At 35.4% G+C, this 59,095-nt stretch overlaps 2 protein-coding genes across 3 annotated transcripts; both read left to right on the top strand.

Annotated features, from left to right (window-relative positions):
• The first annotated feature begins 8,397 nt into the window (after nt 1-8,397).
• Nucleotides 8,398-33,302, top strand: LOC127838836 (complement C2-like). Of its 2 annotated transcripts, XM_052366833.1 has the most exons (20): nt 8,398-8,508; nt 9,087-9,199; nt 10,635-10,735; nt 11,199-11,341; nt 13,080-13,187; nt 14,978-15,100; nt 17,995-18,076; nt 21,190-21,284; nt 21,697-21,783; nt 22,448-22,594; nt 23,209-23,330; nt 27,169-27,247; nt 27,441-27,554; nt 28,770-28,928; nt 29,783-29,847; nt 30,298-30,447; nt 30,712-30,925; nt 31,593-31,827; nt 32,003-32,089; nt 32,395-33,302. In XM_052366833.1, the coding sequence occupies exons 1-20, from the start codon at nt 8,424-8,426 to the stop codon at nt 32,630-32,632; spliced, it is 2,547 nt and encodes an 848-aa protein (XP_052222793.1). In that variant the 5' UTR covers nt 8,398-8,423; the 3' UTR covers nt 32,633-33,302. The 2 variants fall into 2 exon arrangements, with proteins under 2 accessions (XP_052222793.1, XP_052222794.1); XM_052366834.1 differs by lacking the exon at nt 21,697-21,783.
• A 1,024-nt stretch (nt 33,303-34,326) lies between these two features.
• Nucleotides 34,327-35,544, top strand: LOC127839480 (zinc finger BED domain-containing protein 4-like). Its single transcript, XM_052367876.1, has one exon. It carries the CDS (start codon nt 34,327-34,329, stop codon nt 35,542-35,544), a length of 1,218 nt encoding a protein of 405 aa, XP_052223836.1.
• The last annotated feature ends 23,551 nt before the right edge of the window (nt 35,545-59,095 follow it).

The raw sequence follows: 59,095 nt of genomic DNA, 5'->3' as shown, positions 1-59,095 counted from the left end.
GTGACTACAAGACACAACTTGACGGTTAAAATTACAGTGTGACTATAAGACACAACTAGAGGGTCTAAGCGTGACTAAAAGGCAGCTGGATGAATGCAAACATATATTATTTGGACCAAATGGAAAATTGTTGTTGCAAGTTTAAAAAGAAACACAAACTCATAACATTTAAACGACAGTTAACATAAAACAATGACATAAAATATATTAAAACACACATTTACATTAGAAGTACATCATTTTGAACAAAATAATGATAACTGATAATCAAAAACATTCATGCTTCTAGATGTATTCAACCAAAAACATTCATGCTTCTAGAATCATAACAAACAATTCTTGTCAAAATTGACGTAAAAGAACAAATGAGCAGTGCTCTGTGAAAAGAGGGTTGAATTCAGGTGCGTAAAGTATCGTCCAAGATTGGCATATGCAGTCGGCACAGGCTAATCAGGGAAGACACTTTCCGCCTTTATGATATTTTTCGTGTAAAGAAAGTCTGTTCTTAGCAAAAACCAAGTTAAGGCGAAATGAGTCACTTTACGCATATGCAATAAACCCCATTTTCACAGAGCGCGGCTCATATAATTAAAATTCCTCTGAGGCGCTTGGAGCGCTACCAATGCCTGATTTGGAAGCGTTTTGGGCTCACCTATAACAATTCACCAACTAAACATTTACTGATATTGTTTTTTTAATAAAACAGGCCCCTTTGTACCAAGCCGATATCAAAACAGGTGTGATAAATGATATCTAGTGGTATGATAAAGAGGCGCAGTCATATTGTACCAAACGTCTACGCTGTTATAAACTTGTTAATACAGATTTGCCTGATTTATTATTTTTTATCCGGTTTGTGATTAGGGTGATTAGAATGAAACGCCTTGAACTCAACTGAGCTTTAAATCAATGTTTGTCTTATGTTTTGTCTGAACCGTATTACATTATGTAAAATGAACTTATCATTATCTACTGTATACATATTTTGACACATATTGATGCAATATTCTTCATATAACTGTGAATGAGTTTAAAGAATGGCATTAATTGCTCATATAACATGCCCAGGATGACATTATTACCATGTTTTGATACAGACTAATTGTAGACTATAACTAGGACACATTTTAAATGAAAATATGATACAAAGTCTTAATAGTATACAAACAAAAATACCTACAAAAATAAAAATACACTTTAAAACCAAAATTCAATGTAATTAATAGAATCAAAACCGTATACCGAAAGTGAATTACATGCACTACGTAAATTCTGTTCATGTAAAATTGTGCAAAAAAAGGAGATAAATAAACGATTAAACTATGTTATAAAAGCTTATTTGTTATTTGAAATACAAATTAGGTTAATACATGACTACTGGTATAAATGATGTAAAACTGTCAATACTTTATTTATTTGCACTTTATCTGTCAATTATAAAGTCGGAACTGTTTTTGTTTTAAACTCATTGATGGTGTCGTGTCTCCAAATTCCAACAAGTAATTTTTGCGTATCTTCATTAAAGAAGACAGATGCAGGTTGTGGAATGTCAACAGAGAAAGTATTAAGGATGGTTTGCCGACTGTATCCACTTGACGTATGGCTTTGTCACCAAAGACGAAAACATGTCCTGTGGCTGCCACATGTATGTTAGCTGTAACATTGCGATGTTTGAATGCAGGATCTTGGATCGTAGCTATGACTGCTCCATCCCTGGTCAGCGTGCGTAGCATGCAATAAATAAAGTCCGTCACATAGATCCTCTCCCCATCAGGATCCCCCAACACCAACAACTAAATGAAGAATACAACATACACAATCTGGCCCGAAATTGTGCATATTAGTATTTATGTTTTAATAATATAATCGTAAGCCCATTTATTCTTATATCAATAAAGTTTGAAAACATATTATCGTTAAAATGTATACCCTTTAAACGGAAATATACGCGAAATAAAGAATATGATTTTTTTAACTCAATCAACTTTAAAAGAGTATCACGCCTTTATAAAATTACAGACTTCAGCCAGTTCTTATAATACATCAGAAGTTTGAGATATTGGGACTTGATGTGATGCTTAGTGTGTTAAGCTTCGATTGTTATAAATAACAATACAGAAATCATAAGTGTGACGATTTAGTAATTTTGATAATTGGAATACATGTCAAACGATAGTATTTAAACGGACATTACAATTCGGAACAGGACAAGAGTGAATGATTTCAATATACGTAATAGTAATACTTTTAGAACATTAAAGTCGGCCCTTCGCCATGTGCCTGGCTTATACAATTAGCAGTCGTATTTATAAGATCTACGCACATATCACATCTTTATCAAGCTCATGAATACGCAATGTAAAATACAAAGTGCGAAGCATTCCTGACAGAAGTAAAATTATAATGTAACCATAGGTTACCTGTGTCTTCTCCATGGCTATCTTCGTATAATAAACAATTCTGCATCGAGATGCGCAATTAGGTAACAGACATGATTCATTTTTACAGCCTGTTTGCGTATAATCTTTTCGTCATCTACTCGTAAGAGATGAATCCCGTTAACAGCATAGACTATATGTTTGCAAACAGTCACGGCCATCTCGACGGAAAAAAATGTTACACGTTAACCACGGAGAAATAGAAAGCTGAACTTGATCAATCACCTAGTGTGTCTGCTTTAGGAGATTCACACACATATTGTCAAAGTCAGCGATGACGAGATCCCCGTTGGAATTCTTACATATACCTGTAATCGAACATTCGAACTTATCAGTAGTTGTTCGAACATTATATTCTGACTTGTCCTGAATGCTGATAATCGTGATTGGACCAACATCATGTTTCGGCTCGCCTTTGATGATTTTCCCCAAATCATTGCAGTCTGCACGATAGTGAATAAATTCACGATTAGACTGGAGTTTAATATCAGGTTCATCATTCTTGATCATGCTTTTTAGGATTGAATCTGCTGCAGCCTTTTATCAATACATTTTCTTAATGTAATCAACGATCGTTCGGGTATCATTGATCTTTGATCTTAGCGCTATATATCTTTAACTTTGAAATCAATTCTAAGCATCGCTTAATGCCATCTTCAATGGACTTATTTAGGATCGCATGAATTGATTCCAATTCTCTGATTGTGTTTTGCTGAAGTCGGTCAAGATTCTCGTTGATCTGTCGCCGTGCATCAAGTATTTCTTCCATAATGTGTTCTTAAGACGTTTTAAGTGATTTTATGTTATCATTTCCTTTGTCCACCATATCCTTTAAACGTTTCTGCGACTCTTCTATTCCATTCGTCACTTGAACAAGGTCTATAAGTAAAGTCTTTGATTTTGCCTGTTCAGCCAATGTAAATACCTTGATGCATTGCCTGAAATCGAAATGTGCGTTCAAAGAAACGTATATGTGTTGATTATTCTGATTATTCTATGTTGCTAATGGTGATCTTAATGGTGATACTGTTGATGAGAAGATGTTGGTGTTGATGATTGTTGAACATAATGATAAGGACAAAAGCGACGATGTTGTTTTTTTAAATGGAATTATGATAAAAGTAATATTAAATAACAACGACAATAATTATAATGATTATGATAAAATAATAATACACAATGAAATAATAATAATAATACAAATAAAATAACTATAACAGCATATAATTACAATAATTATTGTAAATGTTACGATTATTTTTCTTATAATGAAAATTAGCATTGTTATTATTATTATTGTCGCTATTAGAGTCGTTTTTTTCATTATTGTGGGAATGAGACCATGCCCCTTACCATTGGGAAAAAACTTCATTTAAACTAAAATTGGTAAACTAGCATTGTTGATTTTTTGCTAACAAACATTTTAAAATTAAGAAGAAAAGTGATTTAAATATATATTTAGTAAGGTTCAACTTATCAAGCTGGATTTGCATTTAATTAAATATTGAAACATATTTATTAAAATGTGTTTTGTGGGGAAACCTTCAATTGGGATTTTTAGGAACCTTTTGGGACAAGTATATACTTTGTCCCATTGCGAATGGGTCCTCCTAACAGATCCGATTTTAATGGGAAAAAATGTATAATTATTATTCCTATATTGTTTTAAGTAAGAGGAATTGTAGTGGTATATGTGTTGGTATTAGTAGTACAAGAAGAAGAAGTGTAGTAGTAGTAGTAAGTAGTAGTAGTAGGAGAAGTAGTAGTAGTAGTAGTAGTAGTAGAAGTAGTAGTAGTAGTAGTAGTAATAGTAGTAGTAGTAGTAGTAGTAGTAGTAGTAGTAGTAGTAGTAGTAGTTGTAGTAGTAGTAGTAGTAGTAGTAGTAGTAGTAGTAGTAGTAGTAGTAGTAGTAGTAGTAGTAGTAGTAGTAGTAGTAGTAGTAGTAGTAGTAGTAGTAGTAGTCGTAGTAGTAGTAGTAGTAGTAGTAGTAGTAGTAGTAGTAGTAGTAGTAGTAGTAGTAGTAGTAGTAGTAGTAGTAGTAGTAGTAGTAGTAGTAGTAGTAGTAGTAGTAGTAGTAGTAAAAGTAGTAGTAGTAGTAGTAGTAGTAGAAGTAGTAGTAGTAGTAGTAGTAGTAGTAGTAGTAGTAGTAGTAGTAGTAGTAGCAGTAGTAGTAGTAGTAGTAGTAGTAGTAGTAGTAGTAGTAGTAGTAGTAGTAGTAGTAGTAGTAGTAGTAGTAGTAGTAGTAGTAGTAGTAGTAGTAGTAGCACTTTTTCCTAGAATGTCCTTTCGTTACCCAATTCTGGAATCATGTTAATTGCATATTTAAGAGCATAAGACTAAATAAACCCATGAACACTTTACATAACATAACCATAGGTTACAAAACACAATATGCAGTGAAATATGTTTCACCATGTATAAAGCGTACACTGTATATGCAAAGTGAAAGACGAACGCGACAAGTAGATATGTCTAGCATTCTCCTGGACGGTCTACTGATACTGGAAAAACATTACAAAACAAGTGAGACTAAGCATCATTTACTATCCAAGTTCATAGTCCTTTTAAAAGAACTGATGAATAATTAACACTCGTTTCAACTCTCTTCCTCATCAAACTATCCTTTTTTTGTTGTTGTTTGTTCGTGCATGTTTTTTTTCTACATCCCAAACCAATCACGCGAACTTAACCGACCGACAATATTCCATTTCGCTTTCGCTGTGAATGCTGTCTAATGCCGGTTTTACTCTGTTTATCTGTATACCCTTTCATTGCCATAATACATACATCGCAGTTCCCTACGTTACCTCGTAGAGCTTACTCAACGATGTATCTTCTTTTACAGCAATATTTAATTTCTAAACAAAATTCGTCAAAATGTTGTCCTACCTAGTAACCTTGCGTTATAATCGTGAAGACATCTTACATGTTTATATTGCTTTGTTTTCTAAGTGTTGCATAAGTGAATATGAAGCCTAGGTAAACGCTAACTACTTCTTTTCAAACATGATGTGAAACTCTCCTTTAACCTTATGTTATGTTTGTTTTGTAAATGTACAAAATCTAACACAAAGTGTTGCACTGTGCTAAATGTTAAAATGTAAAAAAATGAGTTACTTGTAATATCAAACTTATCTATCTTGGTAAGAAGAATGTACCGTTTGCGCATGCCTTATATGCATGTTTATACAAATATGTGTATGTTAAGTATGTTCTTGTATATTGTTAAATAAAATTATTATAAAAAAACCCCAAAAAACCCAACAATTTACATAATAAACAACTGGATCCAGCATGATATGCATTTCAGAGACAAATACTGTTTAATGACATTATTGAATATGATATATTCCTTGGCTGGCATTCTTTAAAAGCCCATAAACCCTCAAATATTAACCAATATTTTGTACAATATTTCGAAAAATAAAGTTTACACATACAAAAAAAACACACAATAACAGCCGAAAATTTCTTCCTTGATTAGCCTATGCGGCCAACACAGGCTTATCTGGGACGACACTTTACGCACATGCATTAAACCTCTTTTTTACAGAGCTCGGTCCAAATATATTTTCATATAAAGTGACACTCATCAGTAAATGTTTTGTAATTACGGATTAGTCAACAATGTCCGGATATGATGATCTCATGATCACGATTTGATCAAGAAAGCGTAGGTTTTGTGCTTATCTAAGAACTGAACCCATATCCGGTGTTTAAAGGCTTACGAAGAAATGTGGGAGCGTATACATTTTCATTAAAGAGATTAGATGCAGAGTTTTGTGGTCGCTTTCTGCATAGTTGACTCAGATAAAGTATGTATGGTGTTCCATTATGCCATTCGTTGTTTCTTTAAAGAACGCGAGAATACAATGCGCGTTCGCAATATTTAGTATTAACCTATTTATGCCTTGTGGACTCTCCCATCATTCAAATTGGATCAATTTGTTTCCAAAATTAGGGATGTCTAGTGTATTTATTTATATATTGAGAATATTGTTTACAGAAATTCCTTAAAGAAAACAGCGCAGACCCTGATGAGACGCCGCATCATGCGGCGTCTCATCAGGGTCTCCGCTGTTAGCCAAGGCCTTTTTTCTAGACGCTAGGCATAAATGGGTTAAACCAACTTTTTTTCGAAAGTTTTAAAAGGGTCAAAGAGAAGAAACATCATAATAATTATATATTTTACAAAACAGGTTAAGTGTCAGTAGTTTAACTATGGTTGCACTTAATAATTGCCCATTTATTGGTATAATTGTTTCAATTCATTTTAAATGTTCTAATGGCACGGTAAAACAAGAAGACACCACATAATTTTTACACAAAAAAGTAAAACGGTAATTCGAGATCTTATTTATTTAATAAAAACGTTATAAGTTATGAATAGTAAACAAAATTAAATGTTCGGAAGAATTGGTAGATGAAAATCATTAATATACACGTCTTATTTAATCTAAAATACGCTTTGTATTAAGTCTGGGGAAATCCCCAATATTATGTGCGTATGTTTTCGTGCATCATAAAACAAATAGATTAAACGCTACGGTGGCGTCGAAGCGCGATGAAAACATTTGTCGTTATTTGGTGGTTTTATAATAATAGCTGTTCATATCTTTGCATTTGTAATTTATTTAACTTTCCTAAGTCACAAAAATATGTTGTTAACGAGTGCGAGAAAACTTGTGAATAACATCAATATCGTAAATGTTTATCATATTTATAGCTTATTAAATTGAACATGAATGGGCCGCATCAAACGAAAATAGGTATAATGCCATATACTCCTAATGAAGCTGCAGACCAGCCTGTGCATGTCGAGACACCATGAAACCTTGCTTTACTTTACAGTTGACAATTTAGCTTTTCGTCAGATATATTATAAGCCCCATTTTCGTATGAAGCGGCTCAAAGTTTGTCAAAAGAGACCGTTTTGACCGAAAATTAAATGCAAGTTTGCTCGTTCAATGAGGAAAACGCTCGAAATATTTCATGAGAGTGAAATGAGTTTTTTTTCTTTTATCTGCTTATTTCCGTCTGCGTCATTTCAAAAATGATATTTTTATCTAACCATCGGAATTCACAACACAACCATCATGAATGGAAGAGATACTCGAGCTCAATTAGCAACATTAGACAAACAGTTCACACCATGTCCCGGAATCAAGTGGTAAGTCCTCGACAAAGGGCTTTATCAAAAACTCTCAATCAAGCGCAATTCGACTTGTAATGATTCCAGTCATCTGATACATTTATGGACACTCCTGTCCATAAATCATGTGCTATGTAACACAAGCGCCCTGTGTAACCTAGTCCAGTTTTCTTTGATTTGAAAACGTGTATAATTTACAGTTTTGAATGTCATACTTATACCGATAATCGACTGTAAACAAAGCCTTAATCTCAAATGCTTTTGTGTATAGATTGGTCTAACATTTCTTTTCGGTCACTGAATGATGCATTTATAGAAATTTTAAGAGGCCGCACAAATATTTGTTGTGATATGTATGTATTACCGTTCCTGAATATGTAAGTATTTCCGTTCCTGAATTATTTTATATTTTCTTTCAGTTATATCTATACGTTTCATCATCGATAGGCATAATAAAACATACGCGCTCAAATAAACATTTTAGAGGTTCGCTTTTCAACCAAAACATCTTCAAATGGAAATAATAACTGTACAATGCCCTTATTAAGACAAACACTTGAGCCTCGTTCTGGGAAAACTGTGCGTAATGCATGTGCTTAAAGTGTAGGTCCTGATTAGCCTGTTCCGTCTAAACTGGATTATCGTTAAGTAGAGACTTCCGTCAAACCAAAAATTCAACACAGTCAGGCGGAAAGTGTCAACTCTAAATAGGGAACGAAGTTCTTTTCTTTTACGTTTCCAAGACCGGAAAATGTCACTTTATGTAGAACAAAATAACAATCTGAAGTACTCACACTCCATATTTGTAAGTACCAAGACAATATTAAATAACGATGCGGCGCTGGATTGCTCGCAGAACAAAGAAATCGGCCAAGATGCTTGGATCATTGGGAATTTTTCTCTGCGTTGTTTTTAGCGGTTCGTGTTCTTTTTATTTTCATTGATTGTTTAAATTATATTTTCTGATTACTAAAAATAATTTATAATCAATAAGAATGTATAAACTACCGTGATAGTAAACTTGGAGGCGTTTTGGTACAAACTTTTATGGCGACGAATGTGTGCTTTTAGTAATTTTACATTATATGTTCATTCAAACATCACATTTTCGGTTTTAAAGCTCAGCTTTAAATTAAAGTAAACTAGTATTCTCAATAATCTATTTATGTACAACTAGTAAACTTAAGTTGCATAGCATAAACATGAAACACAACATAAGACCACTTTCATGAATCACATCATGTGCATTTGTAGGGGATGCGCATCATCAATGGTGTACATTTTGTCTTCAATTGTTAACACATTGTACTATTCAAACACATTATTAGATTTTTTTTATTAGACGGTATAAAATCAGTGTGTGTTTATTTCGCAAAATATATGAGAGAATTGGCATCACTAAATAGCTCGCTTCAAAGAAACATCTACTATAATATCAACCACATAAGCTTTGTCTTGTTTGCAAGGCATTATGATGCTCCCCTTTTATGTTCTAGCGTCGGGTCTCGCCGACAAGGCCGCCACTAACTGCAACCTAACCGTAACCTTTCAAGGACTGGAAATACCTGACGGGGGCTACGTACGAGCCACTAGCGGTCGGCTCAATCAGGTAAGAATTGTCCCAGGGGGCTGAATACAGGCCACTTTTGGTCGGTTCAATTAACGTAAGTCACGTTTGGTCGGTTCAATCACGTAGGAAGTAGCGAATTGCGGCAACGATAGATCTACGAATAGTCGTCTCAATCAGATAGGAAATACCTTACTGGGGCGACATACGCGCTACGAGTTGTAGTCACAATAAGGTATGATATACATGGCGGGGCTCCATGAGAGCTACGAGTGGCCACCGCAATCCGGTATGATATACAGGGCGGGGCAATATACGAGCTACGAGTGGTCGCCACAATCAGGTAAGATATACAGGGCGGGGCTACATACGAGCTACGAATGGTCGCCACAATCAGGTAAGATATACAGGGTGAGGCTAAATACGAGCTACGTGTGGTCGCCACAATCAGGTAGGACATGCAGGACGGGGGTAACATACGCGCTACGAGTTGTAGCCACGATAAGGAATGATATACATGGCGGGGTTCCATGAGAGCTACGACTGGCCGCCACAATCCGGTATGATATACAGGGCGGGGCAATATACGAGCTACGATTGGTCGCCACAATAAGGTAGAATATACAGGGTGGGGCTAAATACGAGCTACGTGTGGTCGCCACAATCAGGTAGGTCATACAGGACGGGGGTAACATACGAGCTACGAGTGGTAGCAACAATAAGGTAGGAGATACAGGTTTGGGCTGCATACGAGCTACGAGTGGTCGCCACAATCAGTTATGATATTTAGGGCGGGGCTACATACGAGCTACCAGTGGTCGCCACAATCAGGTAGGATATATAGGACGGTGACTTCGTATGAGCCACTTGTGGTCGTCTGAATTCCGGAAGAAATTTCGGAAAGTAACTTCGTACGAGGAATAACATTAAGTTGTCGACTCAGTCCAGCTGGAAATTTCTGACGGAGTCTACATTTGAGATACTAGCGGTCGGCTTAATCCGGCACGAAATACGGGACTAGGGATGCCAAAGTGATCCAAGTGCTAAGAGATATCAGGTTTGAAATAGCGGATGGCGGCTACGTACGAGCTGCAAGTGGTTGGCTTAATCAAGTTATAAATAGTGCACCTCGACTACGCATAGGTCAGTAGAGGAATATTTAACCAAGTAGAAAATGTGTAAGGCTCGTAAAGGTAGGAATATAGGTGTTCTGCGAGTTTTTGTAAAAATACCGTGTGTACCACAATGTCGTTAACACAAAGAAGTCATTGCGTTTTTTAATGTTTTAGTATACTGCAATGCCTATTGTATTTTGTGCTTTAGATACAACACTTATATGTGTCGATATTTCAGTGTACTGTGATTCCTATTGCATAAGTTACATTTAATACTGCCATTTTATGCGTCGATATTATGTGTACTGCGATGTGTTTTGCTTTGGATATAATAGGTACAGCCATTTTGTGTGATATTTCAGGTATATTGTAACGCCTATTGTACTGGATCTGGGGCATCGCATGCATTTCAGTTCTTCAGAAATGACTACCGACGACCGATTTCGACGCTTGCTTCCCAGAGGTTGTGCTACATAATGAGCATAAATCCGATTCATTTATCTCGATAAAACTATTGTTTATTTATCTTTACATCGACGCTCATCCGATTCATCTAGATGGCCGTCTATGTATTCTAAATAAATGCCGCATCGGGCGTGTTTCGATTTCTTAGTAGATGTGAAATATTGATGATTAAAAAATATCGATTTAATAAAGTAAATTTCGAGTTCGACGGGTATAATCACATAAGCATATTTTTCTGTGAAAGCCACGCAGATATTAGGAAATATTAACGCACGAATAATATGAACGTGTCCTCAACCAAGGGCAACAGAACAGTGCTTTGGGATATTATTGGATTTAAATATCACGATACATTTAAGACAGTTAATTTATTCGTTAAAACTGTGCTTAAGCAAATAAATGCATAACTGTCAGTGTCAGATAAATGTTGTCGAGCTATGAATTAGGATTGATTATTTTAGGATATACAGCGTCAAAACAACGTTCGGCAGGGACATCATCCTTAACGTGCAAGACATGGTTGAGTCCGACGCGGGTGTCTACTACTGTAAGGGGTGGATAAACGGGCAAGGCTGGCAGCAACGTTACTTTAATCTAGTCTTTGGTAAGGAACAACCGATGATGGCACAATATGTATTCACATGCATAGTTATCAGTAGATGAGTACTTGCGCCGGGTCGAATTCAAGTACGGGGTTTTGATTAACTATTGAAGATTGAAAGCTTGCTTGATTCCAAAGTCAGTGAAGATTACACACAACCTTTGGTGCTTCCGTTGATGTCAAATGCTTGGTCACTTTTATTACGATGAATCTTATTTATATTATGATTACTCTAGAAGTACAGTAGACAATATCTTGAACCTTCTAGTAGTATAAACATTGGTCTATATTTAATATTGTACAAAACTCTCAGTCTCATACCCTGATTATCTGTCAGTCTGTCGGCCTGTTATAACAAAAATGTATCATGGTATACATATTATAAATGATAACCTCATTTCGAATAACCCATTAATGCTATAGATGACTAATGTACATAAATTGTCGCACCGTTGACTTAAGTAGAATTAATCTACATAACCTAGATAATTATATACATGTATGATATAATAAAGGAATATGGTATATTCATGAACAGAACATACCAAATAGTTTTTGCTTACATTAATTGAAAAAAATAACAATTAACGGTCAAAGGAATTCGAAAGTAATCTATACACAATAGTAAAATTGTTGTAAAAAGGTCATGAGATACACAACTTGCAAGCAGGAATTATCTCGCTAAATGCATTTTCGCAGTATAACCCCATGAAGAGCAGTGAGAAGTTTATGAGCAATATTTTTTTTACCAACGTCAATGTCTTGTCTATGTTAGAATAACACTTTTCAATGCTGATGTCATAAACAAACATTTTAATGTTAATAGCTAAAGGTGATACATCTACAGACAAAGAACAATATTTATGTATTTCAGAATATTAATTTCCAATGGTTTTCATTTGTAGGGTCTCTTGTTAAGCATGATTTACTTTATTTATACATTGGTATTGCGTTTTTATCAACAATTTATATATATATATATATATATATATATATATATATATTACTTTTTTTCTTGTCTTATTCGATGTCGCACCTTTAGTATGTTCATACTAAAAGGTTCGTGCATATTTGCGTCAAAATAGTAACGGTGAAGTTGATAATGTTAGTGAAAATCATTCTATTTATTAGAGAAATACCCTGGTTAGCTGTTACAACAATTAATGACAAACGCGAATCCGTCTTTTCCAAAACACTTCGTGCGAATTGCCTTTAGTTTTCTATGTAAACGCTAAATTCCCACGCGAACATAAAGTGTTTAATTCTGCCCCTTAAAATTCAATTATTTTGGTTTGATATTTTGTATGGTTTCCAAATACAACCTGTGATTCCTTATAAATTGTCAAGTTGTTTTTTTATTGTTTTTTTTCAATTGTTGTCCGGTGTTAAAAGTGGTTTAATTGCACACTATGGACTTATTTATGTTGTTCGATGAAGTATTATTACTTTAAGGGTTAATAAGGGCACTTGCACCACGTGCATTATCCGTATAACAAAATCAAACAAAAAATGTTTAAGATTTTTGTCTTTGCTTTTTTTTACTTGACGCGCTTAATTCATAATTTTGGCAATATTTCATTCGGTGTTGTATTTGACATAATCAAAAGTAGTTTTCTTGTGTTTTTTTTAAAGGTTTAGTGAATAACTGAAATATGTCTTAATCCAAGAAGGTTTACCACATGTTGTGTACTAACTTCTGCATCAACATTAACTTGTATATTTTTTTTATTTTATTTTTTAGCATGCCCCAATAACCACATGTTATGCGACAATACCAGATGTATCATGGACAAGGATGTTTGCAATGGCGTTGATGACTGCGACGACAAGAAGGACGAAAGTGAATGTGGTAAGAGCAACTTCACGAAACACACGATATAGCGGGGCGATTTATTTTTGTGAAAACACCAAACGATGATTGCTAATACTTTTCTTAATTTAGAATTAAGGAACACTGACACTTCTGAGGCATTGTCAAAATGTATTGTCACTATCCGTAAGACTTTCAATAACTGTATATTTTGGGATCAACTTCAACTGTGAAGATTTGGGAAAGGTGTTAACCAGTTCAACGCGTCTTTATAATTTTATATATTCTGTGTTTACAGCTGCAATTTCTGTTGCATTTCATTATAATTGTCTAACTCAAAGGGCGTATAATATAATTCGTCTTCTACTTATGTTGCTTAAAAACCAAAGTTTGCCAACTGCTAACAACAAAAGCGTTAAAATCGGATTGTATTTATCGACCCAACTGGTGTCACATTACCTCGTAGTTATAACAGTTGTATCACAAACGTTTGTTCATAATACATTTACAGCTAAAATATGCGTACGACTTTGATTTGTATATATTGCTTTACGTTGTTATCTAACTAGCGCAAAGTTATTGTTTCGAACGAGACACGACATGCTTTGTTTTCAAGCAGCAGGCAGACAGAATGTTTTATTGACATAAACTTTGCAGTTTGTTGACATTCACAAATATTTTGACACATATCTGCTTATACTTATGTCAACATTAACATAGAGGTATTACGTTAAATATAATCTTGATCGCGTTTATCACATATATATACTAATACATTGTGTGTGATTTTTCACAAAGAACCAAATATACAACTGTTTTTAAGAGTTGTGTTCGACTAATTAATGGTTAATAGATTGAAAATAAATTATAAATTCGACAAATACGTCTTGGCAAATTACAAAATATGCAACTACAATAGCAAGGTTAAGAGCGACAAATATATACATGTATACATTATGGATTAAATTAATTTAATTATTACATTGTACATAAAATTTGGAGGATGAAACCATAAACATAGTACAGAAGTAGAAATGACTTATACGGCGTTTTGTTAGACAAACAAGTGCACGTGATGAATAAATTTAATTTTAATTTAAGAAAGAATGAATTCAATTGTATAATTTCACAGATTGAAAACTTAAAATAAAATACATTAATTAAAACGTTATACAAGAGAGGTTGGTAACAAAAAAACACACGCTAATAGATGAAGAGGAATCGATAAATTACTATTTGAACAACTATGTCCAGGATGAGTTAAGTTGGATCATGTGTAAAGGCTCTATATAACAGCATAGCATACCATAACAGCGTTGTTCATGCACTTGAACATTCCTCAAATTAAACAAAATGTATGCATGTTATGTTTAAATCTGAGTATTTTCTCAATCAAATATGTTTGCCGGTGTCTTGTTTCAGTATTGTAAATGCATACGCGGTACAAACGAATCATTTCTCATCTCGCGCTCGAAATTAGAATATTTGTCTTGCATATAAGTTTAGGTTTGAATAAGAGACGGTATGATTTGTTCCTTCTAGGTATTCTTTGTAGTTTAAAACAGAACTTACATACGGAGTTATTCGAGTTTAACGTTCTCTTTTAACGAAAACCTGATTATCAGTCATATTCATCAGATAAATATTTCGAGGTGGTTTTTGTTTTTTAAGCTTAGGAATCCATTATAGTCATGCTTTACTCTTTACTTGATGTAGTCTCTTAACGATAACGACTACAACAAAAAACAACCGAGGAAGCGCTATGAATTTTCAATGTAAAACATTTTATTCCAAAATAGGCTTACAGTTATGCATTTCTTCATATTCAGATCCTAAAGACTGTGGTGAAGACATGTTCGAATGCGACGACGGACAGTGCCACAGTAAGACAATGTTGTGCGACTTCTATCCCGACTGTCTTGATGGTTATGACGAGGCGGCCGATACATGTGGTAAATGTAGTTTGATAGCTGAATATTCGTTAAAAATAATTACATTTATAGTAGGGACGGCAACGAATACTGACATATTATATTCAAAGATGGTAATCCTATTGTATCATATTTTAATTTCATCAAATTCAGAAGAATACTTAAAGTGTCGTGTTATTGTCCCCACAAACATTTCTTAACACTGACATGGGCCTCAAACTCTCATCTGGGTTTAAAGTCTCTAAAACGCTCAAAATCAACGAAAATTTCGTCAAGTATTTCGTAAAATAAAGTTAACACCTTAACAATCATTGTTCCTCATAGCAATAGCCACAATTTCAACGCTATATGTGGTATGATTACATAGATTTTTGTAGATACACAATGCTCGTTTTTATTTAATTGTGACACAATTATTCCATTTTAATTTCCCGCGAATATATATATTCATACGACAAACGGACACCATGTTAGTGTTCATGTGTCGTATGAATAGATATCATTGCGGGAAATTCAAATGGAAAAACAACGAGCATTTTGTATCTACAAACCAAAGGTGGTTAGCGTGTGGCTATGATATTAATTAGTAAAAACATCATTTTGAATGATAAATAATCATATTATAACGAACAATCAACTTTTCTGCAAAAATAATTTCACCATCAAATATATATTTAACAATGTATTCAACTCAAATCACCCGAAAACGGGGTGCATGGCTTTGAACAGCCATAACTTCATCAATTGTGCAGCGATTTAGTCACACAGCCTGGCAGAGGCCCGGTCAACCCGGATTTGCTACGGTTTAACCCGGTCAAGCCCCGGTTGTCGCCGATAGTGCCCCGGTGAAAGCCGGCAGCGTCCCGGCATAGCCCCGGTTGTCGCCGGTAGTGCCCCAGTGAAAGCCGGCAGCGTCTCGGCAGAGCCCCGGTATACCTTAACACCGCCGGCACTCACCGTGTCCATACCGGCATCAGACCCCGGAAGAGCTACGACAACGCCCCGGTTTCACCCCGGTCGTCGACGGTAATGCCCCGGCGGAGCCCCGGTGAATGCCGGTGGCATTCCGTCAGAGCGCCGGTTTTCTTATGTACCGTAGCTATACGGGACTCTAACGGCATTCATTAACATGAAGGAAAAGAAAATTGTATGAAAAAGTTAACGCTTTCTGCGCAGATTGAGGGCGTTGTCATGTTGATTTTCTCTTCTTTCTTCGCATATTTCTAAGTATTGTGGTATTCTTCATTGATCATTAAAGTTTAATGAATATCAAGTGAATTTGTAAATATCTTCGACGAGTGTAATGAAATATTTTAAAGTCAATGTAATTATAATTATCGTTACACGCTGTATTAACCACAAACTTAGTTCGTGTTTCGTCTATACAATATTATGGCAACTTAATTTGTCAAAGGTAAAAGACAACACATAGCATATAAAAGTCTGATATCAAGATAGACTTTTCGTAGTAGTTTATTACACTGCAAATAAGGTAAACCATTTGATAGGGAAAACATCTAATCATAATCCGAAACGTTAAAGGCGCATTTCGACATAATTTCCATCCAAATATTAATATTAATCAAAGGAATAAAGTTCCCTCTTTTCGTGTATACATTTATTTAGAAACAGTGTAAGATTGATAAAATGATCAAGAACAATATGTACACAATTACAATTTATTTAGTCTTGCCTCTTCAGGCATTCCAACTCATGCATAAAAAATTGTCCTATTTTGAAGAGAATTTTACTATACTTTTCCGTTTTGGATATAAGCATACGCATACGTATAGCAGTAATTAATGCATATTTCATTTACAACGAATGAACGTATGCTTTAACTGTGTCCTTACTTTTACCCGGGGGACACTTTTTATTAATATAAAAATAATGCTTTATTGATGGTTAATAGAAACGAACCAAAAGGGTCAAGCAGCAATTTTAGAAATACTAATTAAAAGATAGTATTATTTTTGGAAATATTATAGCGTATTGGCCGTCGATATGCCTATTTCAGTAACTGTGAATGTTTTGCTACTGTCTGTGAAATGAAATATACTTTTAGTTGATGATAAATACTATCTCTTAATGGAGACACATTTTAATGATTTTTTAGATTTGATTGAATCTAATACTGCTTTGTTCACGATAATCAGCAAGCCGTGTATTATTGCTTCTTGTTTCAAAGCCCTATGCGTTTTACTAAAAGGTTAATCTTGGAGGTAGAGAATTAATTCCGCTTGTCATGATATGATTGTTTAAAAGTTAAGAGTTGTTAGTTATTAATGTATTATTGTAGCAGCAAATCAAACCAATTAATTATGATAATGGTACAATACTTACAGCAGCATCCAATCAACTATTGTAGCAGAACATGAATCGTGAATGAATAACGGTATCAACAAATGAATAATTTTATGAATAACTGGATTATGGTATCAATAAATGCATTCTTAAAGGAGTTAATGAATAATGGTATGAAAAACATGTGGTAGTTAATGAATATTTGAATCAAAGAGCGAATTGTTGTAGGAGTTCATGCTAAATGGTATCAACAAATGAATTTATGTAGGACTTAATGACACAATAAGCAACACATGAGTTAATATACTAGTGCATTAATCAACCAACATACATTAGTGCTATAAGCCTTTTAAACATAAAACAAAAAAAGAAACTGTTGTTAAACTATCAAAACATTTACAAGAAATCTGATTTCCCCCTAATGTTTGACAAAACAGAATAGTATTTAGGAATACGTAAAGCAATTATACACATGCACTATTTGGGCCCACAATCATGTTTATCTGAATTCAAATAAAATGTGTGTATACATATATAACTAAACTATTTGCTTTCCCTATGATTTATCAGTTGCTAAATAGTCTCGTTACATGTACTACGTTTGATTTCAGTCCAACATCAGTGTCCAATATTGTATCCTCCCACCAACGGGCGCGTGTATGTCTCAGGATACCAGAAGGGCGACAAGGCCAGGTTAGTGAGAACTATTATAAGGCATTTCTAGCTGTATCCATCAAGAGACCATGTATGTAAAGAGGGCGTGAACAAAAAATCAGGTTATAATTTTATATTATAAGTTGTTTTACCGCATTCTAAAATGAAAACACTATTTTCTTTTTGTGTGCAAACTAAGTACATTATATATATATATATATATATATATATATATATATATATATATATATATATATATATATATATATATATATATATATATATATATATATATATATATATATATGGGTGAATATTTGATTAGGTTCCATTCTTAATAGAAAAATATTCAAAAACACAATTAGTGAAGGAGTGTCGACAGACCCTTTATCAGTTACGAACATGTCAGACGGACGTTAACCTTAGCTGGGCACGACCTAATGGGGCCCAGATCGCGATTATGATGGATTATTTCACGCACGTCAAAAGCTGTGAAGAGAACAGCGTTACGGACATAAATACTTGTTTGATAATGTTTTTTATATTTTAACTTGATTTCAATGAAATAAAAAAAATTGCGTTGTTTCATTGTATAAAGTGATCATGAGTGGCTATTACATCAAATCGAAATCGTAAGTGACTTTTTCAGAACCTTAAGTGCGTAACGGTGTAAATACACATTTTAATGACGTTTTACAACTTCAAGAATTTCTATAAAATGTTTGGGTACATGTTTATATACTAAATTCTTCTTTCATTGGACATCGTTTTGAAGACTTTATGATGTTAAAACACGTTTGCAGTTTTTTTTAATCTTAATGTATATAAACTTATTCTTTTTTTTTTGCGGCGTAACGGTGTTGTCACAATTGTAACGGTGTGGACAGAGTATCTTATACTTTCATATTCATGTTAATTCGCAGCGTGTTTTTTACAAGACATGTATGTCAGATAAGTTCCATGTAAAATTTGCGATGTTGTTTGAAAGACAATCGGCGATATGAATACGAACTTTATTCAGACCATAGTGTGTGTATAAATTTGTCCACACCGTTACGATGTTGTCAACACCGTTTCTCATTCAGCGTAACGGTGTGAAACGTAACGGTGATGGCATTCAGGAATTCTGACAGAACTGGTTCCAATTGTATTCATTTTCCATTTTTGTCTGATAAATTCCATGTAAAATTTGCGATGTTGTTTGAAAGACAATCGGCGATATGAATACGAAGTCTATTCACACCATAATGTGTGTATATATTTGTGCACACCGTTACGATGTTGTAAACACCGTTACTCATTCAGCGTTACGGTATGGAACGTAACGGTCATAACATTCAGGCATTTGATCATCCACAAACAGCATGCTACTTGTCTCAAAAGCACATGCCGCACAAATTATTTTGTGGCATCTTCGAATGCATATTTTTTTTTTTAATCATAAGAGAACAGAAAGTGGAAATAGCAAAGAAAATGGAAGCACGGTGTTGACACAGAATAAAAGTACGTTCAATATTTTACTTATTTGTTTATGATTTTTACAGTTTTCGCGCTCTGTTCATTGTTTTTTTATGACGTGAAAGGTTGAAAAAATGTTTACTTTTCGGAAAAGTTCTATCCCCGTTACATTCCCGTGCGGTAGATGACATTTTCTTCGTAACGGTGTCGACTTGAATAATTACGGACAGACCCATAACTTACCATTAAACATTATTCTGCATATAAAGCTACTAAATGTAACTGTTATTAAGTTAAGTTTAAATATATCTAGCTCCATATGGTTGGTTTATTTTATTTTCGTTTGACATTTTTGTTTATAAAACAATCAAGAAAATTATCTTTTAAGAATTCGGACAACACACCGTTACTAAAATACATGGGGGGTTAGTTGCTTTGACAAAGAATACAACTGCTTTAAGCGTGTGATTTGCTAAGAACTCTTTTATAATATTGTTAAATTGTAATTATGAAACTAATCTCCGTTAATGTCTACCATTTAGATAATTGTTGAATATGGGCAGTAAATGGAACCTAATCAAATATTCACCCATATATATATATATATTTATATATTTATGTTTATATATTTATACATATAAATAAATATATATATATATATATATATATATATATATATATATATATATATATATATATATATATATATATATATATATATATATATATATATATATTTATAATATTACTATTATACACCACCAAATAACCGATTTGTACTTTCGACGTATACCAAGAAAACGTTTTACATGTGTATTTTCACGTAGCAATCTGACAATTACTTTCATATATCATCTTGACATTGTTTGTACAGTGGACGTTGTGCTTTGTTTATCTTAATATGTATGCTTGACAAGGCCACTTCACGGCTCTTCTAATGAGGCTATTGAGCACTCGGAATATTCCACTTGCTTTTAAAATTTGTTTCCTGTTTTAATCAGCAAAATATGTTGAAATGTTACGTTTACTGCAGCAATTATGCTCACTCCTGTGCTTCTTGCTGGTTAATTTATTGCCATTGGATGACAATCAATTACATTATAAGTATATTATAAAGTATAATACAACATTTTAAATTATAATGTCAATAGTTCGGCAGCAATGCTTAATTGTATTTCATTTGTCTTAACAAAATATGTTCTACTTGTTTTACAATTCTTTTTAAACGGTTTTAATTAGCATGTAATGAAGGAGTCTTTAAAATGAAAATGCATTTTTATATTACATCAAACAGGTCCTCTTTTCACGTTAGCTTTCGAAATGTAAACTTAAAATTATAATGCACGATATATTTTTCGGAAAATATGTACATACCTGTTTGACGGACGGCCTTGTAGAAGCAGTTTGTATTGATGCCAACAGTCGACGTTGTTTGCTGGGCGTTCGCGCCAGAGACTGGGTGTTTAAATCGCCTAGAAAAAAGTAAAAGAACGGTTGGCTTTTTGCGACTTTATTTTGATTTAACCCAAGCGCAAGGCATGTGTTCATAAGATCGGTGCTCTCCATACTGATGGTGTTGTATTTCATGCAGATATATTCCTACTGCATACAAAGAAAACGCGTTGTTAAGACAAAAAATGTTTAAAAGATAAGCTTTGATAAAAATGTCGGCTATGTTGTTTTCATTATTTCAGGTACTCGTGTGATATCGGCTACGCACTGGAGGGCCAGGAGGAAATCGTATGCCTAGAATACCAGGCGTGGAGTGGGCTAGCACCCATGTGTAGAAGTAAGAGTTAATATATCCGTGACATTCATACATATGTAAGAACGGCTAAGTATACAAAGAGTAAATGTACGGGCATACGAAATGCAATGATGGCGTTTCTGCGTTCAGGCCATTTCTTGTAAACACTAGATCCTAGTCAACCTTTTATGTCTGGTTTAAAAGTGAGTTATGCATTTCCGTTCTTGAAGATCGATAATTGGGAACACAATCTTGTGAATTAATATGAGTCCTTTATAGAATGCAATTTTGAAAATGACCGCGAAATGTTTAGACACTATCTGGAGGTATAAGTTATTATAATGCCATTATACAGTTCACGTTATGGATGATGTAAGTAGTATTTAATATAGATTTTAGAACGGGTTTCCTTATCATTCTCCCTCGATATTTATTTTTTTGTTGTATTTGTAAGGTTACAAGAACGCAGTTGATATTGCGATTTCAATGAAGGAAAAGTTTATCGACCGCTTTGCCGGGACGTCAGACCCGGGCGCCCAAGGTCAGCCATTATTCTACGTATTTTACTTTTCTGCGGGACCTGACTCGAGTTTTCAGTTCAAACCATATCATATTATATACCCAAAGGTATTTAAAAAGAAATATTTTCACAATCAGACAAGGCTATGAGATAGAAACTTTGTATTGCTCATTTTGGTATCCGTTACAATCGAGCGACATTTAGGATATTGTGTTATTTGATTTAAAGACTGAATTTGCTCTGTGCTATTGTGTACTTCAAAACCGTATATTCCCGCGCGTCTGTTTTATTTTTCTTCTGTTTAAATACACAGTTTGAAAATACATAAAAGTCAGTTTTTCAAACAATATGTTGAATAATGTTTGATCGTTAGATGCGCGATAATTTATGGACAAATAAAATAAAAAATACTTTCTGAAAGTATACGTTTGGTTTTGGAAATACGTAAGCAAACTTAAAAGAGGCTCGTTAAGTAGTGATTAAACCTTATATATACACATGGAATATACATTTATAAAGTTCAATTAATTCCATGTGAGCAATTCGTGAGCTCTCAAACTAATTTCTAAGACGAGTTTTAAGCAAGTATTATTTTTTTAAATATGTGTCATCAAAATATGTGCCCTGTATTGATTATAATAACCATCGTTAAATCCTCTCTAATCTCCAGATAGTATATTTTCAGCTCGACTAAGTGTGGGCAAGAGAGGACTGGACGTCATAGTCATATTAGACACGTCAGCGAGCATTGGTCATGTGTCTCTGGAACTGGCAAAAAACTTCACGAAAATAATTGTCAAGATATTTGGAGTTTCAGCTAGTGCTGACGGAGGTAGACGTTTCTTGCGATTTTCCCTTAATATTTCAACGCCAACACTTATTGCTTAAGAACAGTGTATTCGTTGTTGATTCAACGTTTGACTAATCATTTCAACGTTCGACAAACAAATAATGTCTACACAATGCAACGTTATAAACGCATATACTTAATAACCAGAATGTTACATTCAATGTATTCTTAAATATGGAGATATCGATAATTTGAAGACATTAAAAGTCTTTTCTGAAGATTCGCAATTGAAATAAATATTTACAACCAAAACGAGAGTACTTTGGTAAATGCAACTTGTGTCGCAGACCATTGCGATAGCTGATCACAATGCACAGTACAGTCCGAAAATAGTACTTATGCTTCCTAGTTAAAGGAACTGGGTAACGAGTTAGAAGACTAATTAAATTGTGGAATCAAAATACGAATGGTTTTTAAAACTGGTTTACAAATAAGGCACTGTTAACAAATTCCATACAGGTTTGCAAGTATGTATCTTTGCTTTCATTTACTGCATTTTTATTTTCGTCAATATGACTGAAGCAAAAATAATTCTATGGTACCGTACATGTGTTTCAAATGTCTTGTGTATGTCTGTGTTTATTTTTGTTTCACAGGAGGCAATGGGACCAGGTTTGCCTTTATAACGTTCGACCATACTGCTTCCCTCGTTTTCAACTTGAATGATCCAACTCTGAGAAGTGTTGATGCGGTAATACAAAAGATCAACCAAATAAAGGTATGATTCGCTTCAGGCTCATTAAAACAGACACTGTAGTAATAATATCAGTGTAAAAACCTTGGAAAAATGCAATTTCAACTTCGAAAGCATATTTGATTCAGATAGTTAAAACTTGGGTCGTTTCTATTGCACATATACCAACATTAAATGCAAGGTTGGCAATAGTTGCATTTTTACAAAATTATGCCCTTATACAAAAAAAAAGTATTTGCTAAAGTCGTGTGACGTCATAGCGACTTTAAGATAACAGGTGAGTTGATCAAACTGATTTAAGAAAAGAAATGCTGTCATCAACTACATGTTCTTTAAACAATTATAACCAACTGCTGTTACGTAAAACTTCGTTGACTCTCGGATGAAATTCTGCCTTACAATGAAAGACGACATAATATGAATTTCTTTAAACCAAATATTGTACTTTGGTTAAAACAATGATTATTCTGTCAAGTTTTGAATTTAATAAGAATAATTGTATAATAATAATAATTGCATTTACAGTAGCTTTCTATTATCGTAAATTTTTACGAACGGCTGTCGTTTTACACGGATTTAAGCAACCCATCCAATTTTAAACGAAGTAAAACTCTAGCTTGACCAGAAGGAAATAAACTTTCTTAGTTCTGTCCCGGACTGTTATTTCCTCATCAATTGAAGGAATTTTTTAGTAACTTGACAAATGCATTCAACTGCATGAGACGCTGTGCAACTCGACACAATCACATGGCTCCTTTCAACTTTGATTAAAATACAACGCTTTAAAGTTACACTAAGGCGTATACGTACTTTAATTTCACCATGAATTGCATACATGTTCAAATATATGAGACGATATGTAAGACACAAAACAATGTGGCTATTTTGTGTGCTCATGTCAATTTGTTAAGTAAAAATGTAAACGTACAGGGTTATGTTGTTAAAATAGGACTGGTGATGACTGTAATTAAATCGTGCATTAAAGGATTTTGAAATAACTTGACACTTTTTTTTGCAGCTAAATTAGACGTTATGTACCGTGAAAGTAATGTGTTGTAAACGGTCAAGTTAAGGTCAGACTAAGGAGACAAAGTTCTTATGAAGCACTGTTTTGTCAAACTTGAAAATGGATGATTTGCAATTACTGTATTAGTCCGATACGTACAAGAAACACGTGGTTACAGTGGTAAGATTGAACATTGAGGTAAAAGGTAAAAATACAGCGCATAATTTTCAAATAGCGCTTTCCCGGAGTGCGACTACCGCATGATATGAGGGATCCAAAATTTCATTGGAACGAATGCCGACTTATATGTTTCCCACACACATGCCATGTGTCCACCTTCACGATCAAATTTGAATTCGAAGAAAAAGTTTTGTTTTTTTTGACATTAGGCTTGTTTACTCTATAACTGTATGGTACTTATTTTTATCGACACAAAACGATTTGTGGAGCCCATGAACAACCTGATAACATTGACATTATACTAGAAAATTACACGAATAAAAACAAAACGGATTGTCCAGGTTGTATATGTGTGTAAAGGCGAATAATAATTGTCAGTGATACCTCTAGATATATCATATGGTCCTTAATATTTGTCAAGGATCATATTTACAGGCAGAGTTGCATATATCACATTTATTAGACTTTACATAATTATAATCACAAACAAAACACACACAAAAGAAAACATCTTAACGCTTTGATTAGAAACAAGCGCAGTAACCCCTTAATATCTTCTTTAAAATATAAAAAGATTGCATTACGATTACGAAAAAATATATATCACATTTAGAATCATCGAAAATATATTTTCGTACAAGTAAACAAGTGCAATGAAAATCAAATGGCAATTTAATTCAGTCCACGAACTCTTTAACATCAAGCAATCATGATTAATAACATATTTTTCGCACTTGAAGGAAGCAAGTATATCCATTAACATAAATACTTCTACGATGTGTCGATGGACAAAATAATGTTTTCACTGAAATGAAATAAACAACATGTTTACTAAATACGCATATACTGGTAGCTCAATTCCCTAAATTAATTTATTCAAACAACTATTTTCACAACCCATTGTGTTCCCCAAATTATCGGAGTGTGCATTGCACAATCAACTCAATATGTAAAAACGTATACAACAAATCAGATATGGATAATTTGTTCTTTATCTTGCAATCCCTATATAAGCTGCACGTTGTAGCCGACATTTCAACGATGTTAAGTGTAAAAACCCTGACCTATATGTTCACGGGCTGTTTTATACAATTTGGACTAGATCATGATATCGAAAGTTGACGGGAGGTAAATTTCGATGTGTCAATTTCTAAAATCAAAGCACATATGCATTAAGAATAACAGTCCAATCACTGAAATAAAAATGTTGCAAGTTCCAAACCCACCAAATGATATTATTGAAGATATAAAAGCAGAAATATTTAATTTCATATGGGACGGTAAACCTGATAAAATTAAGCGAACTCAATTAATTCAATCAGTAGAATATGGAGGTATCAGACTAACGGACATAGATTCATTCCTGAATGCAATCAAATGCAGTTTGGTGAAAAGATATTTAGATAATACCAATACGAGTAAATGGAAATTATTCTACCAGAAAATTCTCAAAACATATGATGACACCTAACGGTTTGAATGTAATATCGACAATAATATCTTAGATGAAATTTCAACCCAAAACATATTTCTATGGAATGTTCTATCGGCATGGTGTAAAGTTACTAATAATTTAGAAACCAAAATAAACAGTAAAATAATTTGATGGAACAATAAAGACATAACAACTAACAATAAAACGTTTTTCTATAAGCATTGGTTTGAAAGAAACATAAAATATGTAGATCAATTGTAAGACTACAGAATAAACCACTTCTATTCCTTTGATAACTTTTGCTACATATTCGGAATACCTACAAGTAATTTCTTGATGTACTACACATTGATCAAAAGTATACCCGAACATATTAAAGCTGCTACCAATACAAATAACACACCATGTACTCAAAAAACATTCGTAGAAAAGATAATTGCAAAACAAAACAAACAAAATATTTTACGCAATCAAAAAAACATGCCGAATTCTCAAAAGCTCAAACTAAATGGCAAAACCTTCTTGGAAAAAAAGAATTTAATTGGAAACAAATATTTGTCATGCCATATAAATCAACTACTGAGAAATGTTGAATATAAATACATCTAGAGAACCATAGCTACAAATAAGTGCAACCTATCCAACACAAATCTATGTCATATGTGTTGTGAACATGTTGAAACAATAGATCACCTTTTCTGTGAGTGTAAATATATTCAATCTCTGTGGAATCAATTGACATCCTTTCTAGAGAAACAACAATTTAATGTTAAACTACCTCTCTTAGACATCAGTTTAGGGGCAAAAATCTTAAAAATACAAGAGGTAAATAACGTTGTGAATTGCATAATTATATTAATGAAATATTTTATATTCAGCATGAAATACAGAAAACAAATACCAACATTGAACTGTTTATGAGAATTATTTTAAACTAAAGATTCAAATTGAATCCATAGATTCTACCATAGAAAACAATATATTAACCTTTTTTTTTAACAAAAGGAAACCAAAAGGTCAAACAAGTATATATTAGCATATCTTGTATAACATGTTTGAACATGATTGCTACTACATGGTAGCACTTTATTTTATGATCATATACATGTATACATTGTATGTCTTTTATTGAATATAACAAAAGTTTGCAACAGTTGTGCCACACATGACAGAATGTTTATATACATCGAGAAAAAACAACAACAAATAAACCATACCGTAAGTTCACCTTCTTTTTCCAGAATACCGGCGGTGGGACATCTCTCATTGCAGCCATAGACATGGCAGTCAGGGATGTATATTTGGAATTAATAAGAAAAGGTAAGTTTGTTTGTAAGCTCATAGCACGGAACTTAATAATTGTGTTCGACCGTGATGTTTGTAATACTAACCTTTGAAAATGTTTACAAGATTCTTACACAAGTAATTTCATGAACTGCATTCGTACTGTTAAACAATAAGACGGACATACGATAATCATAACCTTTTTTGTTTGTTTGCACCAACTCCATAGATGTCCATAGGGGAGGCGCGGACACAAATCGAGCCGTATTTATTTTGACTGATGCAGAAGAGACTGTACAGCGAGATACAAACAGGTTAAAGAGACGAATACGACACCTTAAAGGTTAGTATAAGTATGAGACTGCTACAACAGAAACCTAAGGTGAATATACCGTGACCGCTTCATTATACACCGTGTGAGAACATGTTCATAGCTATGAATATTGATAAGCGAACCATGAAGGTCATATGTGCCAACAGAATAATCTTCCAGTGAATCAGGAAAACCGTTTCTAGAAAATATAACGTTTAATGTAATTAGAACGAACGGTCCTACATGAAGTTGTTTTATAAGTCCCCCACTGGATTCATCATATTTATTAGTTTTATGTGTGTACATCGCCTTTTTAAAACCTTTCTTCAACATGCCTGATCAATTCAAGACCACTAACGTACTATTCTCTAAAAGCACGGTCATATCTCTTGTTCTAAATCTTAACAAAACTAACAAGTGTAATAACTCCGATAATACATTAGGAATGATCACTTGATTTGGTATACATATTGAGCTATACGTTTGCCATTTGTCATTCCGTTCCACTGTTCATCCGTTCGTCAGCAAACAACAAACAACATGACATAACTTGAAAAGAACATTATATATCATTATGAATTACGGTTTTAAAGACATTATAAGGAATATAGATTACTATAACATGATCATGTTTTGGTGGGTGTAGCTAAAATTAAAGTGCTGCACAAACTTAGAAACTACATCATAATAATTTATACATGATTGTATACACATAAACACATCAATTCTGATAATGATTCTTTTTGTTTTAACCAATATTTGAAAACGTCTTGCAGACGTCATACGAAATCTTGATACTGCTATAACAAATGGATCATGCTTTGGATCATGAAACTCTAAATTTTAAGAGATAAGGACAATATGGTGGTTATTCACCGTCTCAACGTTATGGGACTCTTGTATTGTTTGCAATTTTAACGTAGCCTTGTAAATAATGGTCATTTGCTGTTCTTACTAGATACCCACTAATTGTCTACCAGTACAAACAGTTATTGTCGTAAAACTACTTATTTGCAATGCAAAAACGTTTTGAAACTGAACAAAGTTTGTGAATTATAGTGTTCAAACAATTACACAAATATGTATCCGAAAAAAATGAAGATCCGCATTAATCATATTTACCTGTCAATAAGCAATTCTTTCTCGTTCTGATGCATGATGGTTTAATTTATAGCATAAAACGTGTTTAATGATCGATAAATGAAACATGGGAAATTAGTTTGGGAGTGATATGTTACATTACAGAGGTGGGATTTAAAGTATTTGCACTTGCTGTTGGGCGAAACTTCGACCGCCAGATCCTGCGCGCCATTGCAAGCGAGCCTCATCATGAGCACGTGTTCTTTTTGGACGACTTCAAAGACTTGCAGAAGATTAGTGACACCATCGCTGGCAGAAATATTGGTGGGTTACTTTCTTCGAGTATACATCGCTATGTTTGCGGCCTCGAGACAACACAATTTAAAATGCCGTTGTATATGCTAATGTTCCTGCCAACTGCAATTATTGAACAATTCACACTAGCTCCGGGGTTCTTAAAGGTTGTATAATTTTGAAAATGAACTCTACGTAGCTTTAAAACATAATTCGCAACATAGCGTATGTATCATTAATGCCACGAAAAAATAATTGTATTGTTTCTCAAGGCTTCGTGTTCTCTAAGGTTATTTAGAGTTCATATTTTGCAGAAAGTGTCTAAACTCTCATTACGATCATAATGCCTGCATTATCTATTATAAATCAAATCGCATTTTACTACAATTCATCAAAGTAATTTACCCCACAGTTGTACACTAAAAAACCTTAGAAAAAAATGCTTATCAATTATTATGATTCCCAGTTCAACACATGTTAAATGTTAGTTGTAATTTGAACACCCTACTGACTACAAAAAACTTCTATCAGCTCTGTCAGAAATTATTGTGTTACGATTAATTTTTACGAGTAAATTGTATACAAGTTGATATATTCGGGGACTTTAATGACACGTGTATCGATTATGCAATAAGAATAAATAGCTTTCGTGACAAAAGTTATTTATATACATATAAACCCTATGGATTTTGACACAATTCATTTAAATTGTCTTATTTGATTGTCATTAATATATTTACATTTCGCTTCACTCTTTACAAAAACGTGTAAATATGCTTTATTTTTATGTTTTTTTCTTATATGGGTATTTCAATTTGTGATGGGAACTTTTGCAATCCCATGGTCATGGTTTGCCAAAAATTATAAAATATTTTGACCTTCAGATTTCGGAGAGTGCGGTAAGCCCGGAAAAGCAAACGTACAACAGGATACTGGGGAAGCCGTCAAAGTAAATACAACAGCGTTATGCCAATTATGTTCATAAAAATCGTTTGTTATGAACAGTTTACAGTTTATAAAAACTATACCCCATTGAAATTGGTGAACGAACAATGTGTCTGCAGTGTTATTGTCGTTTAGGCTCTGTATATATAACCCGTCATAAATCTATAGGCTCAAGCTGCATGTTCTTGGTGTTGCGCTTGTACCAATTACATGTATTGACACCATAAACGTTTCGTAAGTAAAAACAATTTCCTTTGATAAACTCTCAACTAATTTCAGTTAATGCAAATTAACTATGTTTTGATTCCTACTCGATGGACTGCAGCTTGAAATAAAACAATTCTTATCAATTGTGTATTGGACTGATTAATCAGTTAGTGTGTTGTCATTTGTGAATACATGATCGGTTTGAAACTTTAAAAGAATTTTTAAAAATGTGTAAACACATTTGAAGGGAGCGTGGCCTTGGATAGGTTGGATAGGCGCGCGGGTGAAGTTGTGCGGAGGAGCGTTGCTATGTGACCAGTTCTTCATTACTGCGGCCAGATGCGTGTCAGAGGTCAACGAAAGAACAACAGAGTTGGTTTCTTACCCAGCTCATGAGGTATCGACAACGTATGACACATAAAATGTAGTAAAATACTTAACATTTTGCTAAGAGTTATTCCATTTTTGGACGAAACTACTTTTAAAAAAAAACAACATTAGTGCACACATATGTTTCCTTCAATGGTGTATTGCATAACATCTGCATTTATAGGTGAGAGGAATTAGACTTTCATTATCCATGCAAACACATGTAACATATATAATTACTTTTGAAAGATTAGTGTATGTCCTTCCAACGCTAACTCGTGTCTTTTTAAAGATCAGCGTAAGTCTTGGAATTATCAAACTGTTTGACCAAGACAACGAAGAGCAAAGAACGTATCCTGTCAAGGTCATTCGACACCCGACCTATACCGGTATTCCGGACAAGTATGGAATACGAAACAACGACGTCGCAATCTTGGACCTGGGTGAAATCAACAAGACCAGGGCATCTCTGAACTCGTTTATCAAACCGATTTGCTTTCCTTACCGTAAATACAAGTGTTTTGTGTTACCTGCACTTTAATAACACGCTTTTGCTTTGCTTTCTTCTAGCCCATTAATCATACTATAAATACAAACTATGAGTGTTTCGACATTTTTCAGAAAAACTGTTGGTATGACTTTTATGGTTTAATGTGTGCTAACAGTCAATTAAAAATACGTTTTATGAGAGAACTGGGTTACAAAATGTAAATTACAAACACTTTCAAACTTCGTCTGTAAGTGTAGTCAGACCACGGATTCACAAAATGCGAGTAAATAATTACGTTTAATATGAATATTATCATCATTTTATGGTCCAGCAGCGAGGCCATAGAACTCAAATATTCTGCGAACATTCAAAAATAACATTCATGATATATTTTGGTTATAAGACATGATACCTTTTGCTTTTTTGTATCACTCATTTAAATTGAAGGATCCTGGAATTCCCTCGGAAAACTTAAACTCCTCTTTTTACATTGTTCCTAGGAATAATGTATTTTCATTACAAAAATCATTAATACAATTCACAAACCAAATTCATGTCATTTTTTGTACAAAACCGTTTCATAGCCATGTGATGTCCAAAACCGATAGTTGGATCAAATTGCGTTGAGACTAAACCTGTTTACCAACCAGAAACCCTATTTATTGTTCCTCTGTTTATCACAGGTAAGCTGCTAAACTTCTCCGCCAGTCTCCTTAAGGATTTAAAGGGCCTTGAGCATAATAATGCAAAGGGATTCACCGCAGGCTGGGGGCTAATGCCAGAGAAGCACAGACAGACACCATGGAATGCTCTCAATCAAAACAGACGCAGCATCCAATCAGATCGCGAATGCGAATTAATGTATCCCGGTTTAGACACGGACAGGGTATTCTGCGTTGGAAACATACAAACAGAAACGTACGTTGTGGTAATAGTTGATTTGCATTTTAATCTTTTCGTGTTTGCTGTGTAGAAAGAAAGCTTATTCTTACTGATTCAAACTGTAAAAGCTAAGCAATTTTGCACAACACATATTCGAAAATCAAATATTTGCTAATAGTGAAAACAACATTTTATTTCCATGTGTTTAAAGAGAAACATGCCGAGGGGATGTGGGTGGAGTCTACATGGCTGAACTTCCATACATGGGGCGATACACTGCACTGGGTATCAGCCTCAGGTAGGTAACAATACCATTCTTAGCAAAACAAATACACGTGTATGGCTTCAACTGAATACGTGTCTCTCATAGATCGCGTTGAGCTTATTACACTTTGCGATAAACAAAGGACAACACATTAAAATCATGTTTCTCCATAGCTGATGGAGATGAAGTTTCAGTGTTTGTACATTTGAGCTTGTGCTGTAATAAGGTTTCCCTCCACCGTGTGCCGTTGACTTTTCACAATGTTTATTTCTGAACGGTTATTAAAAGAGGATGTTAACTACTATAGAAAATCAAATAGTATATTCATTTTGATGCAGATCATATGATTGCTCGAAGGAACGACACTTCAGCGTGTTCCTGAATCTTCACCACCCTGACATTACTGGATGGATGGAGTCTGTGCTTGGCCGTTGTAATAGATTGGGGTCTGTGGAAGAAGAGGAGAAAGAGGCTGAGAGGGAAAGGAAAGAATTAGAAAGACAGGTTGCGGAGAAAGCAGCAAAAGACAAAGAAGCCTCGGAAACCAAGAAACTCAAGAAACAAAAAGCAACGTAGGCTTAGGGAATAATGAGACGTTCGTAACACAAAGATGTATTCTCTTAATCTTACGAAATTGTACAAAGTAAAACCAAAAACTTTAAAGCCAAACCCTCTTTGTGTAGGCGTAATCAACGTTCATAAGAAGCCGCTTTAGCATGCCTGCAATTCAGTTTTTTGGCATAGCTTTATATTAAACGCATTTAAAAACGACGTCTGGTGTTGTGTTAATTCAATTTGGTGGATATAATTATTTGTGCATATTAACTGCGAAATAATATAAGTCCAGTATGTTTGAGACTTACAAATGTTGTCATGTATTGTTCCTTACCTGTGTTCCTTCAAAAATGTTCAAAATTTAATTTCATACAATGGTATTAATAGAGATAATGTAAAATATTGGCCATCTGGTATTTTATAGTATCTAAAGAGTTAAAATCTACAGAAAAATAATAATATATTATTTTACAGGAATTCAAGAGTGTATATGGTATATAGTAAGTGATTGCGTGACTGAATGAGATCTTTCATTGTCCACCACATGTAAAGTTAATCGGTAATAAGAATTAAATATAGATGAATTTTGAAACAAAAACAATATCGAAGTTACTAGGTTCGTTATATGTATTACACTATAATATATGAAAAAAAGTTTCTTTATATACGATATATAAAATCCATAACTTAATCAATGTGTTGTCCTGTTATTTCAATAGGCCATTCGCTTAAAATGAAAGTGTCTCCTTGTACTGTTTTAGTAGTAGATTCTAAGCAATACCTTTATTTGCTGGAGCTCAGGTTTCTTGGCAGATTTTAATGGGTCTGACTTCCGATAAGCGGCACATGCACTCACCTAAAATATCAGATTGACGAGCACATTCCTAGCCAATTAAATCGCTAATTACTTAATACAATGTTTTGAATATGTTCACATTAATGCATTCATAAAAATATCGCCTTTAGCCGATCTAATAGATTATTGTTCATTTTTCAAAAAGAGATGTAGCCAATGCCGAGGAGGTGGCGCTAAGAATAGGAGGTGGCGCCAATATATGCTTATAGCTACTTTAAAGTGACATATTGTATGTTTGGTTTCTACGTTTTATGTTGACATGACTTATTTTTATTAGGGATGCAAGATGTTAACCGGTTAACCTACCGAACGACCAGTTAACCGGTTACATTTTCGGCAAAAGGTTAACCTTGAAAAATATATTTGATTATGTTTTTTTTTCATCGAATAACTTGAACGTTTTAACTTTTTTCGCGTGACATACTGCCAAATTGCGCTGGCGACTAGTTAAAACAACATGCCGCACAGTCGACGGTAATAAATAACGTGTCAACAAACACAGCAATAAAGCAATAAATCAATACCTTTATGATAACAAATAGGGGTACGTTTTGATAATTGGCACCATTGTTTTGTTTGACTCGCGAAAATTTAACTAGCGAACTGCGGGGAGTGGGGGCTATTAGCGAAGACGTAATTGACACGTTTATCGAACTCGCGATAAAAAACAGTTTAGACAATGCACGGCTTTTTTTGATGTTTTGTTAACCAATATCCAACACTGATTGCTCGCGAAAATACCGTGTTTTATAAGAAACAATTTTCTGAATAAATGCATTCGTAGTTAAAATCTTGTCGAGTAAACGTCGTATTTGCTTCTGAGAAATTACTATCATTTTTGTAATTTACGTCACCAACGATGCCACCATTACCGTCCGAGGTATGGAAACACTTCAGAAAATCGGCAGACAAGAGCACTGCATCTTGTCTGTTATGCAGTGCAACAATTCAACTGCATGGCGGCACCTCAAATCTGCGAAATCATATAAAATTTAAGCATCCGTCCGTTGACAACAACAAGGCCAGTCCGGATGTGGCAAAGCAACAGACGTTACACCAGGTTTTTGCCCCCCCCCGTCCTTCGTCGAGCGAGACGATCAACCAGGCCTTTGCAAATTTCGTGGTCCAGGCATACGTGCCCATGAAAATCGTGGAACACGAGAGTTTTCGTCATCTGATGCAACTTCTGAATCCGCAGTACGAGGTGCCTTCTCGAACAACCGTCAGGGCGCGCATTGACCAGCAGTATGATGACGCAAAAAAGTCTCTGCTGTCCAGTCTTCAAGGAAGCACGTCTGTCGCTCTCACAACTGACTCCTGGACATCCAATGCCACAGAGGCATACCTCACAGTAACCGCACACTACATCAAAGAAGACTGGTCAATGGAGTCGCGCATACTTATGACCCGCGCTATGCCAGAGCGACACACCGGCGAAAACCTTGCTATTCGCCTTAAGGACTGTGTGGATGAGTTTGGTCTGAAGGGACGTGTTGTAGCATGTGTTCACGACAATGCCAGAAATATGGACTTAGCCGGCCGTCTGTGTCCGGACTGGCAGGACCTCCCTTGTTTCGCACACACCCTTCAGTTGTGGGTGAAGCCGGTCATGGACATTCCGTCAGAAGCAGACGTGATGTCGAGAGCACGAAAGATCGTCGGCCACTTCCGGCACTCCACAACCATGACAGCAGAGCTGCGATCGCGACGTGTTGTCATGCAACTTCCTGACCATGACCTAATTCAGGATGTTCCGACGCGCTGGAATTCGTCGCAGATGATGTTGCAACGCCTTGTGGAGCAGCGTCGTGTTGTTACCGACATCCTACTCAACCCACGCCTAACAGGGAAGCGTGACAGGGGTCTCCTGCTGACCGACGCTGAGTGGGAGATTGCCGGAGACGTTGCGTCTGCGTTGCAAGATCTCACAGAGGCAACAAATAACATGTGTTCCGACACGCATGTCTCGTCATCCGAGATATATCCCGTTGTTTGTGGATTGCTCATTAACAGCCTGGGCTGCTCGAGTGACGATAGTGCGTTGATAAGTCGCGTGAAGGAGACACTCCGGGACTAGTTGAAACGCCGTTTCCGGCCTTACGAGTCTGAGACGGCCGCAAGCATACCAGTGGTAACATCCCTACTTGATATCCGGTACAAGCGCCTCAACTTCCTGACACCGGAACTGAAGAATAAGACGCGTACAGCACTCGAAGGAATGATGGAGGAGGTACCACTACGTGTTCATACCAGAGATGATAGTCAGCAGCCTCCGACTAAAAGGCCAAGGTTCAGCTTCCTGATCACATCCCCGACAGAGGCTACAAACCATGAAGATGAGTTGGATGCGTACATGCGGGTGAATTGTGAATCCGATGGCGACCCGTTGGTGTGGTGGTGTGAACGCAGACAACGTTTCCCAACAATAGCGCATGTCGCCCAGAAGCTGTTGTCCGTGTCATCGACATCCGTGCCATCGGAGCGAGTGTTCTCCAAAACAGGGCGTCTTGTTACAAAGGCTCGCAACCGCATCAGCCACAAGCTTGTTGACAAGGTCATTTTCTTGACCAAATGAACAATGTTGTGCTTTGTATGTTGTGCAAATACTTGTATATGTGATGTTTTGTTTGAACTGTCCGATTGATTTTCACTGTTTGCAGTGTATCACTGATTTATTCTGCAGACAGAACTAGAAACTGTGAATAAAGAATTAACTCAGAATCTGAATTTGTGCTCTTTATTTTACCCACATTTAAATGTAAAATGAAGATTAAACGATAATAATTCGGCTAAAGACGCTAAAATGCAAATAACAAAATAATTGAAAATATGCAATTATCCAATAAAGAGAGATGCGGATTCATTGAAACACATGACCCTCTTTACGTCAACCAGAAAGGAAAAAAACATGTTAATATAAGGTCAATTTGAGCTTTAAAAATGGAAACATAATTAACAAAGAAACACACCTTTTTGTGAGCGATATGACGCGAACGTTATATAAGCGGCCTAATAAAAAATAATGACGCAAGCGATCTCAAATTAGACATTACTTTCGTTTTTATAGAGCGGTTCGAGCGGTATGACATTTTTATGTACTCTAACATTGAAACTACCTAAAGCGTTTCGGTTAACCGGTTAATAACCGGTTACGGCAAAAGGTTAACCGGTTACTGATTTTTGTAACCTCTTGCATCCCTAATTTTTATATATGTGTAAACTGACCAATTCAACACATTTGAGGAGCGTACGTTTTTTAATTACAACAAGTAGTTTTCTAATAATGCCTTGATGGATTGAAAGAGACCGAACTATCTACATTTTTGTAGTTGATAGTGGGTAAAACAACATATAAGAGGCTTATTAAGATTGGTTGACCATGGCCTTTTAATAAATTATGCATTTGGATTAAGGGACACAACTCACCGTTTCAAGCAGACGTATCATCTAATATTTACATGTGTATTTCGTGAATCAGCTTTAATTTGATATAATTAGCTCATAAAAAATTGTTGTAGATGAACAATTTTGATAATGTTTAGAAATACATAATTGGTTTTATTGAGTAGTACATAATTTTGGTATGTATCGTGCAACCTGTTTTACTCACGTTGCTTACTTCCTAATTGAGTTGATGAATTATGTATTAAAATGTACATGTTTTCGATAATGTGTATATATGCTGTAAAGAGTTGGACCTACGTACAATGTTGAAAAACTGTTTATTAATACATCGTGCATTGGCGCCGCCTCCTATCATAATCTCTATCTCCTATACATTGGCTCATGTTTCCAAATGGGTCCTGACTGTATGTTTCCGTACATTTGTGCATGTTTTTATCTTCGCTGAATTGCACTACATTGACCGATTTTTAAAATAATGCGAAAGTTGCTGAAAAAAATATATAAAACCCTCCTACCCTGTATAATTATCCATGAAATATCAAAACATCAGGGCCTGAGCGCCACCTTGATTAACGGCAGTGAATAAGGCTAATTAGATATTGACCAAAGATACCGTTACATTTAACTAAACTTCACCTTTCTTAAGTGATTTGGTGGTCACTGTTGTTGGCAAAATTGAATAAATATAAATATCATCAAGTAAAAATTTATCAACGAAATAAAAAGTAAAAAAAAACTTTTTAAACTCTACTTTACTATATCCACCTTTTTACACATGTATACTTATGTATTTCTTTACGTCCTTTGTCAGCCCTGGCCACCAATACCTCATGTTGATGGCCTACATGGTATTGTTTACTCCACTATGGCCACCAAAGGCAATCCCAATAAATTTCTTCAGGACGTTTTCAACAACCTCCTTCAGAACAACATTTGAACCGTTCACGTTCCCGGGTATAAATCTGAACAGGTCACAACCTAAACCCAAATTTATTAGATAATACTGTTTCCTTTTTTAATAACCTATTTCATTAAAAAGTATTTTCAGCAGAAAGAAAATCAGCCACGAAACGTTAAGCTTCTCATCTAACACAATGATTGTTTATGTCTAAGACAGGACCAATACCGCGCTTTTTCAATATCTTGGGTTCAATAGTTGTGTTCTATTTAAAATGTATTTTTTATCATTCAATATACAGCTCGGTCAGCTGCTGGAGCGTGCGCGTCGCGACCGAGGCGAGAGTCGCCCGCAGAAGATTTTCTCACCTGTACATATTTCCTTATAGAGGGGAACTTCTGCGGGTGGCTCTGCTAATCCAGCAGAGTCCGTCACTCTCGAGCCGGACGTCTTCCACACTGCTGGGATTGCTGTCTTCTCCAAGATGCAGCGGACTTGTCACCCGCTGTTTATCGTCGAGAGTTCTCCGGCCCGGACCTGCCAGAGGTCCCGTCTGAAGAGGGCCGGGGACGGCGGGACAGCAAGACCACCAGTGTGGGGGACATACGGGACGGACCTGGGTCTGTACCTATAAGCGCGGGGGGAACCCATGAACATCGAGGGGGTGGCTTTAAAGAGGGACCCCGGGGCGGCGGTACCTAGTGCGCTCAACGCGCTGGGGAAACCGTCTCGGGGATGAAGACGACGGCTGATGACAACAAGTGGGCCATAAAGGCGGAGCTGTGCTCTGCAGCGGTGCTGCGTTCAGACATGAATTTGTCTTTTGAGATTGTCTTACTACCAGTGCACATTAAGGTCTCATTGGCCACCGTGCACTGGTCTATTTGGATCTAAATTATTTCTTTGGCGAATAAAATGTTACGCCATATTAACGACACGTTCTCGATAGAGGTGTGCAAAATTAAGCCTGCAGTGTTAATTTCGTCATTTAATCACACAAACATTTTGTCCAAATTAATCGTATTTTCTAATTTATGTGTCAGATGAAAGTAGCATTCTCATTGGCAAACGAACCTCCAAACGAATCCCCAACTGATTATCATAATCCGATTAGCTTTATGATCTTGCCATTAAGATCGCTTAATAACTGTCGGCCCCTTACTTTTCGAAGGACAATCAGGGGTATGCGAGGGATCAAAGAAGTCGCATTTTCGTCAATTAATAAAGCATTAATACATGAACATTAAATTGTATTGGTTTAAGAAAATTAAGGTAACCATAATATAGATCGGTATATTATAAAGTTAATTTTAATGTTCCTTTATTCGGTTTTTGTTAAATATTCATGCTATATTCTATAATAATGATATTTAGGACAAAATAAATATGTATAATCTATACAATATATAATTCAAAATGTATGCAGATTCCGAAGAAATCAAGTTAATGGAAACAAAAAAATTATGGTAAAATGGAATGCCCTATGGGTCTTCTTAAAAAGTAATTCAAGGGACTTGTTCACATACTTTTGCAGTTTTGAAAAATGGCATAATATGTGTTTACTAACAAATATATAATGTTTTCACTAATCTTAACTTACTATAATAGCAAAGAACAAAGTTGAATAAAAATCGCCTTCTCCGGTTTTCGAACCGAGGACTTTTGGTAGCAAAAGCGAACGCATTACCACTGCGCAATGCCGCCTTTCAGTAGTGGTGTAACATAATCGCTTTAATACAACTCTACGATTTTTTATACTACCGAGATAGGGCGTTTCAAACGCTTTATTAGTTTACAGATTTCGAAATATCATTCTCCGTTAATGAACACATATTTTAAAAGTGTTCTTTGTCAAGATTGTCATTTTGCTTGTTGAAACATGATTCGTGCATTCTTTTTTGAATCTATGATACTTTTTTTCGAAAATCGTCATTTTACAAAAATGTGAACAAGTCATCATGCAAGCGATAATAAATTTGTTGTTTTATTAAATATTACAACTTAATACGCTTTTAATTAAATCGTATTTGCACACGTTATATATGAACAGTAAAAATGCAGACACAAAGCTGAATTTAACTGAGTGTGGTTTGTAGTGTAAAACTCAATTATGTAAACCATGATGGACACGCGGTACATTTCTAAAATATGTATAGCGATCGAGTGTTAAATCTCTATTAAAAGTAATTCAATAGGCGATTGTTATGGCAAGGCTATATCACAGTAGTTTCCAATCATGAAAATCTTCGGTTTTCATCGAAAATTCATCATTTTGGACAAGACTGGTTCGATTTGCTGGGAAGACGCTCTTCTAATTAGCGCTGCATGACTAGACATCGTTATAGTACATACAGTTAAATACAATATAATAATAATAAAACAGGGTACAACATGTAAACTTCCCGTGCGTGACCCACTGTTTTGTTATCAATTCTGTTCTAAATTTATAAAGAGAACTTTGTACATTTTGTGTTTAAAGTTTAAACTAACATTTAACACTATCAACATCAATATATCGGTACACATTTTTCTTACTGCATTGGACAGGAATTGTGTTCCGTTGAATTTGTCATTTTAATAATCAAAATTATTTATTATTATTTATTCTTTTAATCACGACGCTAAAATTACTAAAGATTTGTCATGCATTTTAGAAATGGAATGCCGTATGGTGTATAACTTTGTATGTTTTTCGGTTAAGTTCGATTCATAACTCATTGTTGTTATATCACAATATTGGTTGTGTGTGCGTGTGTGTGTGTGTGTGTGTGTGTGTGTGTGCGTGTGTGTGTGTGTGTGTGTGGGTGTGGGTGTCGAGTTACACAAAATACGTCAAATTTAAATGTCATTAATTTTTTTGTGTTTGAAAACATTTGAATGAACTCGTGTGTTTGTCATAAATTTGGTCTTTCTTATGTACTTGGATGATCTATTGAACTACTAGTAAAACATCCCCAATGTAACAGTGCGGTAAGTTGTGTATTACTATATCTTTCTTGGTTGAATATACAAAACTATGTTCACAATTATTGTGCATACAATTGAGAGGTTTGTTTGGTGTATATATATTTAATTTAAACTTAGCTTGGCATTTATCTTAATGTCAACGGCTATATCCGGATTTTCTGGAGATTGTTTTTATAAACATATTTTTTTAATGTGTTTAAAACGAAACATGATTTGTTAAGTTGCGAGTTTCAGGACTGAATTACATTTAGTAACTCAATTACAAGAGCTTATTTATCACTATCCAATTAAAAAGAGGTACTGGACTATGCATATTTTCAAATCGTTCATCATATTCTTAAGAACACGAAATATAAAATGCAAGTGTTAATTGAGAGGTCGTGGAATGTGATGACACAAAAAATTATGCAGCAGTGACATCAGTATTATGGTTAGCTATAAGTGGTGATAGGAGTGCTGCATTTAGAAAGGACTGTACATGATTAATGTTATGTTAATAAATTTATCATTTATGTGAGAAAAACAAGGCCTAATGCATGTGCGTTAAGTGTCATCCCATATAAGCCTGTGCACATCAAACAGGCTCATCAGGGAGGAAAACGTTTACCTAGGCTTGAATCTCGTTTTGTTTACTTCCTTTAAACAAACAACTCCATTAAAGTGGAAAGTGTCATCTTAATTAGCCTGTGTAAACATCACAGGCTTATCGGGATGGTACTTTTTTATGCACATGCATTAAGTCCCATTTTTCCAGAGAGAGAGAATAATAATGCAGAGAACCCTAAAAGCAATGGAAGGTGGGGCAATCCAGAGAAATACATGTTAGGACAGTTTCACAAACATTTCCCCATGTCAATATAATGCGTCCATGTCTGTATTTTGGTCCATTTCTTTAGTTTGTTTCTCAGCGATTTTTTTTGTCCAATTGGGAAATTTACAGGTGCCTCGCCTATATGGACAAATCAGCGCAAGTAACCCTAAAATTAGGGAATTTCGTGTTTTGAAATAGTCAGATTGGGAACTTTTAATTGGCTGGTACTTAATTGCACAAAACCATCTCAATATTTTTTCACATGCCTTTTTTGCTCGATATTTAATGTTCAGTTACATTTCTCGTTTTATGTGTATAATTTCACAAAATGCGGTCTTGAACGGAAATTAACGCATTTTTTTTTCCTTTATGGACTTGTGTGGATGGCAATAGGGTATTTTGTAATATTTTCTTAATTAAGAAAGTACCCTTTTCAGGTACAGGTAAGAAGGAAAAAAATGCTGATTCGAAAAGCATTTACAAAAAATATTTGGTTGTTATAAACAAAGAATATGTTCTTTTTATGTCCCCCACTATAGTAGTGGGGGACATATTGTTTTGTACCCTGTCTGTTGGTCTGTTGGTTGGTTGGTCTGTTGTTTTGTGCCAACTTTAACATTTGCAATAACTTTTGCAATATTGAAGATAGCAACTTGATATTTGGCATGCATATGTATCTCATGGAGCTGCACATTTTGAGTGGTGAAAGGTCAAGGTCATCCTTCAAGGTCAAAGGTCAAATATATGGGTCAAAATCGCTCATTTAATGTACACTTTTGCAATATTTCAATATTCAAGATAGCAACTTGATATTTGGCATGCATATGTATCTCATAGAGCTGCACATTTTGAGTGGTGAAAGGTCAAGGTCAAGGTCATCCTTCAAGGTCAGATATATGGGTCAAAATTGCTCATGTAATGTCACTTCTGCAATATTGAAGCTATCAATTTTATATTTGACATGCATGTGTATCTCATGGAGCTGCACATTTTGAGTGGTGAAGGGTCAAGGTCATGGTCATCCTTCAAGGTCAAACGTCATATACGGGGTCATAGTGTTTCACAAACACATCTTGGTCAAGGTCATCCTTCAAGGTCAGAGGTCAAATACATTTGGCCAAAATCGCTCATTTTATGAGTTCTTTTGCAATATTGAAGATAGCAACTTGATATTTGGCACGCATGTGTATCTCATGGAGCTGCACATTTTGAGCGGTGAAAGGTCAAGGTCATCCTTCAAGGTCAAATATATGGGTCAAAATTGCTCATGTAATGTCACTTCTGCAATATTGAAGCTAGCAATTTTATATTTGGCATGCATGTGTATCTCATGGAGCTGCACATTTTGAGTGGTGAAAGGTCAAGGTCAAGGTCATCCTTCAAGGTCAAATATATGGGTCAAAATTGCTCATGTAATGTCACTTCTGCAATATTGAAGCTAGCAATTTTATATTTGACATGCATGTGTATCTCATGGAGCTGCATATTTTGAGTGGTGAAGGGTCAAGGTCACGGTCATCTTTCAAGGTCAAACGTCATATACGGGGACATAGTGTTTCACAAACACATCTTGTTTGTACATATTCTCTAGTTGTTATTGATTAATAACTGCATTTTGGACCGAGTAGTGTACACAGGATACCAGTAGTGAGTACAGTACAAATAGAAAGTGTGTGAACACAATTTTGATTTTTTTTTATCTCACCTGTCACGAAGTGACATGGTGAGCTTATATGACCGTGTGATGTCCGGCGTCCGTATGTGCGTGCGTGCGTGCGTGTGTGCGTCCGTCAACAATTTGCTTGTGTAGACAGTAGAGTTCACAGTTTTCATCCAATCTTTATGAAATTTGGTCAGAATGTTTATCTTGATGAAATTCGGGTCATCTGGGGTCAAAAACTAGGTCACTAGGTCAAAAACAAGGTCAAATAATTGAAAAACCTTGTGTAGACTATAGAGGTAACAGTTTTCATCCAATCTTTTTCAAATTTGGTCAGAATGTTTATCTTGATAAAATCTGGGTTGGGATTGTATTTGGGTCATCTGAGGTAAAAAAGTAGGTCACTAAGTCAAAAACTAGGTAAAAAAATAGAAAAACTTTGTGTAGACAATAGAGGTCGCATTTAGCCCTATCCAGAACAAAGTATTGTCGACTTTGTTGAAACTGCTAATTTTGTTCCTTGGAGTACATTAAATATTGTTATAACTGCTATTTTGTGTAGCAATTTCCTTATGTTTGTGAAAAACTGCTATTTTATATAGCAAACTGCCTTAATTTTTATCACAATATTGCTATTCCTACACCATAGCAACCATTTTACTTTGTATTGCTTTAATTCATGTTAAAATTGCTACTTTAATAGCAAATAACCTTATTTTTATATTAAATTGCTATTTTATATAGCAAAATGCCTCTGTTTTTCTGTTAAATTGTCATTTTGCATACCATACAAGGTACTTTAGTATTATTTCCTCCATTGTTATCACCAATATATTAATAATATTGGTTAGATTAGAGATTTTTTGGTTTATTCTAATGCATCTAGGTAATATTTGGTCTTTTTACCATTTTACATCTTACCATTATCAATTTTCCTTCAATAGTATACAAACTATTTTTCAATTACCGTGCACTCCCTCTGGTCCAGGGGAAACAACCATTGTAGACTCCATCACCACAATTACCTCCCTTAGTACAACTGAGTGGCACCACCTCTGCTGGCTCTTCTTTTCCCCCACCCACAACGGCCTACACTTCCAAAAATCTCCCCTTCTTACAACCCTCCAGAGTGGCAACATGTATTTTGAATATATAAATGCATATAGTTCTGTATATATTGTAAATAATGTACCTTTTGAACAAATGTAGCTGTTTTTGTCTCATTTTTAACTGTAAAGCACATTGTCTTACCCTTAATTTTTATGTGGCCCTTTGAAGGTGACCGTTTGGAGACACGTAAGTTATTGCCCTTAACATATAAGGTTTTTTTACTAAACCCACTTTTAAATATTGTTTTAATGCCACTCTGGGAGAACCTCCCTTCTCCATAGCCCAATCCTCCTTAAGTTCCATACAGTTAGGGTCTTATGTTGGAGCATTACGGCTACATTCCCTGTCTGCAAGTGTTCAACATTGAGCCACATACATAAACTTGTACTCATTATTTTTTTAACAACTCAATATTCAATTGCAATATTAATATATAACTGAGAGTTATACTCCCTATGTGTTATCATATAGTGTCTTCTTTCCTTTCCTTTTCTTATAATTGCATGTACACATGCAACTTTACTTTACATTTGAGAGCTGTTAAATCAGGCTCTGGCATCCCTATTAATTAATGTTCATAACTATAAACATATCTCACCAATGATTAGATCTTGTTGTGTGGCATTTAGTTTAAACTTTAAATATACACATAACAAGGGCTGTTTGTAAAGCATGCATATGGGCTGTCCATTGTAGTGGCAGCCATTGTGTGAATACGTTTTTTGTCACTGTGACCTTGACCTTTGACCTAGTGACCTGAAAATCAATAGGGGTCATCTGCGAGTCACGATCAATGTACCTATGAAGTGTCATGATCCTAGGCAAACGCGTTCTTGAGTTATCATCCGAAAATCATTTAACAATTTCGGGTAACCTTGACCTTGACCTTTGACCTTGTGACCTCAAAATCAATAGGGGTCATCTGCGAGTCATGATCAATGTACCTATGAAGTTTCATGATCCTAGGCCTATGCGTTCTTGAGTTATCATCCGAAAACAATTTTAATATTTCGGGTCACCGTGACCTTGATCTTTGACCTAGTGACCTCAAAATCAATAGGGGTCATCTGCGAGTCATGATCAATCTACCCATGAAGTTTCATGATCCTAGGCGTATGCGTTCTTGAGTTATCATCGGGAAACCATTTTACTATTTCGGGTCACCGTGACCTTGACCTTTGACCTTGTGACTTCGAAATCAATAGGGGTCATCTGCGAGTCATGATCAATGTACCCATGAAGTTTCATGATCCTAGGCGTATGCGTTCTTGAGTTATCATCCGGAAACCATTTTACTATTTCAGATCATCGTGACCTTGACCTTTGACCTAGTGACCTCAAAATCAATAGGGGTCATCTGCGAGTCATGATCAATGTACCTATGAAGTTTCATGATCCTAGGCCCAAGCGTTCTTGAGTTATCATCTGACAACCACCTGGTGGACGGACCGACAGACTGACAGACCGACAGACCGACAGACCGACAGACCGACAGACCGACATGAGCAAAGCAATATACCCCCTCTTCTTCGAAGGGGGGCATAAAAATGGTACTTGACTATGTATGTAAACATATTGTGGCAATGTTCAACCACTTTGTGATCTGGAAAATCCTCAAGTATTATTATTGTATTACTCAAACATATTACACATCTGTGTATCCCTTTTTCTATAAGACTTATATTAAAATAGTCCTATTTGGACTCTAACATTTCAAACACAGATCACAAAGTCTAAAGACTCCAACAAACCCATTGCAGTATATACTGAACAGTGGGTCTGGTAATGATGATGCCACATACAACAGTATGTGTGTTTTCACCATCTTTACTTATAAAAATTGGGCTATTCTTTCTCTCTCTCCTCCTTAAAAAACATAACAAACAATAACATACAATAACAACATCATATTAATGATAATAATTAATAATAAGCTCAGTAACATAACATAAACATAGTAATTTATAATTATAAAACAAGTCCAAGTTCTTGTGGATTTATCATCCTTCTTTCATTTATATTTTTGCATATAAACTATTATTGTTTACTTTTTCTTAAAGTACAACGTCAGCCGTGGGAAAATCTATTTATAAACGGATTGACCTACTTGCAATCCTTAACAAGAATTTTCGGCTAATCGGCGCCATTGTTTTATAAGTACATTAACCAATAAAAACGCCGCTTTTTAACAGCGTTAGGCATTGTAAAGTACTGCGTCTTTTTAACGCTTCTTATCAAGGTTAGATATTTTTAAACTAATAGATTTTTATTAAGGCACCGCACCAACACTGCAAAGTTTTCTTTTTATATCAATGGTACAGCCCAGTAAAATCGGGCTGTCCATTTTATGGCCGTTTTCGGCTTTTTTATGCAGAGTTCTTTGTTAAGCAGAGTGCTCGGGCAATGGTTTATAACCGAAGTCCCGAGGGTAAACAATCCCATTAGTCAGTTAGAGGTCGCAGTTTTCATCCAATCTTTATGAAACTTGGTGAGAATGTTCATCTTGATAGAATCTGTGTTGGGATTGTATTTGGGTCATCTGGGGTCAAAAACTAGGTCACTAGGTCAAAAACTAGGTCAAATAATAGAAAAACCTTGTATAGACAATAGAGGTCGCAGTTTTCATCCAATCTTTATGAAATTTGGTCAGAATCTTTTTCTCGATGAAATCTGGGTTTGGATTGTATTTGGGTCATCTGAGGTCAAAAACTAGGTCACTAGGTCAAAAACTAGTTCAAATAATAGAAAAACCTTGTGGAGACAATAAAGGTTGCAGTTTTCATTCAATCTTTATGAAATTTGGTCAGATTGTTTATCTCAACTAAATCTGGGTTGGGATTGTATTTGGGTCATCTGAGGTCAAAAACTAGGTCACTAGGTCAAAACCTAGGTCAAATAATAGAAAAACTGTCCAATCTTTATGAAATTTGGTCAGAATGTTTATCTTGATGGAATCTGGATGGGATTGTATTTGGATCATCTGGGGTCAAAAACTAGGTCACTAGGTCAAAAACTAGGTCAAATAATATAGAAAACTTTGTATAGACAATAGAGGTCGCAGTTTTCATCCAATCTCTATAAAATTTGGTTAGAATCTTTGTCTTGATAAAATCTGGGTTGAGATTGTATTTGGGTCATCTGGGGTCAAAAACTAGGTCACTAGGTCAAAAACTAGGTCACTAGGTCAAAAACTAGGTCAAATAATAGAAAAAACCTTGTGTAGACAATAGAGGTCGCAGTTTTCATCCAATCTTTATGAAATTTAGTCAGATTGTTTATCTTGATGAAATCTGGATTGGGATTGTATTTGGGTTATCTTGGGTCAAAAATTAGGTCACTAGGTCAAATAATAGAAAAACCTCGTTCAGACAGTAGAGGTCACAGTTTTCATCCAATCTTCATGAAATTTGGTCAGAATATTTGTCTTGAAGAAATCTGGGTTGGGATTGTATTTGGGTCATCTGGGGTCAAAAACTAGGTCACTAGGTCAAATAATAGAAAAAAACCTTGTGTAGGCAATAGAGGTCACAGTTTTCATCCAATCTTTATAAAATTTGATCATAATGTTTATCTTGGTGAAATCTGGGTTGGGATTGTATTTGGGTCACCTGGGGTCAAAAACTAGGTCAAAATGTCAAATAAAAGAAAAACTTGTGTAAACTATAGAGGTCACAGTTTTCATCCAATCTTTATGAAATTTGGTCAGAATGTTTATCTTGATAAACCACCAGCTAACAAGAATCTGGGTTGGGATTGTATTTGGTTAGTCAGGTGAGCGATTCAGGGCCATCATGACCCTCTTGTTTATTGTTGCCCCCATCTCAATACTGAGCATCCTCAGGACAATTAGTGAATATATGGCTTTTTTTTTCAGCATGTGTCATTTGGATTGGGAAAATTAGCGCGATAAACCATAAAATTGGGAAAAATAGCTAGATAAACCATGAAATTGGGAACAGTGAAGCATTATTAATTTGATTATAAGTTACATAACTAATTTTTTTTAAGTGCATGTTTGACAGAATTTTTATATCAGAAAGTGCTGCTTTAATTTCTTCTTACAATGAATCCAATGTTTAGTTAACATCCTTTCACATGATTATTAAACTTGCAATAATCTATAGATTCTAAAATACAACCTTTAAACATAGCCTCTTTCAGTGCATTAAGTTGATTTTTTTTAAATTAAATATCATATTGGGAAAACATTAACAAATATTAACAAACACTTCTTTGGTTTTTCTTGTTGTGTTATTGATGTATTAGACAGAGCTAAATGAATATATTTAATTTGTTTACCTTTCAATATCTTGCATTCAACATCTTTAGTTCAAAGCTATTTCAGTAGACTATACAGCGTGACAAACATAATAAAGCAGAATATGCTTATGAATCTGATTATACACAGATTCACTAACAAATAAATCAAATCATGTTTGACTACTTCCATTTTCAAAAGATACTCGTCTTTCACTTTGCGAGTAGACTGAACTCAGATTTTCAAACACTGGTTTCCATGACACACATTCATGGTACAGATTTGTATTAAATATGTGTTGTTTGTATCTAAAACGTAGTCTGTATCATTAATTATAGCACACGCATAACATTGGATAGTTTATTTGATTGTAATTTGTCATTTTCCCCGTTAATCGTAATTTCTCTTCTGCTTGCCGCCATCTTGGACAATGATGTTAACACATGCTCAATCTAATACTCTGACTATCTCCGGTATCCTCCGCAATATAGAGATGTGTGGAGAGCAACGTAAAATCCTATATATTGGGCTTAATTTGCGAACCAATACTTAAGTCAGTTTTCGTTCGGGGAAAACTCGACACTCTCGGGTAGCACTCATTCTAAGACAATATCGCTGGACAACAGTATTATATAATTGGGTTTATTGGGAAAATGTGGCATTTTTTGAAAAATTGTGGTCAGTGTTTATGGAAAAAACGTCAATATTTGCAATTCAAGGAAGCAGCCGAATATTGACCTTAATTTTCGGCAAAAAAATCACTGGCTGAGGATAAGAATCAATGGATTTTTTATTCAATAGCGCGAAATGCTGGAGTAAAATATCCTGCTAGTTGGATTATATAATACAATTGATACACTTTTCTTTATTGAAAAATAATTCTATAGCAACAGAAATAAGAAAGTCAGAGACTGGTACATTTGGCTAGAGTAGTATTCCAGAAAATGGAACCCCTTACTATGGTCCCATGCAGCTTTTTAGTCATTTCCCATAAATATTGACTCATTAATTATACTTCTTTTAAAACAAACTGAAAACTTGTGACGACCTTAGGCGCATAGGCATTAATGTGCCACAAGGGTTTCTGCACATTCTTTTGCACAAATAAAAATCATCTAGAAAACAAATTATTATAGCGTACCTTTAGAGACTTAATTAAAATAATTAAAATAATTGGTAACAATCTGTATTACATTTGCTCTTGAATGAAGAACAGAGTTGAAGGATATTACTTATAAACCTGTAAACCTTGGAGGAAGTGTGCCTGGAGCAACTAGGCTAACCAGAGCAGACCGTTCTTACCTCGGATTACAGTTGTTGCTTACATGTTGAATACAACCTTTAGTTAATATTGTAAGGAATAAGAACAATTTCTTTTATTACAATGTTTCATTTGTTTTTTTGATAGCGACATTTTGAAAACCTTGTTATGATTATGTGACTAAAACTTTAAAAAAAAAACATGAAAAAATGACCTTCTGTCGTACGTAACTTTTGTTTACCTTCTGTCGAGTGTCAGCGAATATGGCGTACAGATAATGACAGAAGTGACTTATCTTCGACAAACGCATTCGAAACGACGGCAACTACGAGTTCAGTGCCATGAAATTCAAGTAAAATGTTTGCAAATGTGACTGACGGTTTTTTTACCGGAAGTTGATATAATGAAGGATACAAACTACTGAATACATGCGGGTTACATACCACTAAACTATGAAGCAGCAACCTTCTAACGGAACTTGGACTGGTTCCAAGCATATCTCGATTAAATTTCCTGCCGTCCAAAGAATGAAATATAAATTAATTAACATCATAACGTTCGATCATATGAATTGAATGTTAATTAAAACATATCATAGTATAACAGCTGACTACAACAGAACAGACGATTTTAATGATATCGCTCATAAAATAGTAAATATATAGCATTTACATGTGTAATGATTTTACTTCTGTTTCCTTAATAATTAATTAATGTACATGTACTAAACTATACGCGTTCGACGTAATGCTTTCGAGAAGTATCAACAATAATCGAAAACAAAGTAAGTGACGTCAACGTCATACAAGGACGTTACGTCGTTCGCCCACGGACTCTAGATGATATACGCTCCGTGGTTTGCCTGACAAAAAGATAACATGCCAGAAATGTTAATCAAGATGCTGATACCACCGAGCGCTATGTGCGCGGCCTCACAATCACTATGTGCCTTCCGAAGCCATCGGAAGGACATTACAAATTTTCAACAATTCAATAAATAATGTTCATTTGGCTGCCTCGCTTATGAACAGAGAGTTAAATTAGTCAAGTCGCTTCAAATATTAAACCTGTTCACAACGAGTTCCCTTTGAAGCACACCAGCCTCAGAAGCCCGCGCTGCTTCTAAAATTTTAGCCTAAAAAGCCATAAAATAAAAGCCGCTTCACTTTCCAGGCCAATGTCTGACGTTCTTAATGCTATTCTGAAACTACCACTAGTTTTGGAACGCCATTTAGAGACCTGCATCACTGTTAAGGCATTGAAACTTACGTAATTACACAACGTTCCTGAAATTTGTTCAGAACTGATAATCCCTCGAGCCCCTTCTTTGGTGATATGTACAGCACCAATACTGGAACACGTAGTATACCAGTAAAATGAGCGCAACATAGTAAGGAAATCGAAAAACCACGAACCGTTCATAATTACTTTCGTTCTGTTCGAAGATAACATAATATATTTTTCCTTCCTAAATACAGTGTTCGTGATGCGTATGTGCGTGAGTGTATTTCGAAGTTGATGATGCAATTTTGCGCCTGATGCTGCACTATTTTTGGACCCGGAGTGTGTTCCCGCACTCTTACCATCAAACTAACATGCTTACCGGAGCGCGTACAAAACAATGCGGTAACCAGCCAGCCGTTTCTCAATACGGTGTGTGTGGGTGTGTAAGTCGGAGTTTATTTCCAGGTTTAGCTGCCTGTTTTCAAATTCCTGAAGTGCAGACCTGGCCACGTGATCTTTCAGGAGATTTTTTGTGGGGAACCCAAGTGCGTAAAATTAACTTTGACTCTCGGTTTTTCTCTACCTTACCAAATATCCTTTTTCTCCTCTCTCCCTCATATAAAACATAGAAGCTAGAGGATATTTCGTTGCACGTACTGAACTTATAATCAACAACGCCTTGCTTCAAATCTGGCAGCGTCGAGATAGGCGTTTCGAAAGACCGCCGCACAGGCTAATCAGGAACGACACTTTCCGCCTAAACTGGATTTTTGCTAAGAAGAGACTTTCTGTACACGAAAAATACCATAAAGGCGGAAAGCGTCGTCCCTGATAAGCATGTGCCTACTGCACAGGCTAATCTGGGACGACACTATAAGCACATGCAGTAAACCCCATTTTCACAGAGCACGGTCCATATGTTCTGAGGGCGAGGGCCATATAGACAATTCCCGATGTACTCGATACAAATATACTTCACACACAGATTGATTCAATGTCAGAACATTTCAAAAGTCCGATTACATGTCGTAAAATATTTTTTCTCTTGAACATAATAAGACAGTTGTATTGTAATAAATATGAGTTTGTCGCATTCCAAACACAATATGTGCGTGTTTTACTGTTATTTTCCCGAATGAAAAATTATAACACCTCCATAAAGATATCTACAATTATTTGTTCGAACAAATAGATTAGAAAAACAACAACAAAAGTATATAATCATGCTTTTTAAATGACATAACGATGGGTTTATTTAAATAGCTGGACATTGAATGTTGGAGTATTGGCACGCATGGAGTATTGGTACGCATGAGTGGCAGTTCCACAATACTCAAGTGTATTACCGTTAAACAACCTTCGCAAATTGTAAATTTAGCTCGGCTATATATGTTCAGTCCGCACAGGCTAATCAGGGACGACACTTTCCGCCTAAATTGGATTTTTACTAGAAAAAAAATATTCATGTAAACGAAAAATGTCATAAAAGCGGAAAGTGTCGTCACTGATTAGCCTGTGCGAACCGCACAGGCTTATCTGGGACGACACTTTACGCACATGTATTATGCCCAGTTTTCTCTGAACGGTGTATGTCAACACTCCTAGTTATTATCTCACTAAAAGCACGAACGTTTGGATAAATTAAAGCTGTAATTTCAAGATTTTGATTATTATTTTTATTATAACTATTATTTTAAGAGTGATTGGCGTCGCACTGAAGTGCGGCGACTAGTATGTAATACGTTTTTTTTCGCTTATGGGAGGAGAAGTTATTTTAAGGATCAATGTATATACTTTTGTTTTAAGAATATCTTGCATAGTGTTGATTTTTTGTGTAAATTAATGTAAATAAGTACTGCATTTGTGCCTATTACATTTACTACAACATTTATTGCCAGTAATGCAAAGCTAATTATTTTCATTAATAACTGATCACAGGGACTGGGCAATAATAACAGATCACATGGACTGGGCAAATACGCGAACCGGTGAAACTTTCTGGTTTTGTATAACAACAAAACATAATCAAAATATATTTATTTTGTGGTTTTTCGAACAATAGCGCAGACTTTTGCTGTTCGAGTTTTTGTTAACGCGTATTTTCTTCAATTTTACAAGACGACAGCGATAACACGGTTTATTGCTTTATTGATAACCGTTACACTACAGTCACTTATTTAAATCTTAGCTAGAAGGTGATTTTTCAAGCGGTTCCGTTGTTTAGCGGTTACACGCTCGCTTCACACGTGAGAGGCCCAAGGTTCGAGCCCCAGTAGACTCAAATTATTTTATTTGTGTTCTATGTTAACTTTTTGTTTTGATGTAGACATTTTAGTTTAAATAAATATGCTGTTTTATTGTAACCATTTTTTGTTTATATTATGTTCGTAAACACATTAAAACTTTTACAGTGTTTTCATATCAATGAGTACTCAACCCCTATCGTAAATGGTCAACGTAAGAATAAGTTCAGAATCATCTCCCATTGAAGTTGAGAAAAATATGAAATATCGCTAACAAGATGATGCAGATTTTTTAAAACCTACACAGTTCTGTTCCATTAATGAAAACTGCACACGGATGCCAGTAAAAAAAAGGAAACTAATGTAAATAAAATGAACTATGAAATATTTGGGGGTTACAACACAACATCATAGATAATGGTTATTTGGGGGTTATAACACAACATCATAGATAATGGTTATTTGGGGGTTATAACACAAAATCATAGATAATGGTTATACTAGTATCTTTTTCTATTTTGTTTAAAATAATCGGCCAATACATTAATATTTACAATAGAAAAAAAAATCGTTTCATGTAACTTCATTGAGTGCCTTTTACACTGAAATTCCCGACGGCCTTTGATGCTTTGCATCAATACTTATCTTGTACACTTTTGTAGTGGTCTTGAGCTATGTGGGTTGAGGGGAATGAGTTGAACCTGAAACTCCATCTGTCTGATATGGTTATCACCATCAGATGCGCTGGGAGTGGGATTTCAACACAGGTCGCTTATGTACAAATGTTTGGACAGTGTTGCAATTTTGCTAGTTTTAACCAATATATGCCTAGTCGACTCTCCCATCCTTCTAAATTGGATCAATTTATTTCCAGAAATCGGGATGTTTAGTATATTTGTTTCTATATTTATAATATTTCATACAGAAATTCATTTAAACAAACAGCGCAGACCCTGTTGAGACGCCACATCATGCGGCGTCTCATCTGGGTCTACGCTGTTTTCCATTTGCTTATTTTCTAGACACTAGGCATCAATGGGTTAATCTCAGCTCGTAATGTAATAAAACCTCATCAATTACCGTACGAGTGATGGGTAATAACCAATCAATAAAATTGCAATATTTTTAGTTAGCTACAATGTCATATACATATACTGTGAATATCAATGTTTTACCTTCTTAATGTACCTTAAAGTCTTAGTCTGCCACTATATCTAAACTTCGCGCCGACCTTTCAAGACGGTGACCTTAGTTTAATTCAGTTTTGGGCGTTTGTTGAATATTTGTTCTTATTGTCTAGTATCATTTTTTTGTATGTCACTGTTTAGCAATTGTTTCCTGTCCATATCAAACAACCTTATGTTACTGCAATGTTTCTCTACTGCGCATGCTGCTGAAGTTTCAGTTTGTTATTATTTTTAATTTGCATTAATTATTTTTATTGATTTTTTATAAACATTTCATTACACATTATATCTATTTGATCTTACGAACAATACATATGCAGCTCATTTTTATTTACACTTTTATAATTAAGCATCTGATTATAGTGAACGAAAAAAATCTTCAAGCCTTTGATAAGGTGAATTGTCCAAAGATTCGTAGAGTATCAAAATAAGTATTATTATACACCCGTCGAACATTGACCTTTAATTTAGCTGTAACCGGAAATGGCTCATGTTAACTACGTAACTAAGTACTAGATGCGCGTATTAAAAAAGTTCCGCCGTGACTTTGAAAATAATCGTCAGAAAAAAACCTCAAATAACCACAAAATCTGCTTTTCGTGTATCTTTAAAATACATATTATGTGAAACATTCACAACAAATAACTCGAGCTCCCACTATTTTTCAACTCAACAACTTTCTACGAAAACGTAGTTCATTATCAAACGTTAGTATCCAACAATCCAACAAGCCTCACATTTTTGTTTTCAGTTTGAACAAACTTTTTATATCTCAATGAGCATTAACTAAGCCCTCAACGTGTTTAAATTAATAATACTATGTTATTCATTCACTTTACTTATTACTCATTACTCAAATCTTTTTAAAGAACACAGATAAAAATGTTCGCATCAACGGCAAAATCAACACGAAGGCGAGTAACTCTAATTTATTTTATACAGAATTACTCGTGGAGTTTGTTTGTTATATTTTCAACGAATACTCCATGGGATCATGGGTGCGAGTTACGACTCACGGAAAAAACTCCATTAGGTATAAGCGTTATGAAATTTTACCTGCGCAAACCATATGATGAACTTCTATGGATGACACGTAACCAATAGCCAAAGAGTATTTTACAGTCGAAAACACACAAATACATCACTCATTGTATGAGCACGGATGGCCGAGTGGACTCAGCGGAATGATTTTACTCCAGGGCTCCAGGGGTCAGTGGTTCGAGCCCCATTGAGGTGTACATTTCTCCTTTTTTTAAACGTTCGTCCATCCACTTATAGTGTCCAATCCAGAGCATTCGGGGTTTAAACCGGTTTCATCATTTAACAATAGGTCAAGAGGAGTTGCAATTACTCATTTACAGCGTACAACAGCGCCCCCTGTCAGCAGCGTCACTCCCTATTGCCGGTGGGCCGACAGTGCCAAAGGTCCTGTGTTGACGATAGTGACTGTCGATCAAAGCGGAAATCGTGCCTGTGTGACGGCGTTTGCGGCCTAAGCTGCATTCGGCACGGTCAGTATCCTAACTGCCAATATATGAGTCGTGTTCTGAAAAACTGGGCATAATGAATGTGCGTAAAATGTCGTCCCAGATTAGCCTGTGCAGTTCGCACAGGCTAATCAGGGACGACACTTTCCGCTTAAACTAGATTTTCGGTAAAAATGGACTTCCTTTAAACGAAAATTAAGCTCGAACACCCTCATGAAAACTGTCTTATTGTATAATTCATATTTTGAAACGTTTTACATATGACATTCTTAAACAACAATTTGTTCTTACACAATTTTAGATGGTCGAATATTTATCACGGAACAATAGTAAACCCGGATCCGTCTATTTTTTCGAAAGGCCAAACGTGCGCGTGCGAGCCCCTTCCGGAAGCGGCCAATGGAAAGGTGTTCGTAGAAAACGTCAATTTCGGCGCTGTTGCCCGGTGCGTCTGCGATACCGGGTACAAACCGCGTGGCGATCAGGCGAGGGTGTGCCAGGGAGATGAGAAGTGGAGCGGAGTGGCACCCCAGTGCCTGCTTGACTATGACATAGGTCAGAACTCATTGACTATAATGTAGGTAAGGACTAATTGACTATACCGCAGGTGAGGACTAATTGACTATAACATAGGTATGGACTCATTGACTAAGCCTTTACTGAATTGATGTAATTTAATATAAATAAACATAATATCCATATTTTATTCTGTGAAAAAGCCTTTAGACTTTAGCACAAATGTGTGCACGCTTTTTCATCCTATTAAGAATGCTGCGTTTACATTATGTTCCCGGCAGCCACGACAGTTCCGTTTGTCCGAAACGTATCGCGTCGTGTGACTGTTGTACGTTTTTAGCTTTAATCCAAGGTTTGTAAGGTTGTGGTAAGTTTCCTCACAGTTTATCAAGGTATCTTGCCGTCGAAGCGAAAAGGCGGCCCTTCGACGGTGCGCTAAGTTTTCATCCACGGTCTGCCACGGATGTATAAATGTTGTTTCAATGTACGATGCGTTCTGTTAAGGTCCAACACGCTGTTTGCCTTATTATGCAGGTCTGATACGTTGTACACGTTTGTCATTCATTTGTCACGTTCTGTCAAGGTAACGTGTGGATCAAACGTGGACATTCGAAAGGTTTCGGGCACGATTGTGCTCCCGTTATAAAATAAAACTCTCAAGCAACAGTATTTATTATAACAAAATAATTCCAATGACATGGATGTGAACGACGAGGATGATTTTGTGTTTGCTTGCTTATTTGAAGCACTAATACAATCTTTGCGTTGTAAAGAGCTGAAAGAAGCACTAAAGACCGGGAAAAGACGAAGAAGGAGGCCAAGGTCCCTGTGGGTTCGTTCACGGCTTGCCCTGACATGGTGGCTGCTTTCTTCAGTTTACAAATTTTAGTGCACATCCTGTCATACCACGTCTTTAATTCACTAGGGCTGCGTTTTATCTCTGTGGCCTGCTCCACCCAGAGCATGTTTTTGGCCGGCCGCGGCGTCTTTGTAACCTGTCAGCGTCTGTGAGTAGATAATTTGATTTTGCTGGAGGAATTCAATTATGAGCTCTTTTTCTTCTTCATTAAAATTTGTTATGACCATAGGGGTTGTTGTCTTTCTATCACATGCACCTCCTTAATTTGTAAGGGGCGGATCAACAGGAGCAGTGTGGTCATCTTGATCGTGCGAAGGTAGGCATGGACTTCCAGGTTGCTCCTCAACTTGAGCGTCCTTTGCAGCACGGGAAGCCTTTGTTCGTAGCATTTCTTGGTAGCATTATACTGATCGAGTTTTCAGACTGAAATGAATTTTTTGTTTGAATAGCTCGGCTTTTATAAACTTATCTTCAGACCGCGCGAATCATGTCACACCGTACAACAACTCAACTGGCCGTAACGCATCTGCCTGCAAAACGCAATACACCGTAACGCGTCGGAATCAACACGTAGTAAAACGGCTGTCAATTATCCTAGCTTGCCGTGGTAATCTTGACAAAACGTACCAAAACGTAACAAAACTTGATAGAAACTTAACATGTCGGAAAATGAATTAGATTCCCGTCAGAGTACGGACCCTTTTCGGGTTCTGTTACGGCCTGCTACGTACTGTCAAGTTTTGTTGCGTTTAAAAAGTTCTATCACGTTTCTCATTTCCGCCGTGGCTGCCGTTGTACATTTTTTGACAGTTTAACATGTTGGCAAGGCAACCACGGCAACCCCGTTGTGTCACGTTTGGCTATCCCGTCCCCATACGTTGCCTCACGTTCATCCCGTTTCCTCAACGGTGGCGTGAAACGTGATTGCCGTGGTCGCCGGGAACATAGTGTAAACGCAGCATTACCAGATGAAACATAACAACGATCGTATACTCTATACCCTCGCTATTTTTGATCAGATTTGGGTGGGTTTTTTTTCAAAACAATGGAGAATTTGTTTTTGTCAACTTCGGAAAACAAAATCGTCAAAAACTGCGATATGTTATTTTGATATGTATTAATGGAAAAAGGCAGGAAATAAAAGGATAAATAGAATAGTATGCAATCTTTGCGCTACCAAGATGGTTCCATGCCTCGAATGATAAACTTGATCTTTATCCAAAACTCACATAATATTTTTTATTTATCATACCGCTTCATTTATTTCTTCACTGCCTGATATTTTTTTATATCAGTTCAAAAGGAAGTTCATATATCAGTCGATTATAGGAGGTAGGTTAGTAGGTAGATAATACAAATTGCCTATAACGTAGTTAAGAAATCATTGACTTCAACATAGGTAAGGACTCATTGACTATTAAGACAAGTAGTGGAGCGGACGGTAGCTCGACTTCCTTATTTACTTTATTCTAGGTTTTGGCTCATGAAATATTTATGGTTTCCTCTCACGTTACATAGAGATATAAATATGTTTCACATTAAAATATTAACTCAAGAAAACAAATGTATCGAGAATGTCATTTATATTACGTTTGTAATGTTTTGTTTTGTTCGACAAATAATTTATATAGTTTTGCGCGTTCCGTGGTTTTAGGTGTATTTGTAAGCAATAATTCTTTTCATACTGCTCTATAACTATTTCGGGCTGGGGACTGAGACATTGTTCCGACGTACACTATGAT

The sequence above is a fragment of the Dreissena polymorpha genome, chromosome 7 (genome assembly GCF_020536995.1).
Source record: "Dreissena polymorpha isolate Duluth1 chromosome 7, UMN_Dpol_1.0, whole genome shotgun sequence".
Lineage (NCBI taxonomy): Eukaryota > Metazoa > Mollusca > Bivalvia > Myida > Dreissenidae > Dreissena > Dreissena polymorpha.
This window is presented reverse-complemented; position numbering and strand designations above follow the sequence as displayed.

Bases quoted from the DNA above. Each gene is read 5' to 3' on its own strand.
- LOC127839480 (XM_052367876.1), top strand. From the start codon at position 34,327: ATGCCACCATTACCGTCCGAGGTATGGAAACACTTCAGAAAATCGGCA.
- LOC127838836 (XM_052366833.1), top strand. From the start codon at position 8,424: ATGCGGCGCTGGATTGCTCGCAGAACAAAGAAATCGGCCAAGATGCTT. The intron at 22,595-23,208 runs GTAGACGTTTCT...TTTGTTTCACAG, and splicing joins TTCAGCTAGTGCTGACGGAG to GAGGCAATGGGACCAGGTTT. The intron at 27,555-28,769 runs GTTAGTATAAGT...GTTACATTACAG, and splicing joins ACGAATACGACACCTTAAAG to AGGTGGGATTTAAAGTATTT.